The sequence below is a fragment of the Macaca mulatta genome, chromosome 13 (assembly GCF_049350105.2).
Source record: "Macaca mulatta isolate MMU2019108-1 chromosome 13, T2T-MMU8v2.0, whole genome shotgun sequence".
In the NCBI taxonomy this organism is placed as follows: Eukaryota; Metazoa; Chordata; class Mammalia; order Primates; family Cercopithecidae; genus Macaca; species Macaca mulatta.
Genome location: NC_133418.1, coordinates 103972690 through 104044431, shown reverse-complemented (window position 1 = coordinate 104044431; position 71742 = coordinate 103972690). Strand labels below are relative to the sequence as shown.

General features: G+C 44.5%; 1 protein-coding gene across 1 annotated transcript; it reads right to left on the bottom strand.

Annotated features, from left to right (window-relative positions):
- Positions 1–17993: 17993 nt before the first annotated feature.
- On the bottom strand, positions 17994–60184 carry APOB (apolipoprotein B). Its single transcript, XM_001097500.5, has 29 exons — positions 59941–60184; positions 59589–59627; positions 58435–58550; positions 57015–57160; positions 54068–54221; positions 53193–53348; positions 51673–51797; positions 50905–50990; positions 49386–49605; positions 48432–48659; positions 46013–46130; positions 45754–45900; positions 44486–44697; positions 43986–44223; positions 42954–43130; positions 41095–41286; positions 39732–39899; positions 39042–39253; positions 35919–36101; positions 35204–35325; positions 33170–33380; positions 32090–32265; positions 31793–31980; positions 31163–31308; positions 29845–30218; positions 21761–29332; positions 21247–21361; positions 20972–21143; positions 17994–20029 (listed from the first exon to the last, which is right to left on the bottom strand). Exons 1-29 carry the CDS (start codon positions 60008–60010, stop codon positions 18425–18427), a joined length of 13668 nt encoding a protein of 4555 aa, XP_001097500.4. The 5' UTR covers positions 60011–60184; the 3' UTR covers positions 17994–18424.
- Positions 60185–71742: the final 11558 nt, after the last annotated feature.

Here is a 71742-nt window from a genome sequence, read left to right as displayed (position 1 = left end):
GAGATGTTCGAGGAAACAGGGGAGCCGGGCAAGTTCTACAACCGTAAAGAAGAGCACGTGAGCTGCAGGGCCCTGGAGGAGGGCGAGAGTCCTAGGGGCTTGGAATCCACTGACTTTTCAGGATGGGAGCCCAGGGTCACAGGTCACTGGGATTGTTCTCTAGGGTCTGGAGTGGTGTCGAAGACCAAGGTAACTAAGAGGGAAGATTGAGCCTATGACCTTCCTAACACTGTCCAGGAGGAACTCTGCCCTATACCAGATGAGTCCAGTTTAACTCAGAAAATGTTTTAGGGAATGAACTGGTATCAGGAAGAAAACCAATGGCACATTGAGCAGCTGTTTGTCTCCTGGAAAAATCCATCCAGTTCAGGTGACGACAATGAGGGGGGCAGAGTGGGTGCAGCTTTTCCCCCAGTCTGGAAGTTCTTGGGCATCCAGCCCAGAAGCACCTGCGCAGACACCAGCCCCGACTTTCCTGGCTCGAGCAACTCCCCAGGGCCCTGGACATGTAGGGGAAGGTGTAAGGAAAGTCTAGCTAGCAATGCCTGTTTGTGGTAATTGATCTGTCTGGAGGGTCAACGTGAATCATTAATTGAGGACTTACGACAAATCTCTGCATGTTATTATCTTGTATTTGTGTTTGAAAGTCATCCTCCTGGGCTGTGACGAAGGGGTATGCTCAATATAGAATTCCTGCTCTGGTTGAGAAAGTAGCTTTTGGCTGTGAAAGCGACAGACTGTCAATTGTCTGTGTTTCAGCCTTCACATTGTATTTCCTGCTCTGCTGTGAGGCAGTAACCAGCCACGCACCCCCTCTCAGTCTGCTCCGTGCTGATCAGAAACATTCCTGTCCCTCTGTCGGAGCCATGACAATTCTGTTGAGGCAGAGGACTGAATTGGAGCCCCTCTGCTTCCCTGGCCAGGCAGAAGCTCCACCTGTGGAACTCAGCCCCAAAACTTTTTGGGAGAAGAACAAAAAGCAGTTCTGATTGATTGAGCATCTGAGGATTGCTGTGGCCCCAATCAATGCTTATTGTCATGGTGACGAACTCAAGCCAGGAGTGACTGGGCATGAAGTGGATGGCAGGGGATAGATGGAGAGTCTACAGACATAGCCTGGAGCAATTAAGACCACAGGTTCTGGAGTTAGAGTTGTGTTCAAATCCCTGCTTCACCATTTACTAGCTGTGTGTCTTTGGGCAATTTGCTGAACCTCATTGAGTCTTGGTTTTCTCATTTGTCAAACGGGAATAATAACACCAACATCAGAGGGTTGCAGTAAAGATCAAATGGAAAAAATGCAGACAAAACACTGCTCCTAGAATGTACTCAAAAAGCATTAGCTTTCTTAGTGTCAACATTGCTGATGCTACATTTGCACTCTGCTTGATTCTCAACGTCTGGTGTAGGCAGTGCATGGAGGCAGAGAGAGCTAGCTGCTTGCTTTAAATAACATACGTGAAGAATCTGTCACATTTTGGAGATGACAGCCAAAAAACATCTTATTTTCAGCCAAGCACTTTGTTTGTCCATCTACAGAGTGTGACCTGTTTATCAGAGACAAGGACACCCTAGTCCCACTTTTGTTACTTCTCAAGAAGTACAGCCGGGTGTGGCAGCTAACACCTGTCATCCCAGCACTTTGGGAGGCTGAGGTGGGTGGATCACGAGGTCAGGAGATTGAGACCATTCTGGCTAACACAGAGAAATCCCATTTCTACTAAAAATACAAAAAATTAGCTGGGTATGGTGGTGGGCATCTGTAGTCCCAGCTGCTTGGGAGGCTGAGGCAGGAGAATGGCGTGAACCCATGAGGTGGAGCTTGCAGTGAGCTGAGATCGTGCCATTGTGCTCTAGCTGGGTGACAGAGTGAGACTCCGTCTCAAAAAAACCAACCAAACAAACAAACAAACAAACAAAAAGTACAGCCAGAGGCGAAAATGAAGTTGTGGCTTGGTTGCATCCCACAATACAGACATTTTCCTTTTTGATAGGCACATTCGCCTTTCCAGTAGCCCAGTAAAACATGCAGGAACTCAGAATCACTTATGGTCGCTGGAGGAACTGATACCCTTTGAAAGAGGGTTGAGAACAATGCGAATGTTATGTGATATCTGCTATGCACAGAGTAGAAGGAGCAAACCAATTAACTAATGGAATATGGAGCATCTGGGGGAACTGCAGGGACTGGAAAAGCCAAGAAAAGCCGCAAAATGATCCCCACATGGACAGGAGTCTGCTGCTGAAGTGTGGCCAGAACGAAAACTCTAGTGGCTTTGACGAAATCTGGATCGTTCTCCCAAGTTCTCCTTATTTTTGTTCTAGGATGGGCACATCCCTCTTTGAACAGTTAAGTTCCTATATCAGAGCCCAAATGCCAACCTTAATTCCTCTCTTTCTGAAATTCTGAGGCTCTGCCCAGGAAGGCTTTGCTTTCATGCTGTCTTCTGCAGCAGGTGCACCTGGAAGTAGCTCCTCCACTGAATTGCCAGCCCAGGTTAAGGACACCAAGCCTTAGCCAGACTTGAATCCTTGAGACAGGAGCAGACTTTTAGTGGGTGCCTAGCACATCCAGTGAAGGATCTCTGGGAAAGTTATGCAATCCTCAATTAGCAATGTCTTCCATGGATTGGGGAACACACTGCATAGGTTAGCCAGGAAGTAGTGCCTGGTAAGTGATTTAAAAATGTTTATAGAGCAAAAAACCAAATAAATGAATAATGAGTACAAACAGGTGAGGCTTTCTTAGTGTCAACATTGCTGCAGGTCACATGAGCAGTTTGTCGAAGGCATAGACTAGACAGCAGTCTTTGGATTGGCAGCTAAGAATTCTTTCCCTTTGTATGATTTGCTCTAACTCTTAGCTCAAAGCATGGGGGCTGCGAGAAATCACCAACAAAAGGAGGGTAGAAGAAAGAGGGAAGATCTGGTAAAGACCAATGTTCTTTCTCAGCTCCTGTTTGATCTGGTCAGAAACAGATGCATTTGGACTCAGCCTGGGGAAGAAACCTCTGCTTAAAAGAGACAAGCTAGGCCAGGAAGACTCCTGGCTTCTCTACCACTCAAAAAAAAAAAAAAAAAATTGGATGCAAGAATTTCCACTGCAAATTGCTGGTCACATGTATTCTCCATCTAGAAATCATTTGTTAATCAATGAGTGCAGTTTTTTTTCTTGGTATGTTGAATCACATCTGGAAATGATCTATCCCCATAAATGGATGCTCCGGAGTTGATTACAAAATTCTGATTGTGCCCAAATGAGTATGGAAATGTTTAATAAGGAGCTGGGATCTTGGGATGCCTGTGAGGCACATTCTTGAATCCTCATGGTCTGGACCTCACTTTGGGCAAAAGAGACCAAGTAGAGGATTAGGGAGGTGCTGGTTCAGTTTCTGTTTCCCACTGTAGTGTGGAGCAGGAGTCCCCTGCTCCCCTGCTCACTCTTCTCTGTCCATCTGGAGCCCTACTTTCTATTGCTTTTTTCCTAGGGAGGACGAAAGGCAGGGAGGAGAACATAGGGATGAAAAGCCTTGGCATCTCAAAGAAACACCACGAGGATCTTGGCATGTGGGGACTGTGATTCTGTTTCACCCTTGGAGAGGTTAAGCCATGCTGTAAATCTTTTTGAGCCTACAGTCCCATAGCTCTGACTTGCTCAAGGTCATGTAACAAACTAGAGTCTGGTTGCTAGACTTCTAGTGCGGTGCTTTTTGTGTGATGAGCACTTTGGAACCCTCTGTCTCCTAAGCAGGTCCATGGGGTGGCTCTTCCTGTCATAGGACCAAACTCTTGAAATTTGGAGGACACTGGGGGTATGCATGTGTGGGGGTGCATCTATTCATGTATGTGTCCATGCATGCATACATTTATGCAGATATGCGTATCTGCACGTGCATGTGTTTGTGTGTGTGTGTGTGTGTGCACAAGTCTGTGACTGTATGTAGGCATTTTTGCATTTCTGTGTCCTCCATGTGCATGTGTTGGGCCAGGAGTCAATATAATGTGTACACCTACATGCCTGTGTCTATATGCTTCGGTTACCATTACCAAGGGCCCTACTTAGGATGTTTAGTACCCAGCCTACCACAGTCACTGACCAATCAGAATAAACACTGTCAGTAACTCAGCATTGGCTGGAGTCCTGAGAGGCCAGAGGGTCCCATGGGGGAAGTCAGAATGACTGGGGTATGTGTGAGAGTCTGGGGAGCTTGGAGGCAGCCCCTATATACCAAGTGGTCCAAAAGTATTTCAATACTTTAATGGCCTTCCTTGTGCTATTTGGAAGAATATCAGTTCTTCTGTCCTCAGAAATAAACCTGGGTAAGCGATTAGGAAGGTGTGTTCTGGTTAATGTTTGATTTTCAACAAAAGGACTGACACAATTGAATTTGACAAGTTAGAGTCCTCTGTTGGCTCTAGACAAGTTATTTAATCCCCCTGAAAAATTGGGATGATCATACTCACCTTTGTGTAAGTTGGTGTAAGGGTGAAATGAGCTTACACCCATACAGTGTGCCTGGCACATGGAAGTTGTTACTATTATTGGTGTCATCAGTTTTATTATAAAATGGCACAGTGAATGTTTCCAGGTACGGTTTTGGAGATCACACAGATCTGGAGTTTATGCCTACTTGACTGTTCATAAGTTTTAAAAGTGAAGCTACTTAACGTTTCTGAGTCTCAGTTTCCCCATCTGTAAAATAAAGACACAGGATGTTACTATGCGTTTGTTGCAGTACCATTAATGTGACCTTACAAGAAGTGATCTAGAGCTGAGCTCTGTTAAATGACTCCTGATGATGACAGTGATGGTGGTGATGATACTATAGGGGCTCCCCTCTGAAGTCTGCCAGAATCTGAAGGCCTTTAGAGATCACTTGGTCCTATTGTTTCTTTGCACAGATGAGACTGATGGGGTCTGTGGAGGTGTGATGGGGGCCTGACCTCAGGTCTCCCTGGGGCTGTGACCTGAGGGCCCAATAAGGCATGGGCAGCCTCCAGCTGGGAATGGCCTCCCCACGTTGCTGAGCCCTGGGCTGCACAGCAGACTTTGGGACTTGGAGAGAACATCAGTGCCGGATGATGTGTGTTTCATTACTTTCAATAGATGTGTAAGTTGTTGCTGACGACTGATAACTTGCTCCCGTTCACCACACGTGTGCTGTGGCAGACACCCTCCAGGGACCTGGGCTTCTAGTGACTTCAGGGTGGGAGAGGAGAAAAGAGGGCATCACCGGACCGCTTCCCTGGTGGATGGAACAGCGGCATGGCTTGTCCATGTTGGCAGGCTATGCTGGCCCGGTCCCCTGATAAACCTCCTCCCCACATTTTGAGGCCTGCATATATGCTGCCCTTAAGCATGTAGGGCAGAGGCAGGAACTCAACAGAGACATAGGCCTCCTAGCATCAGGTACCAAACATGACAGAAACCTATTGCAACTTTAGGAGATGGTGAGAGAGGTAGAGGTGTTTGGTACTCAGGGATGATCAGATAAAAGCACTTAGACAGCATTTACATTGCATCAGACACTACTCTAAGGAGTTTACACAATGAACTTCTAAATCTTCACCAGAACCCTCTGAGGTAATGCAATGATTATTCCCGTTTTATATATGCAGAAGTGGAGGCACAGAACAGTTCCCTAACCTGTCCAAGGTTACCCCTAAGTGCACAAGAGAGCTGGAATTAGAACTCAGGCAGTTGGGCCTGGAGTCTGTTCTTTCCATGTCCTCTGTTAGAGGCCGGGACAGAAGGACAAAGCCTCTCTCCCTTGGTGAGATTTGGGCTGAATGCTGGGAAACTGAGCATGGACATTTTCTCCAGGCAAAGAGAACAGCCCTGGACCTTCGAGGAGGGCCCGGACCACTCGCTCTGCATTCCTCAGCCAGCGGCCACACTCAGTTGCCTGGTGAGCCCCTGGAGAACGCCAAGGCATCATCAATCACAGCGTGGTCCCTCCTGGGGACTGGCCCCGCCTCACCCTGCCTCTCCTCACTCACTCGCTGAGTTCTCACGGAGAAAGGGACAGGAAGGGAGCACAGCCTTCCCTTGAAGCACAGGCTCATAGCATTCATGAAGATGTGTGGTTGGGACCAACTCTGCCCTGAAGTTGATCAACAGGGTTATGTTGAGCCACGGTCAGGAGCTTGGGACCCCAGTCATGGGCTGTGGAAGGGACAAGACCTGTGAAACCCAGGCCCAGCCAAGGGAGGGCACAGGAGAAACTAAGAGGAGGAAAGAGGACAGTTGGCTTAGAGGAGAGGGAGGTCTGCAGGTTGGGAGATTAGGGGTCCCAGAGGAGGGGGCCTCTGGGAGCTTTTTTGGGGCAAGGAAGTGGGTGAAGAGGGGGCATGTCACTGAGAAAAGAAAGGGAATGGGTCTGGCTTCTGCCGAAGCCCTGGAGGCACATCTGCTGAGCCCTTTTCCCCAGATGTCAGAAGGGCTGGCTGCTGCTCAGGGGGCAGGGGTCCTGCTGGCTGGGGCTGGCCACAGAGCCCCCTTCCTGTGTGTGGCGCTGAGCGGAGAGTGGTGTTGAGCTCATTTGCTTATCCTCCTGTGTTCACCTCCCCCAGCTCCTCTGTGTGCCCCCAAGGTTCATGATAGGCACTGGAGATGAGGTATTAAGGGAACGAGAAAAACTAAGGAAAAGTGACCCGGGGTCTCCCTACTCTGACCTTACTGTCCCAGCAGAGCTTGCCTGGGGCAGAGGGTTGGCCATGCCTGGAGGAGTTAAGTGTGGGCTTTACCAGCTCCCACAGATCTCTAGATTTGTGTCTGGGGGACACAGGACTATTTTGGTGGTGCTGCAGGAATGTGTCAGGAGGAAGCCTCAGGCCTGACCAGCACCCTTCACTCTTCAGCTTTTGGGGAAGGGCACTCCTGGTCCAGCCTTGGTTTACACTGACCTCAGCGTCTGATCCTCAAAGCAACACAGCAGTTTCCTGGGAGGCCGGCCATGGCAGGAAGAAGGCCTCCACCTGCTCCCCGAGGGAAGACACAGATAATCAGGGCCACCCTCTTTCCCCTCCTCTTCAGAGTCTGCAAGTGACCAGAAAGGAGAGCTCATCAGGCTTTGCACACTCTGAAGGACTGGAAGTTTGGTTTTCTCTGTGTGAACAGCTGGAAAAGCCAGTGGAGAGTTCCCATCTCAGTGGGCAATGTGCTCCTTCCTCCTGTCGCTGAGCAGGCCTGGCCTCGCCCTAGCCTGAGCAGTGGCAGAGGAGAGGCCCAAGGGGCTGGATTCTCAGGAGTTTCCAGACCTGGAACTGAACCTTTCCTGGGGCTGTCTGACAGTCTCACCTCCAGCTCTCTGTTTCGTTCTGAACCACTCACATTATACTTTAGCACTTAATTCAACAGTCATTGAAAATATGCTGGTTTTCGTTTTTTCATCGTTTTGACCTAAGGTCGTGTCGGTGCCAATTTCCTTTAAAATAATTCCCTACCTGTGGGCCACTGGTGTGAAATCCCAGCGGCAGCTCCCGCCGACCCTCCCTCCGTAATTCCACGGCCTCCCCTTGCTCACGCTCCCCTCAGGGTTCCTTGGCCTCTGTGTTTATACACTAATGTTTTTTCTCACACGTTCATTGTGCAGCTTTCCTTAATTTGGTGTCCCGCTGGGCGCCAGCAGGAAGCCACTCAAACATTATGTCAGTGATCTCAAAATTGAACCCCAGGGCTTTCTTCTGCCAGCAGATGTGTGGCACACTTTATTAACTCAAGTACCCACGAGTTGAAAATTTCATTAGTTTGAGGGGAGGGCTAAGTCCCATCAAGAGACCTGGTCTGGACAGATTCTTTGTGTCAACCTGACCCCTAGCAAAACGGATTATTGTTCTAAGTGAGACAAGTGACCTAATGTTCTGCCTATTATGCACACATGGTCTGTAACCTTTTAAAATACGAGTGTGGGAAAACAGCACATTCTGCCACATCCCTGACCGAAAATTCCTGACAGGTGGCAGCCGGCCTCTTAGCAACGCCACCAGGAGCCTGGAGTTATCCAGGGGCCACGGTGGTTCCCTTAGGCCAGGTACAGGGCGGGGTCGGGAGACCACCTGCTGGTAGGAAGGAGCCCATGAAGGCAGCACTCAGCCTCCAGTGCCGCCCTGTGACAGGTCAGGGGACAGCCTTGGATGGGCCATGAGAGCCCACCTCCCATGCCCCCTTAGGGTGGGTCCCCGGACTTTCCACCAGACTGGGAGACTCACAGGGAAGCAGTTTGCTTGCTGTGCAAAGAAAATTTCCCAAGGCTCCGTGCTAGGCACTGAGTGCAGCCACATCCCTGCACAAGGCCCCCTTCTCACCTGCTCACCCAGGCCCTCTCACACTACCTTGTTCCAAGTGGCCTGATACTCTGCCTGCTAGGCACACACAGTCTGTTCCCTTTTCAGGTACAAGTGGGGAAGAAGGACACTTTCTGTCACGTCCATTACCACAAATTCCTGAGAGGTGGCAACCGGGCTCTGTGGGGAAAGGAGCAACATGCTCAGCTGAGCTCAGCACCCCGAGGCCTCCTTAGCAAGGCCGGAGCCTGGCCTGTGGAGGAGACACGTGTCCCAGCTGTGGCCCAGAAGTGTGCAAAGGTTGGGGATGAGAAGGTGGAAAGACTATGGGGTTGGGCAGGGAGGTGTAATCTCCGCTTGGAGCATGGCTGGAGGAGAGCAGGAGGGACAGGGAGGGCTCCCAGGAAGGAGGGCCTGAGCAGGGCGTGAACAGGCCAGGGGAAGAGGGTGAGGAGGGGTTCTGGGAAGGAGGAGGGTGAGGAGGGGTTCTGGGAAGGAGGAGGGTGAGGAGGGGTTCTGGGAAGGAGGAGGGTGAGGAGGGGTTCTGGGAAGGAGGAGGGTGAGGAGGGGTTCTGGGAAGGAGGAGGGTGAGGAGGGGTTCTGGGAAGGAGGAGGGTGAGGAGGGGTTCTGGGAAGGAGGAGGGTGAGGAGGGGTTCTGGGAAGGAGGAGGGTGAGGAGGGGTTCTGGGAAGGAGGAGGGTGAGGAGGGGTTCTGGGAAGGAGGAGGGTGAGGAGGGGTTCTGGGAAGGAGGAGGGTGAGGAGGGGTTCTGGGAAGGAGGAGGGTGAGGAGGGGTTCTGGGAAGGAGGAGGGTGAGGAGGGGTTCTGGGATGGAACGGGCCAAGGTGTGGGTCTTGGGTGGAGTTTCAGGGGATGCGAAGCAGAGGCTGTGATCATGCACAGCACGCTTGCTCCGGACTGTGTTTCGGGCTCAGACACAGAGCAATCCCTAGGCTGAGAGACCCCACCATAGTGGGGACAGGCAACATTTTTCATGGTACCTCAGTCTCCAGTGGGCCTGTTGTGGGGATGCATCTTCTGACAGACCCATCTCTTTTGGGGCAGATGAGAATTCCTAGAGATCCAGGGATGCAACCTTCAGGCCCGGGTTGGTTCTCCCCAGAGTCTCTGTAACCTGGCCTCCCAGAGAGCTGAGGGTAGGGCTGCACTGGCCCCTACCTTCTGACAGACACAAAGCAGAGCTGGTTGTAAAAACTTAATTAAATGAAATATTTTAACAAGAAATTCCTAGAACGGAATGCCCTGCTCATAAGCAAGCCATCACAGAAATAAAAGCTGACAGAAAGCGTGTGTTCTGTCTAGCAAGAGAAAGTTTCTGCAAGAAGCAAGATAGTGCAGAGAGCTGGCCTGTGCTGGACCAGTGGCTGAGCAAGCTGGTTCCTGGAGTCAAAGCCAGGCAGAGTCGGGACACAGCCCTGGGGATGTGACTGCTTGGCTCAGGAATGCGTGAACTCCAGACCATAATTCATGCATTCCACAAACTCTTCCTGAGCACCTACTGTGTGCTGGGCAGTGTGCCGGGTTCTGGGTGTACAATGCCTTCAGCGTTCACCAGGTGCTTCTGTGAGAAGGCTATTTTGCGAGATGAAGAAATGGGGGCTGAGGGAAGTGATGCCACAGGGTACCACTGAGGCAGAGCTGGGTCAAGAACTCAGGTCTGCGAATCTTCAAGTCCAAGCTCTTTACCACCTGACCTACTCTTTACACCACAGCTCAGTCAGCAGAGGTGCTGAAGAGGAAACTCGACTGAGTTTGCAGGCTGCTAAATTGTGGCTGGCCCCATGCAAGGCCACCTCTGGGGCTGGAGTGTGCCGCTGTACCTTCCTGGGGGAGTGCAACCAAATCCTGTCCTCACAGTGGACTGACAGTGGACAGAGACACTCATTCCCATACTGAGGAAAGGGCCTGCGGATCAGAGTGCGTAGCTTGCCCAGTGGACTTCATGGAGGAGGTGGCACTTGAGAGGACCTTGAATGTTTCTGTAGAGAGTCAGGGAGGATATGCCCCTACATAGGAGGGGAAAGGGAGTAAGGCACGCCTGAGAGTGGGTAGCAGAGCATGGAGTGATGCTAAGTGGCAGGAGGAGCCTGCATTGGAGGTGAGAGTGCAGCCTGGCTCAGGGACTGACTCTCCAGGGAAATGTTGCCCTCTGCATGTGTCAGCAAGGATGAGGTAACAAACATCTCCTGCTCCCTTGCCCATCTTGGGTGAGTATGAGGAAAATGCATCGCATGCACAAGCCAAGGAACTGGCTTGATGTCTCCTGATTGATTATTTCCCAGGCTAGAAGGATTTCGGGAACAGCAGAGTCAAATCCTTCCTGCCACCTGGTGCCTTTGTTCCACATCATCTTCCAGTGGTCTCAGTAGGACTTGGCTCAGGACCAACCTGATTTAAGAAAATTCCGTCAAAAACCCTGACATCTGCAAGGAAGACTCATTTTAGGAAAAATGGTTCACAGGGTAAGAGGAAACTTTGTTTTACAGGAATATTCTCCATCAGGTTCTCTTATATTGTAAATTTCAAATATTCTTTGATTTATTCAAGGAAATGCCCAAACTTTACAGGATATGATGAGTGCATAAAGTGAGACAGGGCTGTGTTTGGTTCAGAAATCAGCTTACAACAAGTGCCTCTTTTTTGCAGCATAGAAATTGTCTTTAAATTCTATCCTCTATACTCCCCCAGGAACTCAGCCCCCTATTGCCCAGGGAGTCTGGAGAAGGAAAGGGGAGTCTAAGGGTGGGCGAGTCCTATGTTTGGATGACTCTCTGCCTCCAGTATTATTGGGAAGTTGGGGTTGTGTGTGCACTCTGTCCCAGCATCGTGGCTTTGCCCCATTCACAGAGCTGAGGGGAGACCCTGCGTCCCTGGCTTATCTCTGTACCTGTCATAGGAAAGAGTCAGCCCTGTATGGGCAGCGGGACCTTTGAGTGGGGAGGCAGGGTGCCCAGGATGGGGAAGCAGAGGTGGAGGCTAAATCCACGCAATAGAGCATGACAGCAAGCCAGTCAGCCTCGTGAAACTGCAGCCCTTTCCATCTCCCATCCAAACCTTTTTCTGAGAGAACAAGCCTAGAAGTGCGACTTTAGTGTGTGTGCTTAGCCAGAGGACGGCAGCACACACCAGTGCTGAGTGATTTGTCTCAGAGGCATCCATGAAGGGACTGATTGTTTTCAGGGAATCCCCAAGAGGAGGCCCTTCAGCTACCCAGTCACAGGGTGAGACATGGAGGAAAACTGACGAGACCTCAGGGGAAACCCCTTGGAAGGGCCTGGTTGATTTCAGTTTGGCCTGGGGAGTGACACAGGCAAGGACAACTAGATCAAGGCAAGCACATGGCCTGGGTGTGCCTCAGTAGGGATCAGAGGGGTCTTCAAGGACTGAGAGACATTCTTTGCTGGGTCTTGGAGGATTTTTGTAGAGAGAATAAAAAGAAGCAGTCACAGAGGTGAAAAGCTTAGGTGGTATAGGAGGACCCGGGCTCATTCAGTTCATCTGGAGCACGTTATTGTTCTCTGAGTTCCCATTTTACAGATGAAGTAACTGAGGAACAGAGAGGTGAAGTGACTGTCCCAGGACCCCATGGCTGGTGAGTGGCACACTTGGAACTCACACCCACGTCTCTCTCCCAAGTGTGTTCTGCGACCTCCTGCCTCTTCTGTCTTCGTGATCCCAGGATCCCTATAAGTCCTCTTCATCTGGGTCCCTCCCAGACTGAACACCATGTCCAGCCTCCTATGGCAATGCCTTGTTTATTTCTCTGCCCTGAATGCTTAGGAGAATGCCTGGCCTAGGGAAGGGGCTTGATAAATAGCTGCTGAAGCAATAATTTTGCCTTGAAAAGGAGGAGTTGATCTACCCAAAAATCTCAGATGAAGAGGAAAAGGAAGCATGAAATAATTTAAGTGCTTCATAAAAGCCATGCACTTAAAGGCTTTACTTTTTCCTCCTTTGTTTTACTTAATTAAATAAATAATATAACTAAGTCAATTAATAGCGCCACAAGCACCTACAAACTCACCCCCTAGCATGAGAATGAGGGCATGAGGGTCACCCACATTGACCCATGAATCCTCACCCTCCCTTCCCTGCCTCTCCCCACCAGATCGTAACCTATACTGAATGTTGAGTTTAGCATTCCCTGGCTTCAAAACTATAATCCTAGAAAACAAAGCGCTTTGTTCTCGATTTTAACTTTATTAAAAGAGTCTGGCGGCCGGGCTCGGTGGCTCACGCCTGTAATCCCAGCACTTTGGGAGGCTGAGGTGGATGGATCATGAGGTCAGGAGATTGAGACCATCCTGGCCCATATGGTGAAACCCCATCTCTACTAAAACACAAAAGATTAGCTGGGCGTGGTGGCACGTGCCGGTAATCTCAGCTACTCGGGAGGCTGAGGCAGGGGAATCGCTTGAACCCGGGAGGTGAAGGTTGCAGTGAGCCAAGATCCTGCCACTGCACTCCAGCCTGGTGACACAGCAACACTCTGTCTCAAACAAACAAACAAACAAACAAACAAACAAAAAACTAAAACAAAAACAAACAAAAACCAAAAGAGTCTGGCACTGCGTTTCATCTTCCAGGACTTGCATTCTTATTTTCTATTATGTTGTGGTCAGATTCCTCTATGTAGAGTATAATTGTAATTGTACGTCATTTATTTTAACTTCTGTCAATAGAAAACCATCCATGCATTCGTTTGCTGTGTGCCAGGCTCCATGTATGTTACCTCATTTAATCTCTGTAACAACTCTGTAACATAAGAAGGGACCACTTTCTCCTCCTGCTCAGAGTCGCGCAACCTATTTTTCTCTCTTGATCTTCATTTTAATGATGAAACTGAAGGTTAGGAAACTCAAGTGACTTTTCTGAAGTTAAATAATTCGTGAATGATGAAGCTTGAATTTGAGAGCGGGGACTTCTTTTGAGAGGAGGGAAGTATTGACTGCCTTGGTTCCCAACCTCAGCTCAACAGAGCTACAGGGCAGCAGTCAGCTCTCTCTATTGTTCTTTCCAGGATCATCCAACATCCCATGTGATTATAGAAATATTCTGATGATCCTAGCTCCAACCCCAGTGCAAAGGCTTTAGGTGTTCTGGAGCTATCCTGAGCTCCATTACTCTAGAAAGACCTTGGCACAAGCCTGGATGAGCCCCACCTGATGGAAAAGCAGAGGCATGGAGAGGGAATTGGTGGAGCTGAGCTATTGGTCCAGCTGTGCTTTCCTTAGGCACTGTTTCTGGGTTAGAATCTAAACTCTGGATGCCTCTGCCCACTGTGGTTTGGTGTTCATGCTGCACAGCTGACAGCCCAAGCCACAGTTGAAAAACAAGGGTGGGGACACAAGTCTGCAGTTCATGAACCAGTCCACCTTCAAGGCCTGAGTCATCCCTCTCACCCCAAGGATGGGCTTTGGTGGTGTCAGTCCAGGGAGTAAAATGGACAGAAGTGTCATTGTTAGCGCCTAGTGCCCTGGCATTGTTGACCTGAAGCACTGTTCAGACCTGGGGAAGGCATGAGCCAGTCTATGTAGCGGAGAAAGGCAGGGCCCTCTTCTTGTGGAAACATGTGCACCTACTCCACCAACTTTTATGAGGCTCTGGAATGTTATTTGTTGGTGACCACCCAACCATCCCACCAACAAATGGAGCATTCTGAAGGGAGTTATAGCTGACCTCTTAATGTGAAACAGCATACAAGGAGATGAGCTAAGAGGTAGGGTCTGTTTCTGCACATTTATCTCTGGTTATTAGACACTTTTAGAGGGAACATCTGTTTGTCCACTCTGGCTCCCATATTGCAGGCCCCATTTGAGGGCCAGCTTGGCCCCTTCTCTGACTGAATTGGGACTAAGTCATAAATTACAGTCAGAAGGGGACCTAGAATAGGGAGTTAAAGGGGGCTTTGCTCAACTCACCAAAAAAAAAAAGGGGAATTGAGCTGTTCAACTGACCAGGCTTCAAGTGAAAAGCAGAAGAAAATGGAGGTAGCTCTGAAGGCACCTGGTGGTGCTAAGTCCCATTGGACCCATTTCTTATCAGATTTATCCTGAGGACAGCACCACTACTCTAGGCGGGACCTGGGAGTCAAACCAAAGCACACAGCTTGATCATGCTTCTGAAGCCCCAGAGACCTGGGCTGGGCTCCATTATGTAATTTCTCCTTTGGTTGAAAACTTTAGATATTTGTTTAATGGGAGGAATATCTGTGTTTACAGCAGGACTTTCCACGTCACCTCACAGTATGTTCTTAGCAGATGTACCTGTTGACTTACTCCCAGGACAATAGGGCAATTAACAGTACAAAAGGAAAAACTCTTTGTTTTCTTGTTAGGTTTCTAAAGATACTTATATAAACATAAAATTAATGCAATTATTTGTTAAAATCCTCCTTCATCCCTACTCCTTTGGATATTGTTTCTCTAGCCTGCACTTCCAACTGGCCTGCTAGATATCCCCGCTTAGACACATCATTGCAAATGGAAACTCACTATGTGATCCCATAGTCCCATTCCAGCTGTGATAGTGGATGAGTTCACACTTTATACTAATAATCTCCCACTCAGCACATTCCTCACATTTCTACTGAGGCTCCATAGTCCTTCAAGTTACACAGGTTCAGAATTTCCTAACTCTGAAGTCTGCTTTACTCATTCTTCCTTGTTCTTCTCTCTCCTACAATTCCTCCAATCCCTGCCTCCAAATTTACCAAGGCAACTCCATTTCTAAGAGCTTTCACACCCATCCTCTGTGTTTTACTCAATCAGCCACCTGTTTCTGTCAATTCTGCCATCCCAATCTTCTTTTATCCTACCCTCCTCACCATCCCCAACCATAGGACTTGACAGAGGTACTCCTCATCTGTTACTTGGACCCTCGTACAACCTCATAGATGTGGTTTGGGTCTGTGTCCCCATCCAAATCTCACGTCAAATTGTAATCCACAATGATGGAGGTGGGGCCTGGTGGGAGGTGACTGGATCATGAGCACAGATTTTCCTTTTGGTGCTGTTCTTACGATAGTGAGTGAGTTATCATGAGACCTGGTTGTTTAAAAGTATGTAGCACCTCCCCGCACTTCCTCCTGTTCTAGCCATGTAGGATGTAACTGCTTCCCCTTTGCTTTCTGCCATGATTATAAGTTTCCTGAGGCCTCCCCAGTCATGCTTCCTGTACTGCCTGAGGAACCATGAGCTGATTAAACCTCTTTTCTTTTTAAATTACCCAGTCTCGGTATTTCTTTATAGCAATGTTAGAATGGACTCATACACTCATATCCAGATTCACCCCATTACAATTCATTATCCATATGCTATCATATGTTGGTTTTCCTAAATCACAATGCATGTCACCCTTCTGCTCAAAAGCTCACTGGTTGTCCTTCAGCAAAGAGAGTGTCATCTTTTCACTCTGACATTCAAGCCCTCTGCAGTACTACAGATCTGCCTTTCCAATCCTCTCTCCTTCTTACCTTTCCTGTGCTTTGGCTAAACTAGACAATCCAGTGTCCTTACAACACACCCATCTATCTTTCTTTACTCATCTTCTTCCTACACTGCCCTCTCTCCCTTATCTGTTTATTAAAGTCAACTTATATTCGAGATCCATTTCAACCTTTTCAAGAAAAATCCCCCGATTCACAAACTTTCCTCTTTTAAATTCCTCATAGTGCTTTGTTTATATCCAACATGAGACAACACATTTCACTTTTGATAGACAAACAGGCAGACAGACCTCCAGGAACTGCATCTTATTGATCATCGTCTCCTCTACAGAGCTACTGCACAGTGCCTTACACATAGAGGTGTTTTATCAATGTTCATTGAACTGGACACGTAGCCCTGCCCGCATTCTTTCTTCTTGCCATAACCTCATTTTAATAATCATCTAATGATAGTGGCATTTTGTTTCTACAGGACATGAAAGGTTACAAAACTCACATATGTTATTTCAACTGATTTTTATGAAAAATTCTGCAAGGCAGGCAGAATAAATATTATCTCCATTTCATAGGTAAGAGAACTGAAGCTTGCAGAGGTGAAATAAATTGCCCAAAGTACAAGCAAATAAAAAATGTGGCTATTAATTGAACCCAGAGAAGTATCCAGATATATAGTAGAAGACCAAAGAAGGGAGTAGGCAAAGTCCAAGCCCCTACAAGGATCCCTTCTTCTTCCAACCTCACTCAGTACAACAAAGACATTCTGAGCTCATCAGGGGCCCTTTGTATGAGGGACACTGGTCAAGGAACTGGGCAGTGGATACCATGTGACTGCACAATCATTTTGGATTTGTGGCTGTTTTTTTTTCCTTTCAACCCTAGATAGATATCAACAAATGAGCACTGGGAATCTTGGACTCCCTCTTTCCCTCCAAATTAAGCCACAATTCCAGGCCTCCTTTCAGTTTGAACACTCACTAGATTTTTGCTGCTTATAGCTTATCAGGGAAACTCTTGCAGAACTATTCCTGGAACTATTCCATGTGGTGCCCTGGGATTTGGGTCTAATTCCCATGTTTCTCTCACTCTCAAAACTGACCCCTCACTTATCTGCTCATTCATTCGCTTGCCCATCCATCCATCCATCCATCCATCCATCCATCCATCCATTATCCAACAGACTTTCCTTGAGTACCAGATTCATATGCTACCATGTATTATAGCTCCCTAGACTCTTTCTCGCTCTTCAGTTCAGTACACAAGAATATTGTTAAGGCGATGTGTTTCCTTTTCCAGGTAATGCCTGTGCATTTTAACAGTGGGCTTCACCAAGAGAATGTGAAGCTTTATGAAAGAATGGTGGAGGCTGAAGTATTTTTGAATTAAAAAAGGAGGTCTTTTCCAAACAGACCTCACGTAGGATTTGGGAGGTGGTGACCTCTGATTTCTTATTGCCCCCAAGTTACACTCTCCCTTTGCTCTTCAATGTCATGGAAAAGAATGTGCTGTTTTGTATCTACCCTTGTCAGTGATATGAGTGCAAGTTTTGTCGCACAGGTTTTTTGCAGCTTTCTCTTTCTGGAGCTCAGCTTGGAGGCTCTGACTGGACATTTCCAATGTTTAAAATCAGAGTTTGAAGTGAGTGGATATGGCAGGAGAAACCCTTGGGTTTTTATTACACTTGGGATTGTTGGATATTACATTTGGAAAAATAAGGGTGCTTAGGAGCTTAAAGAGCATACATGTATGCCGTGTGGCAGAATTGTTAGGAATCTACATCTCCACCCCTCCTCTCCCAATCATACTTTCTTTGCCTTGAATGGATCCTGGCAGAGCCCCAGGGAGACATCTGGGGTCCTTATTGCCATGAAGCCCTTGGGGCTAGGACTTCCTAGCCATTCCTTCTCCACTCCTGGCAGGCTGAGTGAAATAAAGGACCTGTTGTTTCATCTCAAGGCCTACCCAAGAGCCTTGCCTTGCAAAGGCACTGTCAGTGAGGAAGACTATGCGGCACATGAAGACACCAGAGGTGTTCCTCAGGATCAAAGTATGTACAAGTCTTTGTGAATATTTTTTCCTTCTCACTTGGCAAATACAATTCCTGAGATCAATTACCACATCTTTTAAATTTTTCTCTCATCTTTTTAACTATTCATAAAATATTGAATTATAAAGTATTTAATTATAAAAAAGACAATTACCTCATCTTTTAAAATATTTTTGCAAAATATTTCCCTCCACAGTTTCTCCGTTTCCATTTTTATTCTGTAACTTAAATCACACTATATGTTCTAGAGGTTTTGCTGTGCCCGAACATTTGCGTCAATGCCCTCATTTCACTGTCTTTCAATACAAGTGAGCCACATTGAGTGGTATGATACACAATAAAGACTCCATTTATTTGTTCCTCCTCCCCCAAGTTTAGCAAAATAACTCAGATCCTGATTTTCTTTAACTTGCAAAAAATGCCATCCTTCTGAGTTCAGAGACCTTCAGAGCCCTGGTGCCAGCTTTGGTGCAGGTCCAATTCATATGTATTTCTGCTTGTAGCCTACTGCCTACTGCAGGGCTGGCTCACTGTATGGTTTTATCAATATAGGCAGTTTGAATTTTTTCTGTGCTTTGTGAAAGTTCAATTGGAACAGAAGGATAAATGAAGATTGCTTTTAAAAAATTAGAGGATGATAGTAAGTTCTCCTGGAGCAAGCTTCACGTAGGAGTTCATGACTGTGGTTGATTGCAGCTTTTTCAGTAACTCCATGATGTATATCAAAAATGTGTGGTAGTTTTGAATGGACAGGTCAATCAATCTTTTGGATTCAGCAATAAATTTTTCATAGTAATCAGAGAGTTGGTCTGAAAAATCTTGCAGTTTATATCTGAACTGCTGATGGTAATCAGAAATTATTTCCTTCATCGCAATGGCCTGGCTTTTAATTATTTCCTGAGCAGTGGTAGAAAGCTCTGCAATCTTCTCTTTCCCTTTTCCATCTGGATCGGTAAGGATGCTAAGATATTCCTGAATATTTCTGTGCAGAAATTGCTCAACTTGACTTGAGAGTTGGGAAGTAAAGTCAGAGGCACTGACAATATATTCAGAATGGAAGTCCTTAAGAGCAACTAACAGGTTCTTGATCAGCCTGACTATCTTTTCTTCAAGTTCATAATATTTCACTGTCCAGCCGACTACACTTGGATCAAAATATTCTTCACGAAGGGCCATAATGTATTGATGGATCTGCTGTAACTCTTGAGAAGCTCCCTGAAGCTCGTTTTGAATAAATTCATTGAACTTATGAAGATTAAGGCATAGGTTTTCTTTCAACAATTTAAAAACATATGGGATATAATCATTGAAAATTGTGTTGATCCCATCTTGGATATAATTAATAAGATGAGTAAATTTCATCTCTTTCAGCTCTTTAATGTTACCTTCTATTAGTTGGAAAATGAATTGCAAAATGTCCTGAAGATTACGTAGCACCTCTGTGGTCTTGAGAGACTGAATGTCTTTAAATACCTCTTGGGCTTCTTCTGATAAAACTTTCAACCATTCCCTACACATTGAGATTACATCTATTAGTTTATGTCTCCTTAACTCAAAAGGAAGTGTAATCACTAGGTCTTGGAAATAGGAAAACAGTATTTCTGAACCATTATGGACTTTCAAACATACCTGGGACAGTACCATACCCACCTCCCTTATGAACATAGTGCAAAGTTCCTCTCCAGTGTATGTCCCAGGTTTCCCCGGGAACTGGAATCTGGGGAAGTTCAGAAAATCAATGAGTGAGTCAATCAGATGCTTGACTTTCGTATGGAATTCTTGAGTAACTCGTACCAAGCCATCAAACACCTTATCCTTGAGTCCCTGGAAACTAGTTTGGCCTTCCTGAGTCAACAGTTCTTGGTACAGATTCTGGGCCTTGTCCTTCCACTTTTGGTAGGTCCCAGTGGTGCCACTGGCTGCTTTCTGGAACCGCAGGTCGATATCATCAATTTGCCTAATGGCCCCTTGATAAACCCATTCAGCATTGTTCTGCAGATTTCTTCTCAGCTTTGAAGACGCTTCTCTCAGGGTGAGCCCTGTGTGTTCCCAGTGGTACTTGTTGACATAATCATAAAGGGCCCCTGTGGCCTTAGGCACGTTGTCTTTCAGAGAGGTTAGCAAGCCAGAAGCTGCCTCCTCTTCCCAATTAACTTTGATCTGAATTTCCTCATCAGATTCCCGGAACCTCAACTCAGTTTTGAATATGGTGAGTTTTTTATCTGGAGAGGACTAAATGTAGGAAAAAAAAAAAAAAAAAAAAAAAACATGTTTTCAATTACTCCGATTACATAATATAGTACACTAAAACTTCATTAGCAGTTAAAAATAAAGATCAGAGAATCTTTCATATACTGAAAGGGATTTATCTTTCATATGTCCGTTCGTGTGTTTGTTTTATGGTTAAATAAGTCTACTGTTGTTAATTTCTCTTTATCACATGCCCCAGAAAGGATAAAAAAAAAATGCTTAGTGTTTGGCATTTACACTGTGACACTTAACATTAAAACCTTCCTGGGACTGAAAACTGGAAGAGGAGGAGGAGGGGGAAGAGAAAGGAGAGAGAAGAGTCAGGAAATGACAGATAGGGAAAGAAGAAGTAGCAAAAAAGGCAAGTTGGAGCCCACCCTGCAGAGACCCAGAATCCCAATATCAGTACGCATTCTCCAAGCCTATGACAAACTTTTAGTAACAGTAATAGAACCATGTTTAGTCTTCCCCTCTAGTAACGTCACCCTTGATTTGGCCCTGGCAGAGCTTGTAAATGACATGAGAGGAGTTTGATGTATCTCATCTAGCAATTCTATTGTGGGGAAGAATTCTAAGGTTTTAAATACTTCAGAGACCACCACTCTCTGAAAAACAGACCCTGCATATGGCTGAGCTTTCCTATGATTTAGATGATGAGGTATAACCCTCATCTTTCTGGATTTGTCCAGAATTAATAAATAACAGTGCTGATAGGATGTAATGTGTGCATCTAAAAATTTAAATCAATCAAGGACTCATTGTAATACTTTCTAGAGAATATTTCCTCAGAGAAGAAGTTGCTTACCGTCTGTCTTTCACCTAGTTTGGGGTATCACTGAATGAATATTTGGTCTTGAATTAAATGTATCTGCCCCAATTCTCCACTCTCTCTTGGAGGCGTGTCACTCATTAGGTGGTATTTACCTGAGGGCTGTAGTAGATGTTCCATTTGGAAAAATCCACATCCATGCCCATGGTACCTATGGCTGGGGAGGCTGCTGAGGTGGAGATGCCTTTCTTGTCTTTCTGGTAGCGCAGATGGAGATCAGTGAATGCTGGGCTTTTGATATCGAGGTGCACTTTTCTTTCCCATTCTCTGAAAGCAGAAAAACAGATGAACCATCACGAAAGGGGTATGGAGATGATGAAAATCACAATGAGTTTTCAAAAGGGAGAAAGTTTCAATAAAAGCTCCATACCGAAGTCCTTTGTATTTGCCATCTTCTTCATATTCTGCACTGAAGTCATGGTGTGCAAATGTTCCTTTAGTCTTAGAGGCTAACATACCATCTTCGATTCTGTGTGTTCCCACAACTGTATAGGGGAGATTTTATATTTTATTAGATTCATAACAATAAAACATAGATGTTTTCATTGTGAAAACTGGGAGAATTTTATCTTACCAGATACTTCACTTATGTTTAAAATATGCAATGTACAGCTCATAGTTGTTTCAAAATAAATTGCTAAAAGACATTGTTAGTCCTAAAATAATTACATAAAAATTAATTTTCTTTAAAGCTGTTTGCCTTGAATGGCACTAGATTTTCTACAGTTTGGTTTTTACATGTAGGGTACACATGTATCTCCTTTCTTAAAATTTTGTGATATTGAGTAATTGTACATCTACTCACAACTAAATACGTAATTATTTACTCATAACTCTCATTGAAAATATGCAGTATCTAGGAGAGGAGGCAGGATATTTCTTACCATTTAGTTTATATTCCAGGAACTGCATGGTTGAGCTGCACGTGGAATCCAGGACTGTTTCGACATGATCTGCTTTGTTTTTCAAACTGGCACGCCAAGTGGCATTATACAGGGGAGAGTCTACCTCAAAGCGTGCAGTCAGTGCTTGAAAGGAAGGAATGAAAATTCCAGCAGGTACAGAGAACTTAATGGAGGGAATCTCAATAGTCTGCTCAGGCATGATGATGGTGGGCAACTCAAAGTCTGCGATCTTGTTGGCTACCACATTTAGATCCAAAACAGCACTGCCAACTGAAACACTTTTTGGAAGCGTGAACTGGGACACATTTAACTGAGATTCAGGCATGGTTATCTCAAAAAAGGGAATCAAGGAGTCTTCTGGTTGAGAATATTTTGTTAACACATCAACTTCAGGGAATTTTACCTCAGGGAGTGCTGGTAGGTTGAGGGCAAATGATGAAGTTCTCAGCTTCTTATAGATTTTTATTTCTCTGAAGTCAAGTTTGTAGGATGGAACCTGAAGATCTGTAAATGGGACATGGAATGTAGGCATGACAAGAACTGAATTTAGATCATTTAGTTTCAGTCCAGGAATAATGAATTCATCAGCCAAAACTTTTACAGGGATGGAGAATGAATAGCCATTGGGGTTTTTGGTGTACACAAAGGCAGTTGAAACACGAAGATGCTGCCTCCTACCAATGCTGGTGGTTACATCCAGCTTTAGGAAGTCCCATAAGCTCTTGCCATAGACTGGTAGGATGATATTTTTGAGGAACCTTAGGTGTCCTTCTAAGGATCCTGCAATGTCAAGGTGTGCCTTTTCTTGGTCATTGGAAAGCTCAACATGGTTCTGGAAAGACCCAGAATGAACCCGGACTTCATTTTTCCATCTGATCTTCTGGTTCTTAGTGTTAGCATTCAGGGCCACTTCCTGGCCAAGGTGGGGGATATCAAGGAAGGAATTGGGCTGACTTGCATGGACCTGAACAAAAGCTGACATTTCCCATGGAGAGAGTTCCAGGGTGGCTTTGCTTGTATGTTCTCCATTTGTGAAAAAGAGGCCCTCTAGCTTTAAGTGATTTTTCATACTGTGCTCCCAGAGGGAATATATGCGTTGGAGAGTGGCTTCTCCAGCAAAATTTTCTTTTACGTCAAGGTTCCAGATATCATCAATTTTGGAAGTGCCTTGCAGCTTCACTGAAGACCGTGTGCTTTTGGAATTCAAGTAAGTGTTGGCCTCACTGGCAATAGTTCCTGAGTAATCCCGTGAAAGAACTGAACCCTTGACATCCCCTTTGGTAGATGACTCAATGGAAAAGTAAGAGGTGAGGCTTTCCAAGATCAGCTTATGGTCAACTGCCCCTTTAGCGGTAGAGTACAGCATTGAAGAATTGAAATCATACTTAAATTCCATGGAGGAAGAGACAGTAGGTTTTGACTTGGTATTTCCATTAAGTTCTTGCTTGAAATTAATTCTCAAAATTGGAATTTGGACTTTTGCGGTTGTTGCCACTGACGCTTCCATATTTTTCTTGGTTAAGCTCACAGTACTGTTATGACTACCCTCCACAAATTTGTTGCTCAGAGACAGAGCTGTGGCTAACTTCAATCCCCTTTTTCTTGTCAATCTTGTGGTGCCCTCTAATTTGTACTGCAGTACATCAATGACAGATGAAGATGAAGAAAGGAGATGAGCAACAATATCTGATTGGTTAAAAACTTCAGCATTGGTATTCAGTGAGATGACACTTGATTTAAAGGAGAAATCAAAGGTAATATTGCCCATGGCAGGAATAAAAATATGGCTTATGGTACACAATTCCTTGAAATCTGGAAGAGAAAGCTTGAGATTTCTAGGGACTTGAAGGACTGGCAGTTCTAAGGATGGCAGGATTAATGTGTATGAAGGCACACGGATGTTAGAACCTAGGATGGTGAAACTAGGCATGCTGACTGCTTTTGGAATCCCATAGCCAAATGCCGACATCTCTACAGTGAATGGAGACACTTCAACATTGACAACTGGAACAGTGTATCCAGGAATTTGAAAGGTCCTGGGGAGCTCGTCATGAGATTTTTCAGCTTTGTACTTATCAAACTTAATTTTTGCATCATTATAGGATTTGGTGACAAAACCTAATGCATTGTTTCTGGCTTTTTCAAAATGCTTGTCAAAGGATTTGATGTTCTGACTGGTAAACTCATAAAGCACAGCCAAAGGATTTGTGATGGAATGCCTGTGTGTGTTTTTCTTATACTGAGCTTTTACACTTAAATCAAATGATTGCTTTGTTGTTTTCAAGAATTCCTTCAAGCCTGTTTTTTCCCATAGAGAGAAATCTTTCAGTGGAGGAGTTGTGATTGTTGTGTAAGGCAGAGGCATTTCAGGAATTGTTAAAGGAATGTTTAAGAAATCCAGATTTGCTTCTCCATTTATTCCTATGTGGGCCTCCATAATGTTCTTGTTGTTTCCAGCAGAGAAATTTTGGTTGTACTTATACTGATTGAACCTAGTACTTACTTGCCAACTCGCTTGCTGGGCACTGGGACTCAGAAACAGTGCATAGTTATTCAGGAAGTCTATCTTCCCTGTTAACCTTAATGGAAAACTAACTTTCAAATTCCCTTCATTGTTTGTGGATGTCGTGATCTCAAATGGCTGGGCTGAAAAGAAAAGAGAATTTTTCAAAGTTCCAATAACCTTTCCATTTAAATGAGCATCATGCCTCCCAGTAAACTCTGCCTTCCCTTCTCCAAAAAGTGCCGTGCCTTTAGCAGTTAGAACACTGTGGCCCACATGCTGGGAATCAACTTGTGATTGAATTTCAAGTTTAGAAAAGTTGAGGGAGCCAGATTCATAAACCAAGTTTTGGTTTACTCTTAGGTGCTTGCTATTGATCTTATTGGACAGTCCGAAGGAAGTGAGGGGTCCTTCTATGGTGAAACTAATTTGTGATTCATGTGTTCCCTCATCTGAGAATCTGGGGCAGGCCCATTTCCATGACCCTTTTCCAGAAGAAGTCCATGCTATGTGGCCAGCTTCCAACAGTGTCTTGATCTCATTGTGCAGGTCAGCCTGACTAGAGAAGTCCAGTTTGGGGATGTTCAATTTGTGGAAGTACTTAGTGTTGCTATCCAGGGTAAGCTGATTGTTTATCTTGACAATCACTTCATTACTAAGCTCCAGTGTATTTTTTTCCGTGTGTAAACTTGCCACTGTGTTTGATTTTCCCTCAATAGCATTTCCAAAAAACAGCATTTCACTCCCATGCTCTGTTCTCAGGTACTTGCTGGAGAACTTTACGAACTCCTTCAGAGCCAGAGGATTAATCTTAGGGTTTGAGAGTTGTGCATTTGCTTGAAAATCAAAATTGAGAACTTCTAATTTGGACTCTCCTTTGGCAGTGATGGAAGCTGCAATACCTGCTTCATTTGCTGAAGTGGTTCCATTCCCTATGTCAGCATTTGCATCTAATGTGAAAAGAGGTGATTGGATTTTCAAAATACTATACAGCTTGCCAAAAGTAGGTACTTCAATTGTGTGTGAGATGTGGGGAAGCTGGAATTCTGGTATGTGAAGGTCAGGAACTTGAAAATCATTAAGGTTGAGATTTGGGATTACAAATTCTGGAATTGCGATTTCTGGTAAATGGAAGTCTGGCAGGGTGATTCTCGCTAGAGGAATGTCCTCCACCTTCAGATCCCTGAGATATACTTCTGGAACAGGCCACTGCAGCTCACTGTTCAGCATCTGGTCAATGGTTCTGATGATCTTTACTTTTATTTCTACAAAGTCAATTGTAAAGGAAGGAATGTGGAAGGTGTTAAGGATGGTAAATTCTGGTGTGGAAAACCTGGATGGGATTTTTATATCTTTTAACTCTTTGAAGTTTATCTGAACTGATGGAATCCTCAAATCTGTTAGGGGGACTATGAAATCAGGTGTCTGGAAGGTAGCTTTCTGAAGAGCCTGAAGACTGACTTCGAAGGCAGGCATGGTCCCAAGGATGGTCTTGATTTCAGGAACAGTGAACCCTTGCTCTACCAATGCTTTCACATGTTTAGCCCAATCTTGGATAGAATACTGCTCTGCAAAGTCAGTAAGGTTCTTAGCAGCAAGAGTCCACCAATCAGAAATGTAAGTGACAAGTGTGCTATAAACCTGGCCTACCAGAGACAGGTATCGTTGAAGTTCCTGCTCAATGTCCATTTGATATATTCGGTCTCGTGTATCTTCTAGGGTCTCTCGGAATTTGGCCTTCATGTGAGCCAAAGATGCTGAACTTAAAGCATCCTGTAACCAATCGATGATTAAGGTTATTTTGGTGTCCTGTAGGCTTTCCAGATACATTGCGACTGTGGCCTTGGTTTCCTGTAAAAACAGTTTTAATGCTTCAGCTTTTTGTGGTAGTTCCAGAGCCTGAATTTCACCATTGAGTCTCTGAGTCAGCTCACGGATTTTGTTATTGGTTTCATCTACAAACTGGTGGTAATCAAATGACTTTAATTTCTTTATCAACATGTCAAGGAATTTGTTTACATCTTCAATGAATGTTTTAAAAGATAGTTCATCAAGTTGCTTGACAGCATCATCAATAAATCCAACCAATTTCTCAAAGTAATCTTTTATCTTAACTTGTTGTAGGACATTGCTTAGCTTCTGAATAGTCTCCTTCAACTTATACTGGTGGGCCAGCTCTACTAATTTATCCATTAAAACCTGGATTTGTTGGTCTACTTCATACCTCTCAATTAACTCATGGACTTTGGCTCTGAAGGCATTGATTTTCTCAGCTACTTCAAAATCCCCAATAAGATTTATAACGAAGTGTTTGACATACTCAAGAACATCATTTATTCTTTCAAATGAAATTGTAGTTCCCAGTTGATCTAAAAGCACTCTAACATCAATAGCCTCAATGTGATGTTTTAACTTTCCAGCTAGGTGCTGGATGTCTATATTCTGTATGTGTCTCTTAAGCTGCTGCAGTTTTTCTTGTATCCGGATTCTGATTTGGTACTTAGTATCCACATTTTGAATCCAGGATGCAGTACTACTTTCAATTTTGTTAAAATCTATACTTTCAATAAACAAATGTAGATCATGGATTGTTTTTACTAAATTTACACGGATATGATAGTGCTCATCAAGACTTTTTAATTTTTCAATGATTTGATCAATAATATTAGCAATAGCTATTTTCAAATCATGTAAATCATAATTATCTTTAATATACTGATCAAATTGTATCATATATGTCTGAAGTTGAGATAGTTTTTCATTAAAGTTGATTTTGGCGTCATCTAATGCAATTTGTATATCATTTTCTGTAATTCTATACTTTTTTGTAAGAGCAGTCAGTTTCTCCTTGGCACGTGAAACTTGTCTCTCCCAATTGAATGAATTCAGATAATCATTAGCTTGCTGTGGGAGTTTTCCCAGGGCTGCTCTGTATTTTCTTACAAATTGATCAATATTGATGCGCTTCAGGTGTCTCTGCATGTTTTCCAGTACAACTATAATAGTTCGTTGATTCCTCTCAAAATATTCTTGCAAGGTCTCAAAAAATGGGAGGTTAATGGTGTGAACATCTTGGTTTTTATCATACTTTACAAAAGCAACAATTGTAAATTCTTGGGGCTTTTCAACAGCATCTCTCATCTCTAAAGCATCAATGACATTGACGGGCTCACTGAGTAAAAGTGGCACTTCAATTGGGTAGTCTAGTAGAGTGAGGTCAGCCAGAGCTCGTCCACTAAGCTCCACACCAATTTTGTCTTTAGTGTTGTAAGCATCCAAGTCCTGGCTGTATTCATTGTTGTTAAATTGGGTCTTGAGTTTCCAGGTGCCTGTCTGCTCAGCTGGAGTAAGTAGGGCACTGACTTTGTGTTCAAGAGATGTACTGATGCTTTTCCTAGACATGAGATGATGACTCGTGGAGCCTTTGTAATCATGAGAGAAAGTGAATGCCAGAGGTTCTGCTTTCAACAGGAATTTGCTATACAGCTGCCCAGTATGTTCTCCCCAGAGAACAAGTTTCCCGTTGCCATTTGTATGTGTATCAATGGTCATGGTAAATGGAGCCATTACAGAATGGAAGACATTGCTGAAATGCAATGAGTCTGAATTATAGTTTGTGCTAATGTCAATGGCTGAAGCCAGCCCAGCGATGTCTGTGTTGAGCCGATGGCTAAACTCCACACCCTGAACCTTAGCAACAGTGTCTGCTTTGTAGCTTGCTGATAAGGCAGCAGAAGAGATGGTATAGATGTGTTTTATTTCATTATTTTGGTAGGCTCCTTTTAGATTACCAGCCATATGCAGCTTCAGGGGTTCTAGCCGTAGTTTCCCATTGTTGGTCAGATCCAGAGCATTGTATTTCAGGTCATTGTTTAAAGTCGTTACCAGAGAATAGGGCTGTAGCTGTAAATTAAAAGTTTGCTTATAAAACTTGTCAGAGCTGTAAATGTTCTCAAGTTTTGAAGAGAAGTCCAGTGATAAGCCTGCAATGTTCAGACTGTTTGTGTGGTCAAATTTCATTTCGGCATATGAGCCCATCATGTCATTTGAGAGCTTAAGTCCTTCTTGACTGATCTTGAAGTTGAAAATGTTTTTGCTGTCAACACCCAGAATCATGGCCTGATAAGCACTTCCCAGTGATAGCTCTGTGAGGGCGGCTTTCCCATCTAGACTGAATTTTGCATTGTGTTCCCTGAAGCGGCCATTTGTTGTTAATTTCATAGACGCCCCAGAGAGGCCAATCTCTGCATTCAGCTCATTCTCCAGCACCAGGGGACTATACTTCAAGTTGGTCGTTGCACTGGTAGATACTCCATCTTGGCCAATCCTTAGTGTTGCCTTGTGAGCGCCACTGTTAATTTTGTCAGTGCCCAAGATGTCAGCATTTAACTCAAGACCATGGGAATTTAGTGATCCAGAAAGCAGGCTGAAGAACCTCAATGACTCGTAATCGGCCTGATATTCAGAACGCAGCAGTGCATTTTGCTTAGAGAAGGTCATATCCATCTTGTTAGAAGTGGCAAAGTTCTCATACTTCCCATTGGTGTCAGATTTTAAAGTCAGCTCGTAGTTCTCGTACTTCAGGGAAGCAGTATTTTTAATGATGCCACTTTGCAGATCAGAGGTGGAGATCAGGGAGAGGGTTCCATCTTCATATCTTCCTGTTATCTGGTTGGTGCCTTGGAGGTAGGAGGAGTTAAATCTCAGGTTGGACTCTCCGTTGAGCCGGCCAGTATTAGGATCCCTCTGACAAGACAGGCCATATGTGCCTTTAGCATAGAATGAAGAGACTCTGAACTGCCCATCAATCTTGACTTCTTTGACAAACAAATCCTGTTCCTTTTTTGAGTCCAAATGAACTGAAGCAGACATCTGTGGTCCCCAGGAACTAGATGCATCGAATATTAGTAAACCTTTTGAGACTGGATTGTTTCCAAGTTTTTCTACATGACTGAATTTGATATTCGAATCTAGAAATTTGTGGCGTAGAGATCCACCACATGATAGTGTGAGCGTATTCTTGTGGTCATATGTTGCTTCTCCAGATCCTAACATAAAAATGAAAAGACATTAGTTAAATTAAGCAATACATTTCCAGAGCAATCTCTGTGTGAAAGTCTTTCAATAATAAAGTCCCATTTTTCTGGGCCAGTTGTGCAATAGACTCCTCCACCTGTAATGCAAACATAAAATCTGATAGCAAAAGGCATTCCTCCAGGAAGCCTTGCCTGACCACCACAGGCTTTGTTTAGGTTCCCTTGCTGAGTGCTTCTACTCTACCTTATACTTATATGCTACACTCTATCATAGCACCTCTCACACTGAATTGTAATTGCTGGCTTATCTACTTTCTGTTACTGCCTACTAGAATATTTAATACATGTGATATGTTTAATAAATATTTCTATTTGTTGAATAAAATAAAAGATTTAAAAGACTTCCAAGTAGCAAGGATGATTATCTGCTAGAAAGCCAAAGTCCTTTCCTCCCTGGAGGAGGCTCTCCTCTTAGAGCCTGCCATGAACTAGCCCTGTGCATCCTTTACCTGAGCATAGCTCACCTTGCACATTGTAGGAAAGCAGGTCAACCACAGAGTCAGCCTTCATGTGGTAACGAGCCTGAAGGCTGAAATGGTCTGTGCTGGTGTTGCCACCAGTGTAGGAGGCGGACCAGTTGTACAAGTTGCTGTAGACATTTGCGGATAGGTCTAGAACACCCAGGAGAGGCACCTGCAGTTGATACAACTTGGGAATGGTAAAAGTAGGGACTTGGAACTCTCGAGATGGCAGATGGAAATCCACAGACGTGAAGTGGAGGGCTGGTGTCCTAACAGTCTCTAACATCTTTAGATCTCTGGAGGATTTGCCACCAAAAGGCAAAGGAATCTCAACTTTCAGACTGTTCTTGTTCAAGGTATATTTGACCCGGCCATCGCTGAAATGAACAACAAAGACAACATCCCCCCAGTCAGACATCAGTCATTCAAAGTTCTCTGCCTCTGACCTTCCCAGCAATATTGTACCTGCCTCATTCCCGAAGCCACTCTGCGCTTTTCCTTGTGCTACTCCTATGCCTGGACCCCTTTGCTTTTACCTCCACCTATCAAACACTCAAATCCTTACAAAGCTCTTCTAAGAGCCACTCATTATCATTACCATCCCACCTAAGTCATAGCCAATTTGCCTCATTCTTACAGTTACATAGTTCCTTGCACCTTTCTCAAAGAGCATGTCATAATTTTGCTTATATAATTAATTATTTGTCATTTGTTGGTGTCTACATGGTATCTTTCTGAGAGAAAGGACTGTATCTTATCCAATTTCTATCTTCTCACTGTACCTAGTCTAGCATTTTGCCCATAGGGGATACTTGATACAAACTTGCTAAACTGAATTGAGGCAACTTGATTTGTGGAAAGAACATAGGTGTGGAAGTCAGTAAGCCTGGGTTAAAGTATTTTCTCAGAATGCTGCCTCCATTTAGTGCTCAATGGTTGTTCAGACTCTCTGTAACTTAACAGTAAGCATGTAGTCAATAATGCCTCTAGCCATTCTGAATTCTTCACAGTCAGAGGGAGAATTTGCTTATAATAGAAGAAAGCTGAATGACCTTCCAATTCAGGTTGTACTGATAAAATATCTTAGGATGAAAGTACCAGAATCCTCCAATTACTTTCTTAGATTCTTCCTGACAGGGTTGGCATTCTCATGTTTACTAATGCAAAAATGCCACAGTGTTTGCACTAGTTATTAATCTCCTTAAAATGCTTAAATTATTTCCCTTAAAAATTTAAATTAAAAAAATATCCAAATCATGCTATGTAAAATCTTTCATTTACTTTGCACGGTTCAAGAAGCTTTGCCGGTTTCTTCTTTTACCTTTTTAAGAAGAGGTTTTCTGGGATGTGGAAGCCTGGCAATCCCATGTTCTGGAGGTTCAACTCCTTCAGGCTATTGAGGTGGTCTTGCAAAGTCTGGGTATAAGGAAGACTCCCAGACGCCTTTTGAAGCCATGAGTTCATTGCCTACAAAATGACAGGAGATTTTTAAGGTAATGGGCATGGATGAGCCTCAAAGAGCAATGAACATTAGGCACAAATCCAGATTTGACAAGTTAATTATTTAGCAGGACAATGCACTGAATGTTAAAAATAAATAACAGAAAATTATGAATCTTCGTTGACAGTCACTGATCACTGCCCATATTTATAAAAGGAACGTCTAACATAGTCAGCCTCCTAGCTAGTGTCCTGAAGCTTCCTTTGATACCACTAGGCAAAGAACTGTTCTGCTTAGTAGCATCTCTTTGATATGTATCATATTCAGCTTTGTGTAACTGGATAACTACACATGTGTGAAAGTTTTTTTTTTTTTTTTTCCCAAGAATTCCCTGGGGGGCAGGAAGCATGCCTTATACATCTTTGGATACCTTCCTGCACCTAGCTCAGAGTTGAGGATGTAATTAGCACTTATACCCATGTATTTATTGACTGGCAGACTCATACTTACAACTATTAATTTGGAACCCACGTGCCGGAAAGTCATGTCTGTTTGAGGGACTCTGTGATCCAGGAGTCTATCAGCATACATATGTAAGCTCCTAGGATACTCAGAGAGATCCACAGGGAAATTGGAAGTCATTTTTTTGGTATCTACATTGGTGCCTGTGTTCCATTCAAATTCAATCTTCTCTTCATCTGAAAATACATAGGAAATAGTTGTGAGTGGTACTAGGTCAGCCTGTAACCACAGGTCTCAACAGCTGCATTACTTTGGAAGTGCTCACACAGGGGAAGAGACACGTACCGTAATGCCACGCCACCCTCTTGGAAACTGTGGAGCCATAAGCTGTAGCAGATGAGTCCATTTGGAGGAGCAGTTTGGCAGGTGACCAGTGGGCGATGATCTCACTTCTGGCTTCTGCTTGCAAACGGGGTACGGAAATAACACCTTTGATTTTTCCTTCTTCCTTTGTGTCACAACTATGGTAAAGAAAATCAGTTGGCACCAGTGATTTTGTCCTTTCAAAGGAGATATGCAGGATTAAACAGAAGTTCCATTTGCGGTGATCAAAACCAGATACAAGGATGGTTCAGAGAAACAGTCACAGATCAAATTCATTAACTTCTGAAGCCAACATTCAGCACAAATTAAGGACTTTGCAAGCAGGTTTAGGAGAAAGAGAAGCTTTTTGAAAACTGTTTGAATCCTGTTCTGCTATTTACTAGCTCTATGACTTTGGTCAAATGATTTAAACCCTCTGAGCTACCATTTCCTTATCCATGAAACAGGTAAACTCACACTGACCTCGCAGTTTATTGTGAGGACTGAGATACTTTCTTTAAAGCACCCAGCACTGTGCTTGATACCTGAATAGTAAGTGCCTGATAAATGGTAGGAAAATCCAACTGGACATGCGCAGAGGCTTAAAATGTTGAGGGCTCGGCCGGGCGCAGTGGCTCACGCCTGTAATCCCAGCACTTTGGGAGGCCAAGGCGGGTGGATCACGAGGTCAGGAGATGGAGACCATCCTGGCCAATATGGTGAAACCCAGTCTACACTAAAAATACAAAAATTAGCTGGGTGTGGTGGCACACACTTGTAGTTCCAGCTCCTTGGGAGGCTGAGGCAGGAGAATCACTTGAACTCAGGAGGCAGAGCTTGCAGTGAGCCGAGATTGTGCCACTGCACTCCAGCCTGGTGACAGAGTGAGACTCCGTCTCAAAAAAAAAAAAAAAAAGGAAAATGTTAAGGGCTCTATCTGCCACTCTGAGTAGACTGGGGTGAACATGAACATGGCTTGGTCAGGTATAAAGTAGAAGAGGAATAATGAAAAGAACCACCCAGGCCTGCAGTGCAGGTCAGATGACCCTCAGCCTTCCTTACCTTAGGTGGCCCATGAGGGTGACCTCAGTAATTTTCTTGTTCTGAATGTCCAGGGTGAGTCTGTAAGACTTTCTGCCCTCAGTAGATTCATCATTAACTCTGAGGATTGTTCCAAGGTCAACATCAAAATCCGGAATTTGGACTTCACTGGACAAGGTCATACTCTGCCGATTATATTTGAATGTCATGGTAGCCTCAGTCTGCTTTACACCTGGACAAGTGTATAAGAGAATCAAGAGATGTATGGTAGGAAGCTATGTTTTGGAAGGAAAGAGAGGAAAAAGCAGAGAAACTCCAAGGAATTAATGTACTTAAACAAAAACACAATTCAGGATTTTACTGAAAATTTTAAACTCAGTGGTATTCATGTATACAAGTCTTTATGGATCGCCTATTATGAGCCTATTATGTGCTGGACACTGCTCTTGGCACTGGGGAGTCCTTGCTTTCATGGGGCTTACCTTCTAGGGGGGGAGGTGTGCAGGCAATAAACAAGTAACTTGCTCATGTCAGATGGTAATGAATGTTATGAAGAAGAGTAAAACTGGATACAAGGATAAAAGAAAGAGATAGAAGAAGTGTTATTTCATACTTGGTGGTCAGAGAAGTTCTCTCTGATAAGGGCACATGTGGGCAGAGATCAGAATGAAGAGAGGTTGGAGCTATGCTGAGTTCTGGGAGGAGCACATTCCAGGCAGAGGGCCAGGAATACAAAGGCCCTGAAATGGGGAGCACTTAGCTTGTTTGTGGAACAGCAAAGGCTCACAGTCCTTCTGGGCCAGGAAGACACGACATCTCTATATTACTTTCCATCCAAGATGCCTTTCCTGGTTCCTTGCTGCCCTTGCCCTGGGCTCCATCTGCCCGACTCCCCCTTTCTTTGTAACAAGATTCCCAGGCATCCTTCGATCCATAGGCTCGTCCATTTTATATCCTTTGTAAAACAATGTTTACCAAACACTATTTCCCCAGCATGCCCTGCTCCCCCAGTGCTTTCTCTCATGGGATTTTCTTCCTAGTTTAATTTTGTGATATGCTATCCCTATATAAAAATTTTTCCAAAGTGAACACCTAATTTTGCCCCATTCCCTAAAACCTGCTCCTTCAGTTGCCCTTTCCATCTCCATAAATGGAAGCTCTGTTTTCCAGTTGCCCAGGCCAAAAACCTTAGGTTTGTCCTCATTCTCCTTTTTCTCTTACACTCAACATCCACTGTATCAGCAAATCTTGTCAGCCTAATCTTCAAAATATGGCCAGAATCCAACCCCTTCTCATATCTCCTCTGCCATTGCCCTAATCCAAAACAGCACTGATTCCTGCCTGGATTATTGTGATAACCTACATAGTAGTTTCTCTGCTCTTGTCTCCCCATAGTCTTTTCTCAACATAAACATAAATCAAATCATGAGGACTCCCCAGTGGCTTTCATTTAATTCACAGGAAGAAGCCGAAGTTCTTACCATGGCCTATGAGATCATCCTTCCTTCACCTCTCCATCTCTCTCTGTCCTCATCTTCTACCTCTTTTCTCCCTGGTCTTTCTGCTCAAGCCATACTGGCTTCCTTCCTTTCCTTGAAACATGGCAGCAATATGTCAGCCTCAGGGCCTTTGCACCTACTGGTCCCTCTGCCTGTAACAGTCTTACCACACTGCTTCTCCCCTTATCTCTGTTAGGTCTCCTTATACTCACTTTACCAGGGAGACTTTCCCTTATTATTCCAAATGCACTGCTTTCCCTGCCCTTCTTCCTCCCTCTTACTCCTAGCCTTCCCTAGACCAGTCTATGCTCTGTTTTCCTCCCCAGTACTGATCTGACACTCCAAATATTAACTTGTTTGGTTGTTCACTGTAACTTCCACGAAGGCAGAGACTCCATTGTTCACTGTTCTAGCCCCAGGTCTTAAAATAGGCCTGCCACTTATTGGGTACTCAGTTAATATTTGTTAAATAGGTTAAATTACATGTGTTCTCCTCATGAATTCTGAACCTGAGACTGCGAGCAGAGATGAAGCAGCTGTGTTTTTGAATACTCACCTTCTGCTTGAGTTACAAACTTCAGGGTGTCCACCAAGGCTCTGTCCTCTCTCTGGAGCTCATAGGTTGCACTGACAGAATACTGCTCAACTTCTCCTGTAGGCCTCAGTTCCAGCTCTAATCTGAAGATGTTACAATGAAGACAGTGCATAATGTTAGAGCTTTCAAGGATGGAGATAATGTCCCCAAAACAATTCAGCCTCAAATGCAACAAAAATATGGTCCGTATTTTAACATTGTCTCTTGCCCTTAACTAAGATGATCTTTTTGATCCCTCAGTCCTACAAGAACCCAAGGCAAGGGCAGACACCAGGATTCCCAAGACTTTGGACAAGCAGAGCAGGAGTTGGCTGGTTGTTTCAGCAAAGCTGAGAACAAGCACTGGAACTTGGGGGCTGAAGACAGGGAGCCACCTAAGTATGGTGAAGGCTTCAAGCACATTGATGGGCTCCAGGAAGTTCATAGCAATGGGTCTGGAGGCTCAGAAACATGGACACTGAATTAGGAGCAAATTGGGATCTGTGCTGTGATCCTGTCCTGTGTATAAGAAAGCAAAAGGGGACACCCAACGTGTTGGCCAGAGGACCCTGCTTTAAATACCCAAAGATGGTGCAAACCCAGAAGGCTAGTGACAGGGGCTTACAACACAGAGCATTTTTTTCCTATGCCATGCTAGGTGACCATGATGTAAAAGGTGAGAAAATGCATCTCTAACCTGGTGTCCCCGGTCAGCGGATAGTAGGGGGCGGAGTCTGTGGAACTGGCGTTGGAGTAAGCGCTTGAGGTGCAGTAATTCAGGCCAGTAAAGAGTTGCTTGCAAACTGACAAGGACTGCCTGTTCTCGATGAGAGGTGGGATCACCTCCGTTTTGGTGGTAGAGACCAAATGTAACGTGTTGCTGGTGAAGAACAAAAATACCTGAGTTATTGCTAAGTCATGAATCAAAATGAATATCACAAATTCTCAGGGTGTAAATACCCTCTTATCCTTGTCTTCCCTCAGTCCACACCTATCTCTAACTATTTGATTTACTGAGAAACAAATAATATTAGAAAGAACATCAACATGACAAGCCATGAGAGTGACTGTGGAGCTTCCAGCTGAGTTCTTTCCATGTTTCCTGTAATCCCCACAACAGTAGGCTTATGGTTCTCATTTTACAGAAGCAGAGGCTCAGAGATGTTAAATAGCTGATCACTGGGGCTGAATTTCAGTGTGCCCCTTCCTTCCTATGATGCAAGCCAAGAGAAACTGTCTCTTTCATATGAAATCCCCTACTCTCTACCTGCTTACTTCCACCTGCATTAAGCACACTCAAGTCTCCTCCCCTGTGCCCCTCGCCTATGCTCCTTTCTTTCTTTTCTTGCTTTCTCTTGGCTTCCTCACCATCAAGAGTTGTCTGCCTTTGCAGTCTCCACTTCCTCCCAACGTGCTGCACTAACTGTGCTCTGATTGCTCATTCCATCTTCTGAAAATGCTTTCATCAATGTCTCTAATGCCCTCCTTGCTCCTACATCCAATGGGCATATTTAGGTTTTATCTTCCTTGACCTCCCAGAAGCCTTCAGTAGAGTTGCACACTCATGACCAGACTAAGACCCTGGAGCCTCTCACATCTGAAGAGATGATGGCACCTTCCTTCCAAGTGTGTACTTAAAAACTTAGTACATGTAAGAAAGTTCAACCTTGGCCTGGTTTTTTCTAAGGATGCTTTCTTTGAAATAGCACATTTTCCTACAAGTATTGCTTCTCCAAGTTGGGGGTGCCATAAGACCAAGCTTTGCTGATGTGCTGGAGTCCTAATGCCAGCTTTTGCCTACCCATGGGGTGATCTCCCCTATGGCTGCTCTATGGCTTCTGCGACCTTTTGTGGCTTTGGTTCTCCTTCTTCTTCTCTGGTCACTTCTTCTAACTCATTGCTGGTTATTCCTCTTCTTCCTTTACATGTTTTCGTCTTCTCCATATTTCTGTCCTCATCTCTCATGTCTCACTCTACACCAGTTGCTGTTTAACCACAACAACCTCTGTATACTAATGATTCCCAAATCCAAATGTGGAGCCCAAGCCACTTTACTGGGCTCAGATCCACAGGTCTATTTGCCACTAGATTTCTAAACTGGTTGTTTCATAGGACATCAAATGCAGCACATCCAAAACTGAATTTGTCACCTTCCTTAAAACAAGAAGCTCTCCCACTGTAGTTCTTATTTAAGTGAAGGGTGCCTCCTTCCTCTTTTCTTCTTTCTTTTTCCCTGTCCCATACCCAATTAATCACCCAGTACTTATGATTCTGCCTCTTAGAAAGTTCTAGAATCTGCTTACTCCTTTCTATACCTGGCTTTCCTCCATTGCAGGCCATTATCAGCTCTTAGCCACACAGGATCGTAAGAGATGCCCAATGGTCTCTTCGTGTCCAGCTGTGCCTCCTTCCCACCCATTTTCCACACTAGAGTCAGAGTATTTCTTCTAAAACATCACCCCTATCTTATTTCTGCTCCCCTCTTCAACTCCTGTGCCTTCAAAAGAGTCCAAACTCCTTAGGATGGCTTCCATGGTTGGGAATGCTCTCTCCCCTGCCTACCTCTCCCCGTCATCTCTCACTTATGTTCCCTGAGCACCTTACCATTCTGCACTTCTTCCAGTTCCTTGAACCATATGCCTTTACCTTCAGGCCATTACCTGCTTTTCCTTTTGCCTGGAACACTCACTCCTTTCTCCGTTGCCTAAATGACTCTGACACAGTCCTCAGTTATCAGGTCAAGTACACTTACTTCAGAATGCATTCCTTGACTAGCACAGGCTACATGATATAAAATTTCATGGTATTCTAATACTTTCTATAACTTAGCCCTTACTTTATGATTACTGCTTGCTTTATTGTGTGTCTCCCTTATAAAATGTAAGCATTCAAAGGTCAGGGACCTTGTATGTCTCACTCAACACATGTGGCACATATTAAGCAATTAAATATACTATATTTGGCTTCTGTGAGACAGGGTCTTGCTCTGTCACCCAAGCTGGAGTGCAGTGGTGCAAGCATGGTTCACTGAAGGCTTGAACTCCTGGGCTCAATCGATCCTCCCATCTCAGTTTTCTGAGTAGCTGGAACTACAGGCATGCGCCACCATGTCTAGCTAATTTTGTTATTTTTTTTTTTTGTAGAGATGAGGTTTTGCCATGTTACCCAGGCTGCTCTCTGAACACCTGGGCTCAAGCGATCCATCCACCTGGGGCTCCCAAAGTGCTGGGATTACAGACATGAACCACCGGGCTGGCCAATTAAGTATTATTTTTGAATGAACATATGAATGTGTCTAAAATATGAAAACTAAGGTAAATCAATGGTTGAGGGTGCCACTTAAAATGAAACTCTCCATAAGAGTCTGTATCCCATTATCACGAGGTTAGGAGTTTCATGCTTTACCTACTGAGCTAGCTACCTCAAATCAATATGTTCTTAGGTATTTTTTGGGGTGAAAAACAATTCATTTCCCAAAGATGATCTCCAGAGCTACTGTTTCTTCATTCTCAAAACAGATAACAAAAAATCACAACTTAATAAAAACTAATTAAGCAGTAGGTCTTAATAAGTCTCAAAGCAGAAAGATAAAGGACAATTTAGTAAAATGTGGAAAGTAGAAGAAAAGTAATTATGTAGTTATGTAGTAAGTCTAGGCTAGAATTAAAATAGGTAACCCGGAATCTTTCCTCTCTATTTCTCTCCCACTTCCTCAGGACCTGAATAATTTCAATCAACTGTTTAGCCTGGCGAAATCCTGCAGATACATTCTCTGTTCTCTCTTTCAAACTGGCTAGGCAGACTTGGCTAAAAGAATTACCTGCCACTTAACAGCTTGACTGGTTTCTTTGGGGAAGGAATGATAAACTTCAACTGCCCAGCTTTTAGGGCAACACGAGCCTCCAGGCCTGACTCGTGGAAGAAGTTGGTGTTCATCTGGACCCCGCTCCTAGCGAAGTCTGGAATGATGATGCCCATATTTGTCACAAACTCCACAGACACGGAGGGTTTTGCCACCAGTTCGGCCTGCATCTATAAGTCAGAAAGCAACCCATTCAGATTCATTAAATACTTCAGTCCCCTGTCAGTCAGATCAACCACCTTTCTCACCTCCAGGCAAACACTTCCTGGATAACACACCTTTGGAAACATTACTGGGATTTGTTTGGAAGAAGGAAAGCAAGTTCTCATTTCTCTAGAGTTGGACTACACTACCCAGAACTAGAAAGTACCTGAGTTAACATTAGGCAAAATCAGTTTAAAAAGATGATAGGAATACTCATTTATTGAGAGAACTGAGTTCTTGTCTTGTGGCTGTACCACTACTGGAGCTGGTGAGGTGGTGCATTTTGGTGGAAGCTTAAAGTTTTTCATAAAAAATAATAAGATGATTACAATGATGATGCATTTTGTCTTGAACTGAAAACGCATTTTAAAATGTGTTTTAACAAGAAACCCACCCTGGAAGAAAATAATAACCTGAGAAATCAAAAGGCAAACAGAATCTTACATTGGCTACTTCCAGTTTCACTCCAGCCTTGATTCCAGGAGCGGTGACTCCAGATGAAGATATTTGCAACTGTAATCCAGCTCCAGTGGGGAGTTCAAAGGCATTCTCTATGAAGATGTAGTGAAGAAAAAAGTCGTTCTTTGAGCCCTTCCTGATGACCTCTCCAATCTATAGACCCAACAGGGGAGAGCAAATAAAAGTAAGTCTTTTTAAAGTCAGTTTTGTTAAATGCAACCTTCCATACATTGGAGAGTAATTCCTCTTTATCTAGAAAGGAAGGATTAGCATATTTTGATGAGCTGAATAGTTTGATAAATAAAGATCAAACTGATATTTTTACCATTTTCAGTGAATCAGGATAGAAGAAAATTCACTAGATAGATATCATGTCATTTTCAACTGGATTCAGAAGGCTCTTAAAAATATTGCTGGGCCTCAGAGCTTTATGGACTTTAAGTATCATATATGCCATGGCTTCATTCTGGTGTTCTGGAGTCTGACTGTAAGTGAAGGTGTACTTGAAATATATTATATTATGATAAAATCATTTTTAAAAATATCAGTTTGCATTGGGTTTTATTTTTTAAATAATATTTCCATAAAATAGCTTGAGACCTGTTTTCTTAAAGTCAACATTTTTTTATCAAGCCATAGGAATACATTTATATATTTCCTTTTATTAATAAATTAATAATAAAAATTATAGCATATTTAGATAGTGAATTATAGTTTGCCAAATACTTTTTTTTATAATCATTATATCATTTCAATATTAAAAGGACCTTCAGGCCGGGTGCAGTGGCTCATGCCTGTTAGCCCAGCACTTTGGGAGGCCCAGGCTGGCGGATCACTTGAGGTCAGGAGTGCGAAACCAGCCTGGCCTACATGGTGAAACTTTGTCTCTACTAAAAGTACACAGATTAGCCGGGCATGCTGGCGCGTGTCTGTAGTCCCAGCTACTTGGGAGGCTGAGGCAGGAGAATTGCTTGAACCCGGGAGGCAGAGTTGCAGTGAGCCGAGACTGCACCACTGCACTCCAGCCTGGGAGCAAGACTCCATCTCAAAAAATTAAAAAAATAAAAATAAAAATAAAAGGACCTTCAGCAAAGGTAGAGGAAGGTATACCGAACGTTGTTTTCCAGATGAATAAATTAATGCTCTTAAAAATATAGCTAACATCATGAATAGCTTAATTTCTAAATGTTAACAGCTCCTTGTGATCCAAGAGTCATCTCAGTGAAATTCAAGGCAAACCTGCATCTTTGAAGAAAGTACAAGCATCTTTTCTGTCTTGTGCAGTTGTGATCATAAGGGCATCTGGGCGATCTAAAAAAACCAATGTCTGGTCTCATGGCTGACTTACCATCTGAGGGATCCCCTGCAGAGTGCGGGCACCCGTCAGGAGCAGTTTTCCAAGGAGCTGGAGGTCATGGAGCCTGGCAAAGCCAAGCTCCTCTCCCAAGATGCGGAGGTAGGCTCTGGCTTCTGGGACTTCTTTGGATTTCAAATCTTCAATCAGCTTCTGAACAGTGAACATCATTCCATTTACCATGTCCTGAGAGTTTAGTAATAAAATGGCCAGTGAGATGTCAGCAATGTCAAACACCTTTTAGTTCCCAATGTGGGACCTGTCTGCTGCAGCCAGGATGGGCCTAAAAAAATGCTTCAGGTGAGGAACAGGGAGACACTGAAGTCCAGGCTAATTTCTCTAAACAGAGATGAAAGAACTAAGGTCTTGTCAGGGATAGTGGCACTCTTAAAGCTATTCTTAATTTAAAAATCTGTAGACATAGTAAGATGTGGTGGGTTGAGGGGAGGGTCCCTGCTCTCCAGTATGCCAGGATCCTCAAGATTAGAAGATCCTCTGTCTCCCACCCATTCCCTGCTTAGCCTTCTCTTCTTTGACCAGTGAAGACTACAAAGTGTTTCTTAAGAAAATGTAGCTGCTATGTAAATTTACCAAAAGTTTGAAAAACACTTGATCCTAGACAAGTTCTTCTTAGAGAGAAGAAGAATCTCAGAGATGGATGCCCAGGCATTGGGGGGAAAAAATGTGAAATTGACAGACTCAAAGCAGATCAAAGACCCTTGGCCTCAAGTGGGGGTCAGGAAATCAGAAGATGGAACTGGTGCTCAACAGTGAGCTTGGAGGGGTAAATTACTTCCTTGCTCTGCAAACTTGAATGTGCATACAAGTCACATGAGGTCTTGCTAAAATACAGCTTCTGATTCAGTAGATTGTGGGTGAAGCCTGAGAACCTACATTTCTGACCAGACCACACATTGGGTAGCAAAAAATTCAAGAATAAGCTCCAGATCATACAGCCTATTTTGCTCCTTAAACAGGGGCTCATTACTAGCTTCAAAGTGGAATTTTGGTCTCATTTGCTAGTGCACTGATGGCAGTGAGCGCCAAAGAAAGCAGTTAATAATAATGAAAATATTAATTTAAAACTCGCAATAGTGTCTGCTTATTGAACAGTCCATGCCAGCATCAGGCACTGCACTTGGAATTTTAGATGCCTTATTTCATTGTCTTTAAATAACCTTGTGAGGTTTGGACTATTATTAGTAGTCTGGGATGCAGACAGAAACAGATACACATAATATCAACCAACTTCCCCAAGTGCACACAATTTCAAGACAGGGAAGTTAGAATTAAATCCATGCCCAGAGTTCATAGTTTTTTTTAAGACAGAGTCTCACACTGTCGCCCGGGCTGGAGTGTAACAGTGTAATCTCAGCTCACTGCAACCTCTACCTCCTGGGTTCAAGCAATTCTCCTGCCTCAGCCTCCCGAGTAACTGGGATTACAGGCGCCCACTACCATGCCCGGCTAGTTTTTTGTATTTTTAGTAGAGATGGGGTTTTACTATGTTGGCCAGGCTGGTCTCAAATTCCTGACCCCGTGATCCACCCACCTCAGCCTCCCAAAGTGCTGGGATTACAGGTGTGAGCCACCACGCCCAGCCCAGAGTTCATACTCTTAACTGTTATCCTAGAGTACTTCTCAGGATAGAAGTCTTCCTTCTGGGCACACTGAATTTCCGGAGACCTTTAACTGCTGAAGATACTGGCCCTTATCCCAGCAGGTCTGGTTGATAAAAACCATAGTTATCACTTCAGTTAGATAATATTTTGATGACTTCCTTGCTTAGAAAAGAATTGTTTTTGCATGGAGACCCAAAGCTTTCCTTAAGAAGATACTTGACAAATACATACCTGCTCACGTTTATCCTCTTTGGTATAGCCAAAGTGGTCCACTAAGACCTTAGAGACACCATCAGGAACTTGACCATTAACCCAGTACAAAGCTTTGTTGACACTGTCTGGGAAAAATCCTTGCTTCCCAAAAAGAGCTTCCAATGTTGGCTCAAAGCCTTTTCCTTCCAAGCCAATCTGAGAAACAAAATCAGATAAGAAAATGGCATCAGCTTTCTTTGTTATATGCCAGCCTAGTAGTTCCCCCTCTTGATGTCCATTTATCTAAACAAGTATTTGAATACCACAGGCCAGGAGCTGATCTTAGCACTTCACAGGAGCTGCTTTATTAAAATCTCACTAGAATCTTGACCTTATTACTTGCTTTTTTCTAGAAGAGGCAGCTAAGGTTCAGAGAGGACAAGCAATTCAACCAAGGGTTCAGAGTTGGGAGTGAATTTGAGATTTGAAGCAGATCTGACTAGGCAGCACATATGCTTCCTTGGCTTGGGACTTAAAGACGAGACATCTGCATTTCAATTTTTTTTTTATTTTTATACGGAGTCTCGCTCTGTCGCCCAGGCTGGAGTGCAGTGGTGCCATCTCTGCTCACTGCAAGCTTTGCCTTCTGGGTTCACGCCGTTCTCCTGCCTCAGCCTCCCGAGTAGCTGGGACTACAGGTGCCTGCCACCTCGCCCGGCTAATTTTTTTTGTATTTTTTTAGTAGAGACGGGTTTCACTGTGTTAGCCAGGATGGTCTCGATCTCCTGACCTCATGATCTACCCGCCTCGGCCTCCCAAAGTGCTGGGATTACAGGAATGAGCCACCTCACCCGGCCTGCATTTCTATTAATGTTAAGAAGTCATGCTTCAGGTGACCCCCAGCGAGGAGAAAGGAAGGCAGGGAAGGAGGGAAAGAAGAAAGCCTCAGAGTCATGGTAGGAAGTGCCTGGTGGTTCTTGTTTTCCTCTGGCTAGCTTCTGGCTCCCAGGGACTCTCTGTTTATGATGCTGTACAAAATGGGCTAGAGAACCTCGAACTCTTCACACTTACCTCGAAGAGGTCAGCTGAAGCAAATCCAAAGGCAGTAAGGGTCGTTTTCAGCATGGTTTCTTTAGGAAGGTAGTTATTTGGATCAAATATAAGATTCCCTTCAATTTTGGCTGAGGCTGGGTCAAGTGATGGAAGAGAAACAGATTTGTAGAGTCGATAGTTCCGAGAGAATTTTCTGAAGTCCATGACAGTTGGAAGTTGAGATTCTTTCAGAGCTTCTTTCACTAACTTTTTCAGACTAGATAAGAAGAAGTATAGTTTGAGCTGACACACCATGTTATTATCCTTTGACTCTTGCAGCCCAAGTAAATATGGATTTCCAATCACTACCAAAATGTCTGGATTTCATTTACCCTAAGGCTTTGGGTCTAGGTCTGCTACACATTTGCACAAGTGTTTGTGTCAGAAGCAAGGGCAGACAGTGGCTATGCCAAAACCTAGCGCTGGAATTCCAGCTTAGGGTCCTCAGTGGTATGTGGGGAAAAATTGCTCTTACTTACTCTTGGATATCCAATTCTTCGGAGTTCAAGATGTTGGCAATATGGGAAGCCACAAAGTTCTTCACTTGCTCATTCTGTTCCCATGGTAGAAGTTGGACAATTTTGTTAATATCTGCCTGTGAAGGACTCCTCATCAGCATGAGATAGGCAGCCAGTCGCTTATCTCCTGGAGAAGCATCATCAAGGAAAGTCTGAAGAAGCACCTCCTGGTCCTGCAGTCAAAAGAGGAGATGGTTATCACTGTCCTGTGGTCAGAACACAGAACGTGCCTGGCAAACACTGGCATTGTCTGCTAGCTCTTTCTTAAGCACAGGTCTAATTTCTCTGTAATCACTTTTCAAATGCTGGTATTGAATCTTCTTGCCAGTGTTTCCTAGAGCACTATCAAGTAAGGGTTCCCAGAAGATGCCTGTGGAATGCCTGTTGAATTCAATTCCATTAAAACACATAAATCATGGCCAAGTTATGATTTGTTTCACTAAGTGAAAATAAAGTTGTTTTAACCTAAGTTATTTTAATGTGAGGGTAAAGATGAAAAGGGGTAGTAAGAGTTTGGGGCTAATAAATAAGGTAGTTTCCAAAGCTCTGGAGCCATTGCCACCTAAGAGGGGGCCAAGTTGACTATCCTAGCCTAAGGTTATTGGGGGAAAATTAAGCATGTTTTTCCATGATGAGAGGGATGGTCAATCTGGTAGGTGGGTGGTAGGTAGCAAAAACATCTCACATTCTGCATGTTGACATAGCAGCAAGGTCAGGTATTTCTCTCATGTCACATACTGCTAGGCAGTCAAGTCAATAGGCTTGTAGAAATTTGCAATTAGAAAACAGTAGAGGCCAGGTGCAGTGGCTCACGCCTGTAATCCCAGCACTTTGGGAGGCTGAGGTGGGTGGATCACCTGAGGTCAGGAGTTCAAGACCAGCCTGGTCAACATGGCAAAACCCCGTCTCTACTAAAAAAAATACAAAAATTAGCTGGGTGTGGTGGCATGTGCCTGTAATCCCAGTTACTCAGGAGGCTGAGGCAGGGAGAATTGCTTGAACCCAGGAAGCAGAAGTTGCAGTGAGCCGAGATCGTGCCATTGCACTCCACCCTTGTAAATAGAGTGAGACTCCATCTCAAAAGATGGAAGGAAGGAAGGAAGGGAGGGAGGGAGGGAGGGAACAGCAGAATAAAGTCAGTAGATGAAATTTAGAGTCTCATTTCCCCAGTACCTTCCAAATCCTTGTTAATGAACTTTCACTTTCAGACCTCTTCTTGTGGACTTTACCTCGTCTTTAGGCTCCATTTTCCGCAGGGCCTGGATGGCAGCTTTCTGAATCATCAGTGATGGCTTTGTACTTTGGACACATTTCAGGATTGAAGACTTGAGTTCTGGAGTTACCTGCTCCATGGTTTGGCCCATGTTTCCAATGACCTGCATTGAAGAAAAGAAACAAGAACCCATCAGGGTGCAGGAGAGGGAAGTAAAAGGTATCCAGGAAAAGCGCTTCTGAAATGATCTATGTCGTGTAAAAGACTGAGATTACCCGCAGAATCAAATAGGTGTAATCTTCATCCCCAGTGCAGTCATCTTGAATCTGTTCCATCAGGTAATTAGCAATGTCTAGCAGCTCCTGGGTCCCTGTAGGGTTTGTCTTATGATAGCTACAGAATAAGAGCAGAGAGTCAAGACTCGGTAACCCCAGTTAGGTTTGTCTTAAAATCCAAACTTGTGAATGAGAAAAAATAATTATAAAATTCATATGGAATCCAAAAAGAGCCTGAGTAGCTGAAGCAATCTTAAGCAAAAAGAACAAAGCTGGAGGCATCACATTACCTGACTTCAAATTATGCTACAAGGCTATAGTAATCTAAACAGCATGATACTGGCATAAAAATAGACACATAGATCAATGGAACAGAATAGTGAACCCAGAAATAAAGCCACATAGTTACAGTCAATGGATCTTTGACAAAATTGACAAAAACATACACTCGAGAAAGGACACCCTTTTCAATAAGTGGTGCTGGGAAAGTTGGATTGCTATATGCAGAAGAATAAACCTGGACTACTATCTGTCACCGTATACAAAAATCAACTCAAGATAGATCAAAGACTTAAATGTAAGACCTGAAACTATAAAAATACAAGAAGAAAACCTAGGGAAAACTTCTGTGGACATTGACCTAGACAAAGAATTCGATGACTAAGACCTCAAAGGCAAAGACAACAAAAACAAAAAATAGACAAACAGAACTTAATTAAAGCAAAAAGCTTCTGCACAGTGAAACAAATAATCAACAGGGTGAGCAGCCTGCAGACTGGGAGAAAATATTTGCAAACTATTCATCCAGTGGGGTACTAATATCCAGAATGTACAAGGAATTCAAACAACTCAACAAAAAGTCCCCCAAATAATCCCATTAAAAAGTAGACAAAGGACATGAATAGACATTTTTTCAAAAGAAGACACACAAATGGCAATAGGCATATGAAAAAATGCATAACATTACTAATCATTAGAGAAAAGTAAATTGAAACCACAATGAGATAACATGTTACAACAGTCAGGAGGGCCATTATTCAAAAGACAAAAAATAACAGATGTTGGTGAGGATACAGAGAAAAGGAAACAGTTAACCACTGTTGATGGTATTGTAAATAAGTACAACCTCTATGGAAAACAATACAGAGATTTCTCAAAGAACTAAAAATAGAACTACCAATGAATCCAACAATCCCACTACTGGGTGCATACCCAAAGGAAAAGAAATCATTATATCCAAAGGATACCTGCACCCATATGTTTATCGCAGCACTATTCACAATAGCAAAGGCATGGAATCAACCTAAGTGTCCGTCAATGGATGATTGGATTAAAAATGTGGAATGTATAGGCAATAAAATACTATTCAGCCATAAAAAGAATAAAACCATGTCATTTGCAGTAACATGGATGGAACTGAAGGTCATTGTCTTAAGTAAAACAGGACAGTCACAGACAAATATTGCATGTTGTCACTTTATAAGTGGGAGCTAAATAATGTACACACAAGGACATAGAGTGTGGAATGATAAGACAATTGAGACTCAGGTATGGAAGTGGAGGGAGATGGATGGTGAGAAATTACTTAGTGGGTACACTATATGTTATCTGGGTGATGGATATCCTGAAAGCCCTGACTTAACTACTGCATAATCTATTCATGTAACAAAATTACACTTGTTCCACATAAATTTATATAAAAATGTAAAAAAGAAAGAGCAAAAAAATTTCATCAAAAGAAAAAACTGCCAGCCTGAGCAACATGGTGAAACCCTGTATCTACAAAAAATACAAAAATTAGCCAGGGCATGGTAGCATGCGCCTGTGGTCCCAGCTACTCAGGAGGCTGAGGTGGGAGGATCACTTGAGCCCAGGAATTTGAGGCTGCAGTAAGCCGTGACTGCACCATTGCATTCCAGCCTGGCTGACACAGTGAAACCATGTCAAAAAAAAAAAAAAATTAAGAGGAAAAAACTGCTAACTAATATTGAACTGAAGTTAATAATATGCATGCTGAAGTACTTAGGGGAAAGTGTGTTAATGTTTGTAATTTACTTTGAAATGCTTCAGAAAATAAGATGAATTAATGGATGGATGTATATGTGATAAAGCAAATATAATAACACTTAAATGGTAGGAGATAGCTGGTTTTCCAGGGGTTTTCCCTCTGAAATTCTGTCAACTTTGTTATGTTCAAAAACTTTTATAATATAATGTAGAGAAAATATTTTTAAAAATTCAGTTTGTGTTTGCTGATTTCTTATTTCAAGTCATTACTCCAAAAATGATCAAGAATAAACACAAGAGTAAGGAGCAGAGTTTGAAAGTGGAAGGAGGAGTTCAGCTTTAATACAGAGACGCACAGAAGTGCAAGATGTTCCTCTGCTCCTAGGAGGATAAATACAGTGTGGAAACTCACTTGTTGACCGCGTGGCTCAGCGCATACAAGGTGGCTCGGCTGCGCTGCTCCCTCGCCATGTTGAAGATCTCTCGCAGCTGCTGTGCTGAGGGCTCGGGGATCAGGGCCACCAGGTAGGTGACCACATCTATCAGAAGGGGGTTGGCATGCACACGTTTCAGCCACTGGAGGATGTGAGTGGAGCACTGGGGCTGTCCACACTGAACCAAGGCTTGCAAAGTGATGGGACTGAGAAGAAAGACATGGGTAAAGTTATACAGACCACCTTCAGGGCACATAAAATATTGCTCATGGTGTGTCCTCTGCCAGGAGAGCCCTTAATCACCTCATTCACTATTCAAATCTAACCATCTTTCAAAACCCAACTTGGAGCTCAGAGCCATGATGCTTTCCTTAGGAACATTACCCACAGGAGAAGCCCCATCGAGGACAGTCCCAAGAGGGGACTGTGGATCTGTAGCGACAAGAAGACTGTTATCACAGCCCTTTGGCCAGCACATGGAATATGCCTGGCCAACATTAGCTGGGTCTCATTCCTGGCCTCAGTCCCTTCTCTCACCTTCATAGCGCTTAAAGCCAGTGCCTTGAAGGGTAGAGAAATCATATAATATTTTTTGTCTGAGTTCTCTCTCCACCAGCCTATAAGCTTCTGGAGAGCACCTGCAATAGAACTAGGAATTAAAAGATACCCATCAAAATGTGGGAACTATTCTCCTCCTATTTTAACACACAAATACTTAGCTGCCTTGAACACTGTGTGCGTGTGTGTGTGTTTCATGGAACTCTTAGCACGTCAGCTGATAGTTCTCTATCCAGCAATCATGAATTGATTGACTAATTGATTAACTGGATTGATATCCAAATGGTCCCTGAGATTCTCCATTTGGTCAAGGTTTGAAAGTTCAGTCAGTTACCATCAGTTTTATAAAAAGTTGAGCTGTAACCATTAAATACCTGGACACCTCGATCAGCTGTGGCAAGAGAGATGTGACTGCTTCCTCACTGAGGCCTCGCAGCTCAGTAACCAGCTTATGGAAGAGATTAGCTCTCTGGATATTTTGCTCAGAGATGGTTAGTTTTTTCAATTCCTGCAGAGTCTTCAAAACAGCTTCGGCCTGCTTTGGAGGTGATGTGGATTTGGTGCTCTCAAATGCGAGACCCACCTTCTTAGTACCTGGAAGATGGAAAGTGTCAAAGGAACTCTAGCTTACTTCTTCATCTCAACCATATCTTTGTCTACTGGAAGCTGGAAATTGTGGAGTATCAGCACAGGGGAAAAGGGAAGAAAACTATCATGTATTCAATGACTGCTAGATCTGGCTCTGCCATAGGTGATTGACTTAATTGTTTTCACCGACTCATCATCCTATCCCTGTGGGTTGGCATTATTGTTCAATTTAAAGATAAATTCAGCCCTGCTTCAGAGACCCACAGAGTTTTTGGGCAATGTAAACTGTCATCCCCGGATCTCAGCTCTGAGTCCCAGAGATGAGACAGAAATGAGACCCAGAGATGAGGAACTGCGACCCAGAAATGAGCAACTTACTTTTGAAGAGTTCTTAGGGTCTAAGAGGTAGAGCTGAAGTGGAATTCAGACTTGTCTGAGTCTATCATCAGGTTACCTTTAGCTTGAAATAATTGGTGAGGAGGTGCTGCTGTTGACATGGTTACAACTGGGACCAGGCACATTGATGCTCATCACCATTTCTTCTAATTGGGTCTAGCAGCAGCTTGTGGGGAGGGGAGACACTTTTGTATCCTCTCCACCACCTACTATGACCTATGCCAGGAAGAGAGGTAAAAGTCCTCATGGAAGTGTGGTGTAATGAGAAGAGTCCTGGCTTAGATTACAACCTGGGCACTTATTTGCCCCCTCTAATATTCTACGGCCTTGTCTACATCAAACTCTAAGCCTCTCTGTGTCACTTTTCCCCCTGTAGAATAGGTATAAAATCACCTCTCTACCACCTGACGTCACCGGTTGCTGTGAACAAAAAGGACAATGAGGTAATGTACAAGAAGGAATTTGGACAGATATAAATACAATACAATGCTGGGTAAGGGTTGGACTCAAGATTGCTAGAGTTCCTTCTACCTCTAAAGACTGACTCCTGAGGTTACTATCTGGGCCGGACTCTGAAGGTTCTCTCCCACTTGGTCCACCTCATCCAGGACAGCTCTGGGTCTTATCACAGGATAGGTGATATCAGTGCTACCAAATATGTCATGTTAAACTTAGGATTCCAGTTTTCTATTTACAAACGCCTAGGTAGCTTTGGGAACTTCTTTTTCTTTATGCCATTGCAACTTGACATTCTGAGATGAGTTTGCTTTCTCATAGAGGTAGCCAGAACACCAGTGTCCATATCACTTGTTAGTCAGCAGACATTTAACAGGGCCCAGCAAGTGGCTAAGCCATGATTGGCATATCTTAGGTAGATTTTCCAGCAACTTTGTGGACAGAAAGTCTTACCTTCACCAAAGAAGCGGCTGTTGATCTTTGGTGTGTCTTCAAGTTTCAAAGTCTGTGTCACTTGTACTCCCATCCCATACATATTCCTGGTAACCAAGGAAGCACATCATGTCATGGATGGCCAGAAGATACTATTCTTTCCATGTTGAAGGTTTCCCCTGTCTCTGCATCTACCCAAGTCCTGCCCATCTTTCAAAGCATGGGTAAATCCAGCCATTGTTGGCCCTGAATGAATAACATCCACCTCTTCTTGGTCACGCTAGTCATCCTCCCATCAAAAGGACATGCGTGCCTTATACTCTCCACTAGTCTGGAGTAGCCAGACATAGGAACTAGTGCAATGTCTCGAAATTCTTTCGTATCTTCCACAGCACAGAACCAAGAATATGGCAGTTACTCAATAAATATTCACTGATTGTCACTTTTCAAAGTGGATTTGGATATATAGGTTTCCAGTAAATATCCCAAATCTTCCATGAAACCTTTTCTAACCAGGGTACCCTGCAGTGATCCCCAGGTTTTCTGGATCTACACCCCTTAAAGACTGGGTCTTAGATATCTTTTGTTGGTCTTGGGTTGTTTTGCATGCCTAGGACTTTTCTGCCAAATGGCCTGTTAGCTTAAAAAGGGGGACAGGGAGGGGTTGCATTTTATCCTTCTCCATACCTCCCTCCCAGGCACAGGTTTGCCTGGAACAGAGCACTTGAGAAGTGTTCAGTTCACACTGACCCATTAAATGACAAATCAGTAGTGCATCAGGTGACCTACTTATAGGAGAAAGGCAGGAACAGGTGCTGCTCCTTGCAGATGGCTTCTGCCACATGCTTCCTCTTGGCGTCCAGGGTGTACTGACAGGACTGGCTACTGCTGATCAGAGTTGACAAGGGGTGGGTCTGTGAATGAGATTGGAGACAAGCATTTTGATCAGTCCCTGTGTCTTCTGTCAAAAGCATTTACCTTCAAGGTAGAAGGGAGGAGGGGTCCTGTACCACTAGATAAACTCAGGGAAAGAAGATAGCTGGGTACTTGACATTTAGACCGGGGGTGCAACATGTCGGCATCCCCAAAGCTGAGTCAAGCTATAGACTCCTCTTTTTCCACCCCCACTGGACAAAGTCTAAACTTTGTATCCTCCACATGCCCATCCCACCACATAGCCCCTCACACACCTGCTCAGTCAGTTTTCTTTGCCCAAAAGCCCATTCTTACATGTCTGTTTCATTTACACATTCTTTGCATTTTTTGGATTCTTGCTCCACATCTTCCATGAAACGTTGCCCACTGAGCTACATGAATAATACTTTCTCCTTCCTGGTCAGGCCCAGGATTTCTTGTCTGCACTGTTCAGCGTATCACCTTATTGAGTATACAATGTATGCTTTATTGACCTGGCTCCTGTATTAGACTGGAAGCATCCTGAGGGGAAGGTCCATGGTTCATTTGCCACTGTCCCTTCCTTGGTGCTGCCCAGAGTGGGGTTGAGCACACAGCAGATGCTCAGAAAAGACCCCTAAGCCAGTGCATTATCCTCTTCTGACTGTGGCACTCATGGTCATCAGACTCCCTGTTTTCAACCCCAAGGACAATGACCAGGAACAGGGCCCGGCATGACAGTGATTGCTCAAGTTCTTCATGTTCACTGAGACAGCCTGGGGCTCATATCAGGGAAGATGTTGCAGGGGTCGGGCAGGCTCAGGTAATATGGTGCTCCATGGCCCCACTTAACAGAGAGGAGAGGGTGCTCCAGGCCGGAGGCAGAGGGATCGTGTTTGGTCAGGGTGGTACTGGAGGTGGGAGGACAAGAAGCTGGAACACTCTTAAGTCACTGCATTTCATGGGATGAAGGAGATGGGGAGAACACAGGTCTTGGGACTTCTTCAAAGTCCAGAGGCTTGGAGCTGGCACAAGGAGTTCTTGTGCAGGAAGGAACAGTAGGTAGTTTTGCTGCCCTACATCCATCCCCGGAGCCTTCTCAGAGATGAGCAGTCATTACTCTCAAGTGATGAGAGTAGAGGTGGTTTAGTGCCAGTGACAGAAGGACAGGAGGAAAGACAGAGCTCTGGGCTGGGAGGGAGGAGCCTGACTCAAGTCTTGGCTCAACTGATCCCAGGCCATGAAGCCTGGGCAGACCTTCCTATGCCTGCTCAGGGTCCTATCTGTAGTCTGTATAAAAAACAGGCTGGGCAGGCTGTCCTCCCTCAAAGGTGCCCACTAGCTTGAAAATTTTGGAATGTTATTAATAAGAGGATGCTCCTTGGTGTGCATGACAGTGCTGACATGGGACTTACCATGCCTTTGATGAGAGCAAGTGGGCTGACGCCTGTACGGATGGGCTTGAAGCGATCACACTGCCCCAGGTCTCTTTCAGTGGATATTTCTGTTGCCACATTGCCCTTCCTTGTCTTGACGGTAAAGTGAGTGGAGCAGTTTCCATACACGGTATCCTATGGGGGCAGAAGATGCAACCACATATATTCAACATGGGAAACATCCTTGGGTACTTGGGAGGGACGGGGTGGGGATTGTGAAAGAAAAGGCAGAAGGAATCTAGCTTTGGGAGGGACTTTCTTTTTCCTCCTATGCAGAGTGTGGTCTTGCTAGTGCCTGGCCAGCCCAAGTTGGGAGAGAGAAAACCAGTTAAGGGTGGGTCTGCAGAAAGGCTCTGCAGGATGCATCGCTGTCTTCTCCCAGTATGGTGTCATAGAGAAATTAGAGCCAGATAAGGGCATAAAAGTGCTCATGGGACTGAGGTGAAATGAATTCTGTCTCACATTGAAACCTGAAATTCGTAAAAGAGACTGGCAACAGATCCCGTTATTTTTGGTGTTTAAAATACACACAGGATTGACTGTGTTATACCATAACCCATCAAACACAGGTGAACAGCATTAAACAAAAGTGGGGGTGGGGGTGGGGTGGCCAGGACGCCTCAATAACTGTTTTAAAATTAGACCCAACCTGATCAGCCTGCTTGGAATGATCTGTGAGCGAGCCCAAGGGACAGGAGGAATCTCGGGCACCAGTATGTCACACCAATCCATGGCTTCCTGTGTAACTAGCCATGGAGCTGACTCAACAATCTGCTTTGTATATGGTAGGACCGGCCTCTAACACATGAAGATGAGTTTCAAGGGCCACTGCTATCAGTTTTCTAAATCCTCACCAGAAACAACACTTGCTTGGTTTCTTCTGTCTCTGGGGGAACCAGGAGGGCAGAAATGATGCCCCTCTTGATGTTCAGGATGTGTGTAGGTTCATCTTTCTCCGGGTAAAGGAAAACTTGCTTCCCTTCTGGAATGACCAGCTTGAGCTCATACCTGTCCCAGAGAGAGCATGGTCATGGGAATGTCCTTCTCCACTACAACTTGCTGGAAGTAAGCTGGGTGGCACTGAAGTTGCTTTTCTCATAGTTTTTTAACCAATTGTTCTTGTGACATCATTTTTTGTAAATATAGAATATAGCTACACATAGACATACATTTTTCAAAAAAGCATGCACATATACATATATTTTGGTGATTCTTTTTCTTTTTTTGAAATGGAGTCTCACTCTGTTACTCAGGCTGGAGTGCAATGGCGCAACCTCAGTTCACTGCAACCTCCACCTCCTGGGATCAAGTGATTCTCCTGACTCAGCCTCTGGAGTAGCTAGGACTACAGGCATTTGCCATCACACCCAGCTAATTTTTGTATTTTTAGTAGACACAGGTTTCACCCTGTTGGCCAGGCTGGTCTCGAACTCCTGACCTCAGGTGATCTGCCCGCCTCGGCCTCCCAAAGTCCTGGGACTACAGGCATGAGCCACCAGGTCCAGCCGTGTTTTAAAGTTTTTTGCTTGGCTCATCCCGCCCTGCTCTGTTCTCCACCCATATCAGTCTCTTTGCCCATCCTCCCCATATGGACACCCAAGTGGTTGTTCCATTTGTTTCTGTGCTCTCACACAATCCTCTGTAAACATGGGTGAGTGCAAACAGAGTCATACAAAGATTTTGTCATTGTTTGTTTTATACAAGTAGCATTGTATTGTGCATACTTTTATCTTGTTTTTCTCACTTAATTATACTTCACAAAAACCCTTCTGAGTCACTTGGTATAGCTCTAACAGATTTTTTAAAAGCTGCATGCAGAACATTCCATTCCATGGCTATATAGAATTTATTCACACATTGCCCCATTTGATGGCATTTGCCTTCTCTCTTTCTGGATTTTTTTTAAACCACGCAAACAATACCAAAACAAACATCCTTATGCCTATCTTCACACATTACTGCTTTTATTTTCATGGGCTAGAGTCCCAGAGACTAAAATATCTGTGTCAAAGGGTATTAAGTATTCTAAATTAGAGTAGATATTGCCTGATGGCTCTAATTTCCACCAGCAGCTCAGGACAGCACACTTTTCCTCACTGGCCTGCCAGCAACAGGTGCTATTGCTGTTTTCCAGTTTTGCAGTCTGATGGGTATAAGTGGATAAATATCTTGTTACATTAATTTGTATTTCTTGACTACCAGTGAATTGGAGCTTCTTTCCATACACTTGTTGGACAGTCACTCTTTTGTATGGTGTCAGGCCATGGCTGAAGCCCATGCTGACTTTGGTCTCAGGGACTTCCCATTGGGTACTTGCTAAGTTTCTGAGGACCTGACTGCAGCCACTCTGGTTACATCAGGAGGAAAAGGTGACAGACTCATCTCCCACAGCCTACACCCTCTCAGAAAGTTCCCGACACGAAGAAACAATAAATGTTTGAGATGATGGGTATGCTAATTGCTCTGATCTGATCACCATACATTACATGTATCAAAACATCAATATATTCTCAATAAATATGTATAATTATTATATGTCAATTTTTTAAAAAAGACAGTTAAAGTCATGAAAATGCAAACCTGGAAAGCCCTCCTTGTCAAGAACAGGAGTCTCTTCTGTATTTGGAGAAGACCAAGGACCAAAAAATAACCACTCCTTCCTCCTGCCACCATACCTCTCTCCCTCATAGACAGTTAAGTCTTGGAGAAAATAAAGCATATGAAGGAAAGAAGCCTCACAGCCTATTTTGGCGAGAAAGGACTGGCATCTGAATCTAACGTTTAGTAAAACTGAAAAACGGGCAAGGATGGTGACATGGTTTGGCTCTGGGTCCCCACCCAAATCTCATCTTGTAGCTCATAATTCCCACATGTGTGGGAGGGACCTGGTGGGAGGTGATTGAATCACGGGGCAGGTCTTTCCCGTGCTGCTCTCGTGATTGCAAATGGGTCTCAGGAGATGTGGTGGTTTTAAAAACAGGAGTTTCTCCGCACAAGCTCTCTTTGCCAGCCGCCATCTATGTAAGATGTGACTTGCTCTCCCTCACCTTCCACCATGATTGTGAGACCTCCCCAGCCACATGGAACGGTGAGTCCAACAAACCTTTCTTTTGTAAATTGCCCAGTCTCAGGTATGTCTTTATCAGCAGCATGGAAACAGACTAATTCAGACGGAGTTTTCTGATGCTACCAAGTTAACAACTCTATCCTGCCTGTATTCACACACACCTAAGACCCTACAAACTGTGACTGAAGATGAGGCAGGGGTGATGTTGAAAATATTTACAACGGGTGTGACATGGGCCCTGATCAGTCAGCAGAGATGCAGCTGCAGCGGCCGATCCATGTGCAGTGGCTGAATGCCAGCCTAGGAGGGGGGGGCCACTGAAGCCTTGGTGCTCCTCTGCCCTGCGCTGGACAAACCCTGCCCCGCCACGTGCCCCGCCACAGCAGCCAGCGCCTCTGGGACCTCGCACCGAAGACCACCAAGCACTGGTCTTATTTAGTTCTTTAAGAATTCACTTGTTTAAACACAGCATCTCAGTTTTATAATCTCAAGAAGTTTAAAGCATGAGATTTTTAGAAACACATTAAAATGATAATTAAAGGAACCTAACTAGGGAAGGGCAAATAATGCTTGTCTCTTTTTGATGATTGTGAAAACACAGCAATTCCCTGATCCACGATGAATATGGAATACAAATACTTAGAGTCACATCCGTGCCTGTTGTAAACTCACAAGTTCATACCTCAGCGGACGGACACACACATATGTGTGTGCTCATGTACAACACGCCTTACCTGGACATGGCTGCAGCAAACTCCTCGGAGTTCTTGGTTTTCTTCAGCAAGGCCCTGCCCTCAGGGTTGAAGCCATACACCTCTTTCAGGGTGCACTGGCTGGTCTTCAGGATGAAGCTGCAGAGCTGGGGAACCTCCAGCTCAACCTGAGAATACAGGGTAGCATAGCATTGAGGTTGTCTATCAAGAATGAGAGGCGGCCCCTGAAGCCCAGGGCTTAATCTCTAATCAGAGCACCAAAGGGAATTCTGCTGGGAACACCACTGCCTGCTCCTCAACACCACGTGCCTTATCAACATGCCTCCTGGGTGCTCTGTGCACCAACCTAGACTTAGTCCTATTGCTGGCCTTTTCCCCCTCCCAGGGTAACACGTTTCTTAAGTTTGCCTCTGTGCACAGGAAGGAGGATGTCCTTTTATTGGTTCCAAAGTTACTTCAATTATAAAGAGCTGTGGTTAAATAGAAGCGCTGTAGACTAGGAGTGAGAGTGAAGGAGAAAAACAGAAAGCAGGAAGAGGGCCATCATCAGTTTCCACAGCAAACGTCCCCTTAATGTCACCCAAAAAACTGGTTTATATCTATTAGGGCCTATTTAGAGCTTCGCGTATAGCTGGAGTTTCAGTGGATCCCTACTTATTATCCAGTACTATTCAAATAACTTTAAAGAAATGTTGTACATGTGTGCTGTTCAATAGGGGGACCAGTAGCCAGGGTGCCTGTTGAGCAGTTGAAATGCAGCTAATGTGACAACGAATATGAATTTTTAATTTCATTCCATTTAAATAGTCCAATGTGGCTCATGTCTACCATATTGTATAGCACAGACAAGAGCTACAGCACTCTCTAAAAAAGGTGACTGCTCAGCTTGACTTCTCTTCCCCACCCAAACCCTAACAGCAGCCTATAGATCTGCTCCAGATGTACGTGACATGAGTACAACCAGTCTCAATAATAAGCAAAGTTTTATTTTAGAACAAACTGTATGTTTATATTTTTTTCTTCTTTCTATTCGTTTTTCAGCAACAGATTCTGTTGGACTTAGACTATAAAAACTGCATTTCACAGTGCGATTCTGAGATGCCTGCCTCCCTTAGCTCACCTACTGGGCTTCTCTCACGCTGAAATCTACAGACCCACACTGCTGCTAATCTAGATCACGTAGTCCTATTGCATCTGGGAAGTTAACGGGAAAATACATCTGGCTTGCGAAATTTGGCGGGGGCAGACAACATCTCAGCAATGTGGCTGACTTACAAACAGAGGCAAAGTCCCAATGCTTTGATCAGATTACAACAGTTCTGGGATGCTCTGCATTTGCTCAGTACACAACCTCCGGGAAGGTCGCGTGTTGGGCACCCGCTGGAACAGGGCTGGGGGAAAGCTGTGGGCTCTGGGTCCCTCCCGCCTGCATCCTCCATACCTTGCAGTTGATCCTGGTGGCGCTTCTTGAATCAGCAGTCCCAGGGACTCCACTGGAGCTCTCAGCCTCATAGTTGTACGTGTACTTCCGGAGGTGCTTGAATCGGGTCGTATCTCCTAACGTGGGGAGAAATACGTCAGCCACATAGGAGAAATAGCTCTCCCACGGACAGCCAGTTCTGGGCAGAGAGGGGCAGTGGCATAGATAATTAAAATGTAATTAAACTGAAATTAGTTTTTAATTGACTTTATATTATACTTCATTTTCCTTTATAGATTTGACTTCTCCATTATGTTTCTGCTGAGGCTAATGTTTAAATTAGCTGGCATGTCTTGACTATGTCGTCTGAGGCACAGGGAAGGGAGTGACAAATGTCAAGTAATGGGGCTCAGAAAATCTGCATGAGACACCCTCTGGTAAATTAAGAGATGACAACATGACGCAAATAGTACTCTCTCTAAAGCTTTTTTAGCTTGAAAACGCCTTAATTCCGTGACTCTGAGACTACCAAATACTTGAGGCAAAGTTCATTAAGCATTAAGCGTAACTAACTTAAGAAACTCCTAGAAAGGAGTTTCTGGAGGTTTCCACTGTAGTTGAGAGGAATTTTCTGAACAATTGAAGAAAAAGAACATCTGGGTCCTGAGCCCAGCTGCAGTGATGGCAGATGTCCACCAGATGGCAGCGCTGCCCCATCAGACGTCCGCCCCGCGGCTCCAGCACACAGGGTCCCCTTGGAGGCCAGCTCCTTTGACCCCCAGGGGTCAGGTAAATAGGAAGGGGATGGAGGTCCGATTTCTGCACAAAGGTTAAAGTCAGTATTTCCTCACCCTCACATGCTTCGAATCAATGACTAGTCACTGATAAACAGGACAGTGATGTTTCTTCAAAGTGTGCACAGGCCAGCGGGGTGTCAGTGCTTTCCCTCCCCCGCCCCCAGGCTGAACTCTTGGGAGAGAACAGAAGGGCAGGTAGAGGAGAGTTGGCATCCCTTGCGTGTGGGCAGAGGCTCAAGGAACTTGCTTCCTGGGGTCAGAGCAGGGCACACCACGAGGCCATCTTAGCCCCTTAGAGTGGGGGGACCTCAGGGACCCGGGTGTAGGAGGGTGCATGGGGCTGGGCACCCTTCCACGCCCCATGCGCAGATGCCTTACTTGGACAGACCGGGCTGACATTTTCCAGCATTTCCTTTTCTGTAAGACAGGAGAAAGAAATCTGTGAGCTTCCCACGTCTTCCCAGCGGGTGCTAGGGCCCGACAGGGGGACCACAGGCACAGGTTTCACCCTTCAAGAGGGAGGCAGGCTCCGGAGAACCCCTCCTCAGCCCCTCCATCCCATGCCCCCCATCCTGAGTCTGCAGGGGGCCGCCAGCTGGTCCAGTCCCCCGCCTCGCCCTGGACCCTGTGGCTGCCCTCCCTCTGGCCTAGGCCCTGGCTGCGCCAGCCAACCTCGTGCCGCCGGCTCCCTCCCGCTCACTCTGAGCCCGCAGCGCGGCCGCGCACTCACCGGCCCTGGCGCCAGCCAGCAGCAGCAGCAGCGCCGGCAGCGCCAGCAGCGCGGGCCTCGGCGGGCCCATGGCCGGCTGCGGTGGGGCGGCTCCTGGGCTGCGGCCTGGCCTCGGCCTCGCGGCCCTGGCTGGCTGGGCGGGCTCTTCAGCGACAGCAACCGAGAAGGGCACTCAGCCCCGCAGGTCCCGGTGGGAATGCGCGGCCGGCGCCCGCACCCCATTTATAGGAAGCCCAGGCTGCAAGAGCGTCCGGATTGCAAAAGGTACAAAGGGCGCTTCCCGGGCCTGGCCTGTTTGCTTTTCTACACTGGCTTCTCTTTGAGCCTTGAAGAGCTTCAAGGGAGTGGGCCCACCTGGGATGCAGCTGCAACCACCGGGGGGCTGGGTCCCAGGTGGGTTCCCTCCCCCGAGCGTCTTCAAGGCTCTGGCACGGCCCTTCCTATATCTCAGTGGGGCCATGGCTGGTGCCTCAGGGTCTGAGAAGCCTGCTCTGACCAGGGGTGCCTTCTTCAGATGACCCACCACGGGGACAAAATCCCTGCTTCTCCTGGACTGAAATGGGAGCCACGTGGAGAACCAGTCCTGAGCGCTGTCTTGGTGGAGACATGTTCCCACCGGTTCCTTCTTTTCCATTTTGGTGGACCTTGGATTTGCACTGACACCCTAATCCTGATGAGTGTCTGTGGCTGTGGGGTTCAGCCTGTGCTGAAGGAGGAGAGAGAAGGGGGATGCAGGGGGTCTAGTGAGTGATCAGGCACTGCCCCTGAGGATGGGCGGCCTGCCTGGTCCCAGCAGGAGTCCAAGTGTCTGTCTTTAAGAAACCCCAGTGAGGAGAGGCCTCTGGGGAAGAGCAACCTCCCAGGGCCCACCTGTTTTGCGCAGTGTTCTTGGGGTGTTGAGAGCAGGCTTTCTCTACCTGCACCAGCTTCTGGGTTTCCTGCAGTGGTGAGGAGGCCGATGAGGAAACGCAACGTAGTGGACAGGACATGTCATATTCCTCATAGACATCTGGAATCTTCTCATGCCTCGTTACCTTCTCTTCTAGGCACTGCCTATTTCCAAAGGAAACTTCAGCCCATGCTCGCTGCCTCTGCCCAGCTGTAGGGAATCAGCCGCAGTAGAATTTCAGCGTCACTCAGTTTACTAACCTGGGGTCACTCAGAAGGGGTTATTGATGGGATGGCAGTATGATGGGCTGAATGAATGTCTGAGCCTGGCTGTATCCCCAAGGCACCGCCAATCTGGTTAGGGAGACAAGCTGTGTCGGCAGGAAACCGCTGGTGAGCAATTGTGGTAGGATAGAGGGGGCGCAAACCAGGTAGGTAGACCTGCTGGGGGGCCACCCAGGAAGGCGAGCGGGAGGCGGCCAGGAGCAAGCTGGATGAGTGCGGATGGGAAGTGGACAGCGCCTGTTGCAGAAGTCAGTGTGTGCTCATTGTTACAACTTGTCAGCTTTGTTTGAATTATGAGATACCTCCAGATGTAACAAGCTACTGGTGAAGACTGATGATCCCAGAAGGATCAATTCTGAAACAGTAACTATGTATAAAGATGCAGTTCCCTCAGAGGAGACTCATGGAAATTCCTTCGCCTGCTCCCTGCCCCTGGGCTCCACCCCTGTCCTTATTCAGATATTGTCATTAGCCATGAACTCCTATGGGCAGCTGAACTCCCTCCAGCGATCAGTGCTCTGCATCCATGGCGTATTAATGTTACTAAAGATGGATATTACAGAGGTCTCAACTCAAGGCTCGTCATACCTATACCACTGAATTGTGAAGGGTCTGGAAAAAGTAATTGCTCTGAAACCCCGTTTCTCTGAACACTTTATTTGAATTATTCTGTGTGGACTGACTTTCCACAGCGTTCGCTGCTGCTCGTGTGTGAGGAAATGGTCCTGCTTCCATGCATATTCACATTAAGGAGAATGGGTAAGAATATTCAGGTATAGAGAAGCCAAAAGGAGGTGTCGAGCTTTAACTTACAAGCACAAGTCAAAGCTTACTCTGTTGGGTGCAGATGAAACCAGGGTCCAATGGTCAGCATCAGTACAGACCACATATACATATATATATATATATATATATATAGAGAGAGAGAGAGAGAGAGAGAGAGAGAGAGAGAGAGAGAGAGATGGAGTCTCCCTCTGTCACCCAGGCTAGAGTGCAGTGGCACAATCTCGGCTCACTGCAACCTCTGCCCCCCCCAGGTGTAAACAATTCTCCTGCCTTAGCCTCCCAAGTAGCTGAGATAACAGGCATGTGCCACTACGCCCAGCTAATTTTTGTACTTTTAGTAGAGACGGTGTTTCACCATGTTGGTCAGGCTGGTCTCGAACTCCTGACCTCATGATCCACCCACCTTGGCCTCTCAAAGTGCTGGGAGAATATCGTTTTTATGAAGTAGGAATCAAAAATGAATTTGATGACTTGGAGTCAGGGAAATGTTGTGAGATACTTGGTTGTGCGGAGAGGACTGTCACCATCTTTAAAGGAAGAAACCTAAGACTCGGCTTCCTTCTTTTCCTGATGGTCTTTGGCAAGTCTTCCCTGGGCTGGGCCCCAGCCAGCAGTACTTATCCCCCTGACAGGGTCTAGCACACAACCCCATAGAGCAAATGTTGAATTGTTGAGCTGACTTGAGTACACTCACAGAAATACTGTAAAGATTAACACGTAGATTTTTCTTCAATTACAAAATCCGCTTACATCCTTTGTCAAAGACTACATGGAAATATATTATTTCTGACCAAAGATATCACCCTTCATCCTGTTTCCTTTAGGTAACACATCTGGTGTCACACAGATTAATCTCAGCTAGTGACTGTGACTTAATCATCTCATCAATGCAGTCCTGTTGGGTGCACCATCAATCTGGGCGGTCATAGGGCTCTGGGTACCCATTGGAAAGCCACCTGACTAGAGGAATTTCAAGGCGTTAGATAATGCTGAATGTCCCAGTTACGTTCTCTAGAAGCAAAACTATCCATTGTGCCTATCTGCAGCTGACCAGAAGGGTCTTGGCCAAGCTCAGGGAATCATGGAAGCTAATAAAAAGCCCCAGCAGACCAATATTCTGAGTTTAGTGCTGTTCACATACTGAAGTAGGTGCTTAGAACATAATTTGCTGAATATGAACGAATGAATCTGCAGCATTCATCTATATCCTGTTTTCTATTTATGCATAGCGACCATGATGCTAAATAAATATTTCCAGTGACATAAAGCAAGGAAATACAATCTATACCAATTATTCCCAGCCATGCTGTTCCAAAATCTCATCTGGCAAATAGGGATCAGTGTTGACAATGATTAATTAGCCTATCTCTTTTCTGCCTATGACAGCATTATAATTGCAAATGATGCCCAGAAGCTGGAAAGTAAACTTCAAACATTGTAGATGGAACCGTGCCCAGGGTGGCCTGTTCACCCAGTGACAGCAGGCATGTGTGAGCAGGTGCACACACACCCCCCCCCACATACACAAATGAGAAATATCGGAAAAAATGGCACATTTAGGTGAATGGTTCAGGTGGAAGATGGTAGGGTGAGCCGGTGTCAACCAAGTGTAGGCATTCCAGATGGATGATTAACCCCTGTGAGAAGCAAAAAGAAACTTTCCTTCTCCATCATTCTGCTACCCAAGAGATAAGGTCAGAATGTTGAGTCGCAGTTCCTCCTGGGAGAGAAGCCAGAAGTCAGCAGGGTTCAATGTGCAGTGAGGAGCTGCGTAAGTGAATTATCACCCTCTTGCTAGGTGGATGTCATCCTTCCACCCGCCCAGGGCTGGCTGCAGCCCCACCTGCTGCACTGAGTCTTTCTCTGGGACCAGCCCGGTTAGACTTTGTGGCTTGTGACTCTGATTCCCTGTCATTCAGTTTCTAGGCAGGACAACGATGATGAAAGGCCTTCATACAAACCTGCTGTTGTTGTCCTGAACTTACATTTTTCTATTATAACATTATTGATTTTTCATGTGTTTACCTGTTACCTTACCAATGACAGAGAGAAGCTGGGAGAGCGAGAACCATGTGTAATTCACAGATTTGTACCCCTTGTCCTCTCTTCCTCACTGACCCCCTTGCTAGGCCAGGGAGATGGTAGCCAAGCAGTAAACACTGAGATTATCATGTAATATGGTCCATGTGAATAGGTTTCTTTCATATGCACACTTCATTTTTACTCTTGGGTGTTGCTGCTTATGTTTACGTCTTAATTTAGAACGCACGGTGAACCTGGAGCTGTAGGAGAGAGGAAGGGTCTGGGAACTGGGGCCATGGGACAGTTTCTGCAGCTCTGGGTGGCAGTCCTTCATCTGTGTGATGAGAAGACAGGACTGGACGATTTATCTCTTAATCCCATTCAGCTCTGACTACTTCGATTCTATGGAAACTCTGGGACTGAAAAAACAAACACATACATTATTTTGGGCTCAAACCCCATGGCTCTTAGAAGCTGTGACTGAGGATCTAGAACCATCAAGCAGGAAGGATTTTCTGGGAGGCCGCCGAACTCTCCAAAGACCTGTGCCCACACTGCCCAAGAAATAGAACCCTTCATTCATTTCATACAGATTTCCAAATCAGGGGAGGGCACGCCCTCCTGGGGATACTGGGGCACAGCGAACCGCAACTCTCCGGAAGTTCTTCCCCACATCTAGCTTTAGGCTTCATCTTTGCCTGACCTCGGATAAGCTTTCTTAGATATAACTTAGCATTTCCTTTGAAAGGCTTTTGGTCAGCTTTTGTCAGCCACTTCTTACACTTTTAAAAAAAAGTTTTCTTTATGTTCTCTCAAGACTAAGGCTCGGAATGCATTACCTCAGAAGGCCGAAACCAGTGCTGGTGCTGGACAGCTGGGTGGATAAACACACCTCCCCATTCCCACACCAGCACTGCTTCTCTTCACGTATTATGGAGCCCCTGAGCACGCTCCTCCGAGAGCTTCCAGACCAGGAGAAGGGCAGATCAGACCTCACAGCTAATAATGAGCGCACTTAATGTGCCCAGTGTGGGGTCTACACAGTTAGACTATAGTGGTATGATGTGCGTCTCAGGGGTCCTGGAAGGGTGAGATTGAAATGGCTCTGGGATGGTTGGCAGGAATTGGGTAAATGAAGAGGGAGGCACACTGAAAGTGCAGTGGCAGGAAGCTGGGAATGTATTGGATGTGTCTGGTTGCCTGTGACGACGCCAGGTCACTGGAGTCTCTGGGGAGACGGGAGACAGGGGGATAGTCAGAGGGGGATACAGTTTGCTATGCCCAGGCCAGGGACAGAGCTTTCAGGCTGATGAAGCCTTTGACTTAATTTGACACTAAATGTAGTACATATGGCGTTGAAACTCGGTTGTGTAGAAGGCCATGAGAGTTGGGCTGAATTCTCCTTGTCCAGAGCTATGAAGGGAGATGTAGCAACAGGTATCTGTAGTCTCAAACATAGATAGGATCATAGAGACCAAATCATGACTAATAGTCTCATCTTTTAGATAGAGAAACTGGGGCCTCAACAGCCTAAGATGTTTTGTTTCATTTTGTTTTGTTTTGTTTTCTTGACAAGGACAGAGGTAGGGCGAGAACTTGGATCTTCAGTTTATAATCTAGGTTATTCATTCTACCCTAATTGAACTAAGTCTACATTGGCTACACAAAATTGCTTGGAGATTGCTCTTTGGGTCAGGCACGGTGCCTCGTGCCTGTAATCCCAGCACTTTGGGAGGCCGAGGCGGGTGGATCACCTGAGGTCAGGAGTTCAAGACCAGCCTGGCCAATATGGTGAAAACCCATCTCTGCTAGAAATACAAAAATTAGCCAGGCATAGTGGTCAGCACCTGTAATCCTAGCAACTCGGGAAGTTGAGGCAGAAGAATCACTTGAACCCAGGAGGCGGAGGTTGCAGTGAGCCGAGATTATGCCATTGTACTCCAGCCAAATGACACACTGAGACTCCACCTAAAAAAAAAAAAAAAAAAAAAAAGACGAATCTTTGATTATCACTGTATTCTCTGTGTCTGGTGCCTCATGCCTGTAATTCCAGCACTTTGGGAGGCCGGGGCGGGTGGATCACCTGAGCTCAGGAGTTCAAGACCAGCCTGGCCAAGATGGTGAAAACCCATCTCTGCTAAAAATACAAAAATTAGCCGGGCATGGTGGCTGGCACCTGTAATACCAGCTACTCGGGAGGCTGAGGCAGGAGAATCGCTTGAACCCAGGAGGTGGAGGTTGCAGTGAGCTGAGATTATGCCATTGTACTCTAGCCTAGATGACAGAGTAAGACTCCACCTAAAAAAAAAAAAAATGAACCTTTGATATCACTGTATTCTCTTGTGTGTTAGTCTGTTTTCATGCTGCTGTGAAGAAATACCTGAGACTGGGTAATCTATAAAGGAAAGAGGTTTAATTGATTTACAGTTCCACATGGCTGGTGGAGGCCTCAGGAAACTTACAATCATGGCATAAGGTTAAGGAGAAGCAAGGACCTTCTTTACATGGCAGCAGGAGAGAGACGAGTGAGGAGCGAAGGGGAAAGAGCGCCTTATAAAACCATCAGATCTCGTGAGAACTCACTCACTGTCACAAGAACAGCCTGGGGGAAACCACCCCCATGATCCAATCACCTCCAACCAGGCCCTTCCCTAAACATGTAGGGATTGTGGGGATTACAATTCAAGATGAGATCTGGGTGGGGACACAGCCAAACTATATAATCTTATAATCTATTTCTTATTGAAAGTAAAAAATTTCATTGTTTTTTTTTTTGTGGGTTTGTATTTAGAATAAATATGATTATGTAACTCATTACATAGAATCATAGAAGTTCAGGGCCTAGAAGGGCCATAAGATTTTTGAATCCACCTCTTCTCCGTCAATCTGGAAATCCCTGGGCACTCATTAATAGGCTGCCTAACTGGTGGAATTTTATGAAATTAGATCATGTTCTAGGCAGCATGCAATGAAGAGCTTCCGGAAGGGAAGCCTCTCCAGCCTGTCTATCTACAGATGGCCATATGGAGCCTGCACATGTGTGTCAGTGCTCTGTGGTCATATGTCAGGTCTCTGCTATTTCTGTCCCCAATCTGGGGCACAGACCGTCCATCACAGGGAAAGCTGGGAATGGTCAGTACTGAGGTGGAAGTTTTTCTGACACCATCTTTACCTAGATTCTGAAGTTAAAACCAAATAACTACCAGAATGGCCTGATATGTTTTCATCTGTGTGTTTTTCTCTTTCTGATAGCATGGAGAGGGCTCATGCCATCACCAGAGCCCAGACTGCTTAGGTTACTTGGTCTCCGAATAAGACAGTGGGTGGAAGTGGGTCATTTAACACCAGGAGTTTCTTGGGTTTCTCTTTTTAGTGGTGCACTTAACTTCTAATAGAGTTATTTCAAAAAAATAATGGCCACCTTTAGGTGTTCTAAGGCCCATCCTGTAGAGGAACTTTTAAAAAACAGCTTTATTGAGATAAAATTCACATAGCATAAAGTACATCAATTTAAAGTATGCAATTTGATGGGTTTTAGTATATTCACTTATCTTTGAATATACTAATGGATTTGCAACAATTTTAGAATATTTTAATCACCCCCAAAAGAACTCTGGTACCAATCAGCCATCACCCCTTAAGTTCCCTACCTGTCCAGCCATAGGCAACCACTAAGCTACTTTCTCTCTCTACAGAATTGCCTGTTTTGGACATTTCATATACAGGGGGCCAAACAATATGTGTTTTTTTGTGACTCCTTTTTTTCACTTCCTATATTTTCGAGGTTCATACATGTTGTAGCGTTTTATTCTTTTTTATTACTGACTAATATTCCATTGTTTAGATATGCCACATTTTATTTATTCATCAATTAATATACATTTGCGCTGTTCTACTTAACAGCTATCAGGAATAATGCTGCTATGAATATCTGCATTCAAGTTTTTATGTAGACATACGCTTTCATTTCTCTTAGATGTATACTTATGACTGAAATTGCTGAGGAATATGGTAATTTTATGTTTAATCATATGAGGAACTGACAGATTGTTTTCCAAAGTGGCTACACCATTTTACATTCACACCAGCAATATATGAAAGTCCCAATCTCTCCACATCCTTGTCAACACTTGTTATTATCTGTTTTTTTTTTTTTTTATTATTATACCCATCCTAGTGGATATGAAGTGTACCTCATTGTGGTTTTTATTTGCATTTCTATGATGGCTATTGATGTTGAGCATCTTTTTGGGTTCTTCCTGGCAATTTGTATATCCTTTTTGGAGAAATGTCTACTCAAATTCTTTGGATTTTGAATTTTTAAATTGGAGTATTTGGACCTTTTATTATTAGGTTGTAAGAGTTATTTTTGCCTTCTGGATTCAGGTTTCTTATCAGGCATAGCATTTGCAAATATTTTCTCTTATTCTGTGGGTTTTCTTTCCACTTTTCTTTGAAATACAAAAGTTTTTAATTTTGATGAAGTTCAATTAACGTTTTTCCTTTGTTGCTTTTCCTTTTGGTGTCATATGTAAGAAACTGTTGCCCAAAACATGGTCAAGGAATTTTACTCCTGTGTTTTCTTCTAGGAGGTTTATAGTTTTAGGTCTTATGTCTAAGGCTATGATCCATTTAGAGTTAATTTTTCATGTATAAAGGAATCCTTTTGAGCCTTGCTGTTAGAAATTTCCAGGTTCTGTGAGCCTGTAAGTGGCCCTGAGTTACCTCTTCTGCCTCCCTGCTAATAGGGTGTGACCTGTTCCCAATGCGGGTGACATCAGCCCTATTGCTCAATGAGCAGAATCAGTCCTTATCAGGGACTGTTCCTCCCTGGGGCTTTTCAAAGAAGTGACCAGAGTCCCAGTCACTGAGAGGACAGGCCCTGAACCCTTGCCTTTTTAGATTAAAAAAATAGAGATATTCTTGGTCTCCGAAGCTGAAATCCCAAGCTTCTTTTAGAGTCTGTAATGTCCTGATAACCCTTCTTCCCTTTTCATTCGGAAAGAAAGTGTTCAGTGGTTAGAGACATAAGGCTTACTCTGTATCCAAAACAGCTTAACATGTTTTACAAGGAAACATACAAAATTAGCAACAACTACATTTTTTAAAAAGTGACATCAAATACCTTGGAATGGTTGCTTTTGGTGTGAATGAGAAGAGGTGGGAGTGGGGATGCGGAGTAAGGATGGGGAACGAGAAACAAGCCGACAAAATGAGATAGTAACTTTCACAGACCAACAGTTGCAGTGTGCAGATGTTGAAGAGGGTGAATACTTAATCTCTGCTCCTCAGTGGCAACAGGAAATTGGCCTATCATTATAACTATATATATATTTAAACCCTAGTATTTCTCAAGCACCAAAAAATGGACCCATCATTGTGATAGTTAACTTTCATAAATGATCTCATTTGACATTCCAGAAAATCTGCAAAATAGATATTTTAACCAGCCATCTTACAAATGAGGGAGCCAGGGTTAAGTTGTATATAACTAACTAAATTCTATTGTCTTCATTATATAAGTACAAGTACCTAGAATGGGCAGTTATGAATATGTAAGATCAAATGACCAACATAAGATTGAGTCTCAGTGACTTTGGTGTAAGCACATGAGTTGCCCTCTATCTGCAGAAATAAGCTACTATCTTATTAGCAAGATCTGCAGTCACACAACGCTTTATGATTTGTAAAGGGCTTTGGTTTCCATTATTTCTTTTAATCCTGGTAACTCTGTGAGTTTTACATTACACATCACAGGTGAGGCACCTGAAGCTCCTTGGGGTTAAAAGACTTTCCAGGATCACCTGGCATATAAATAGCTGAGCTAGAACTCAAACTCAGGTGTTGTGACTTTATATCCCATGCAGCTCATACTCCACCATCCTGAATCTCAATGAGAGGATTAGGAAACCCGAGATTCTTTATGGCATTTGTTAGAAAAATAAGGCAGGGGGATTCTGAGCCTCAGTGGGCTCCCAGGGAGGAGATGCAACATGAAAATATCACAGCAATTCGCTGCCAGAGAAGGAGATGGGAATTAGAGGCATTTCCTAGGGGCTACCTTTGATAACATCCAGATTTCTGATGAAATGTGCTTAGGGAAAAGCATAAACATGCTGAAATACCTGAGCTCGCTGCTGTTTGGATGTGTTCTTAATGTAAATGCTGTTTATTACAATTTTTTCCCTTCTATATGTCTTCATGCATTTTCCCCAAGTAGGTAAACAAGAAGCCGGGCTCAGCCATCTCAGTTGTTTTTTAATACTTATCGTGCACGTGTCCAAACTGTGGCTTTACATGGCTGATCCTACCGGATTAACGATCTGGAATGTGAGATACTGCATCACGCCCAGAAAATACCTCTGAAAATGAGTTGGTATGAAATGATGTGTCTGTCGCTCATTTTGGACCAGGCCCTGGCACTGGAGTCCCTTGGGGAACACTGGCCAATGGCCTTCTCCACCACTGGCTGACCCCCAGGCAAAGCTGGAGGCCAGCTCAGTCATTTAATTTGAACAAATCCAATAGAAAGTGGTAAATTAAGGCAATTAATTAAAATCATTCTGTTCTTCTTGACTCTTGCACCTTTTCTGCCTGGACAATTTAGTTGAAAGTGGTGATGGATGCCTGAATTATCCAGATAATTACTTCTTTCTCCCTTCATTAATAACAGCCGTGGCTCCTTGTGAGCAGGCAGATGAGCTATTTGCTCCCTTACTGGTCAGAGAAGTAAGAGCCTTCCTGAAAGGAGGGAGGCTGAGAGGTGGGAGAGTCAGGTGGCACAGGCAGCTTCTGAATCTGCCTCACTGAGGACGAGCCCCATCCTCAGGACAGGTGAGCTCTGGTCTTGAGCCTGATTCCCCTCCCAACACCGCTTCCTTCTCACCCCCATCTCTCACTCCCTTTCTCCTCTCTTTCTCTCTCCATGGCACTCACTCTCTCGCCCCAACACCAAATCTCAGTAGCAATCTCCACCCTCATTGGGAAGGTGGTCTGTCCTGTTCTTCCTCCTCTTTCTCACCCTTGCCATCTGGTGTCCCAATCTCTCTGAATTGGTTGGTTTTCTGAGTTATTTTGTGAACGGGGATGCTGGCATATGTGGAATTTGCTACTTGGCTGCCTTAACAAAGTACCACAGACTGGGTGGTATGAACAATAGACACTGATTTCCTCACAGCTCTGGATTCTGGAAGTTCAACATCAAGGTACGAGCAGAGTTGGTTTCTTTTTTCCCCCTCATTGCTGGATTCGGGATTTTGTTTGTTGTTGTTGTTTTGTTTTGCTTTCTGTTTTGTTTCGAGGTGGTGTCTCACTCTGTCACCCAGGCTGGAGTGCAGTGGCGCAATCTCAGCTCACTGCAACCTTCGCCTCCTGGCTTCAAGCAGTTCTCCTGCGTCAGCCTCCTGAGTAGCTGGGATTACAGGCAACCGCCATCACACCCAGCTAATTTTTGTATTTTTAGTAGAGATGGGGTTTCACCATGTTGGCCAGGCTGGTCTCGAACTCCTGAACTCAGGTGATCCACCCACCTTGGTCTCCCAAAGTGCTGGGATTACAGGCGTGAGCCACCATGCCTGGCCTGGATTTGGTTTTTAATATTTAAGGTTTTTTGGTGTACATATATTCATAAGTTAAATGGGACTATATTTTTTCCTATCCTTTTGATTTTACTTTATCTATGTGTTTATAACTCTGATAAGCAGCATATAGATAAATACTTTTTTAAAATTTTACTTTTTAAGTTGATGAATAATAGTTATGCATATTCATGGGGTACATGTACATGGGATACATATAATGTAATCAAATTAGGGTAATTAG

What these genes read in the sequence shown, in the direction of transcription:
- APOB (XM_001097500.5), bottom strand. Translation starts at nt 60,010, where the DNA reads ATGGGCCCGCCGAGGCCCGCGCTGCTGGCGCTGCCGGCGCTGCTGCTG. An exon ending in GTCAAGCTGTTAAGTGGCAG is followed by an intron (nt 36,102 to 39,041) that starts GTAATTCTTTTA and finishes GTTCTTCACCAG; the next exon opens with CAACACGTTACATTTGGTCT. An exon ending in GTTTGTAACTCAAGCAGAAG is followed by an intron (nt 33,381 to 35,203) that starts GTGAGTATTCAA and finishes ACACTTGTCCAG; the next exon opens with GTGTAAAGCAGACTGAGGCT.